Source organism: Antechinus flavipes, chromosome 1 (assembly GCF_016432865.1).
Source record: "Antechinus flavipes isolate AdamAnt ecotype Samford, QLD, Australia chromosome 1, AdamAnt_v2, whole genome shotgun sequence".
NCBI lineage: Eukaryota > Metazoa > Chordata > Mammalia > Dasyuromorphia > Dasyuridae > Antechinus > Antechinus flavipes.
The window spans coordinates 42,444,264-42,516,352 of record NC_067398.1 but is presented as its reverse complement, the minus strand read 5'-3'; the positions used below and the strand labels follow the sequence as shown (position 1 = coordinate 42,516,352).

Here is a 72,089-nt window from a genome sequence, read left to right as displayed (position 1 = left end):
CATGTGAGCCCAGCCAGGCTAAGTCACACAGCAACTAAGTGGAAGAGCTGGGGTTGAAATGGTCCCCCTGGTGCCAGCCATGGCTTTGCTAGTCTGATTGGTTTAAATATTCCTAACTGCTCCTCCTCTCCCTTTGCTGCTCTGAGGTTTCTCTATCACCCTCTCAGCTAGTGATGTGATATCCCTTCCCTACCCCTAGTTCTGTTCCTTGCTTCTCATTTTGATAGGGAGGGAGAGAAAGATAGAGGAATGGGGAGAGAGGTAGGTGTGTGTGTGTGTGTGTGTGTGTGTGTGTGTGAGAGAGAGAGAGAGAGAGAGAGAGAGAGAGATGATAAGTAAACAGCAATTTTAGAAAGGGAAGGGGGATGAGGAAGAGAGACAGGACAACCATTTGGACCTTGAGAAGAAAACATATAACTAGGTATTTTCCAGGGATAAGACAAATGTTTAGGGGTCATGTGGCAGGAGGATGCTCTTTAGTTTTCTTTTTTAATTTTAAAATTAAAATTTTAAAGTTTAAAAGTTTTATTAATTTTTTAAACTTAGTTTTAATCAAGTAAGATGTATCTTTTCAACATCATCCCCCTCAAATCCCTTGCCCATAACTGAGAGTTTTATATGCATGCATTATATACATGTATAATCATTAAAAACAAATTTTTACATTAACCATGGCCAAAAATAATTTGTTTCATTCTACATTGAGTTCTTTAGGAAGTAAATGGCATATTTCTTCTGGTTGGTCATTATGATAGACTAGAACAATAGTTTTCTATCACATTTGTATTCCATAACTTATTCTTCCCTTCTCCAATTAATGGGTCTTCCCATAGATTCCCATTTTTTGCTACCTCAAAAAGAATCAAATATTTTGTTTTATAGCTTTAGAATTTGTTTGGCTTAGGAATCACTTCCCTCGTAATCTTTGAATCTCATCCTCTTTCTCCCTTTTCCTCCCAATTCCTTATTGAATAGAAATTTATCTCTGTACCCAGCTGTATATGTATATTCTTCTTTTGGACTTGTTCATATGTGAGTAAGGTTCCATGGTCAGCTTTCTCCTACTCCTTGACTTGTACATCCTTGTCTTCCCCTCTCTGCATTCTGATAATAATAAAAACAAAACAGAACCAACTCTTGGGCCTTCTTCAATTGGCTTTCCCCTATGAATTCTGATGCTGATAGGCTTCAGAGAGCATGTGTATTGACTTCCAATATTTTAATATAAGCAGTCTATCTTATTTTAGTTCTTTATTATTGTACTTTGAAGTTTCTCTTTTTATGTTTTTCCTAACTCCTATGCTTAAACTTCAGAGTTCTTCACTGCTCTAGTCTTTTCATCAGGAATACTTGTTAGCCTTTTATTTCATTAAAAATCCATCTTCCCCCCACCTCCCTAACCCTGTAGTAATATACTCAGCTTTGTTGAGTTTTTCTGGGTTGGAAGTCTATTTCCTCTGGATGTAGTATTTCATCTTCTCTTCTCTTTTTTAGTTGTAGCTGCTAAGTCATGTTTGATCCTGACTGTGGCTCCTTAGTACTTGAATTCTTTTTTTTTTTTTTTCTTGGCTATTTGCAATATTTTTTCTTTGAATTGGAAGTTGGGTAGTTTTCATTTTCATATTTCTTTCATAAAATGACCAGTAGATTATTCCCCCCTCCCCATTTTGCCTTCTTATTCAGAAAGATGTAGACAGTTTTCTTTTTAAAATTTCTTAAAATACGATATCTAGACTTGTTTTTTTCATTCATAGTATTCAGATACTTCAATGAGAGTTAAACTTTTTCTCTTCAATCTCTCAACCTTCCAAGTCATTTATTTTTGCTATGTGATACATTTTCTTCTTTTCCCCCAGCCTTTTGACTTTGTTTTAATATTTTTTGTTGTCCTCTGGAATCATTGGTTTTTATTTCATCCATTCTAATTTTCAGGGAATTTGTTATTTGAGCAAGGGTTTATATGTTTTTGGTCAAGCTGTTAATTCCATTACCAATTATTTCTTCCATAGTACTCATTTCTTTTCCATTATTTTCCCTCAAGAGCTTTCACTCTATTTAAAAAAATTTGAAACTTAAAAAAATTCTTGCTTCATCTCTTCTAGGAGTTGTAGTTGAGTTTGTTCCCAAACTATGTTTTCCTCTGAGATAATGCTTATAAATATTTTGAAATTATTCTCTTCTCTATTTATGTCTTGAGCATTCCTGACACAATAGCTCATAATGATGGGGTTCTTTTTTTATCTGCCCAATCTTTCAGCCTACTTCCTGCCTCTCTTGATGAGGGCAAAGTATGATTGCTTCCCATTACCCCCAGGACTCTCCAAGTTTCTGACTTGGATTTGGATCTGTGCAGAAGTAGACTGGTGATAGACTCTATCCCTATAAGCTGGCTGGAAAGCTTTGTTGTTCAGATAGAAAAGTTGTAGGCTTCCCTTTGGTTTGGGATTACTGTCTTGATTTTTCTTCTGTAGGATGGGCTAGATGCTAACCACGAGATCCTTCTTGGGATCTGGGCCACATCACTGCTGCGGTATGGTTCTTTGTCTTTTTCTCTTCAATCTCTCAACCTTCTTGAATTCCCCTATCAGGATTCATTCTGGTATATTTTTTAGATTTGTTTGGGGGAATCTGTGCAGGGAAGCTCACTAAACTCCTTTCTTCCATTCTATCATCATGGATGCGCTTTCATTTCTGCTGGTTCCCCATGGTCCTCATATTGACCCTTTACTCCTTGATGGAGTAACTGATCCAGAGGACAAAACATCCTCTTTGCCCTCCTTTGAAACCTGAAGACCATCTATACCAATTGCTACAGCTAAAGGGTTCATTGTTAACAGCTAAGCTGTCAATTGCATTTTCTTTAAACATCTTAAATTCATACATTGTTTTGGCATATCCAGTCACTTGTCAACAAGTACTACTCCCATACTACCTAATTCTGTTAATTTTAATGTTATTGTCACATTGTATTCTCTTGGTTCTGCTTTCTTCCTTCTGTATCACTTCATGGAAGTCTATGTTCCTCTGGGTTCTTCATATTCCTCATTCATTTTGATGCAGCATACCCTATTACATTCAGAGACCAAAATTTAGTCATTGCATGGTCACTGGACATATACTCTGTTCTCAGATTTTTGTTATTCTAAATAGGGCTGATATCAATATTTTGGCCCATATGAGACATTTCTGTCATTAACCTCCTTGAGATATAAGCCCTGAAGCGGAATGGCTTTGTGAAAAGATATGAAGTTTAATCACAAGAAAATAGAATTAGAGCTAAAAAATAACCTTATATCCCATCTAGTACATGAGAAGATTGGGTTCCAGAGAGGAAAAAATTATTTGTTTTAGGTCACATGATAGTAAATATAGTTGAGATCTGAACCATAGTCCTTGGATAATTCTAAATTGTTTTATAGAATGATTGAATCGATTTGTAGTTCCATTAAAAGTATATTAGTGCGGAGTGGGGGGGGGGGGGTGGCTAGGTAGGGCAGTGGATAGAACACTAGCCCTGAGGCCAGGAGGACCTGAGTTCAAATGTGACTCAGACACTTAACACTTCCTAGCTGTGTGACTCTGGGCAAATCACTTAACCCCAATTGCCTCAGCAACAAAACAAAACAAAACAAAACAAAAAGTATATTATTGTGTTTGGAACGTCCTCATTGGATGTTCTTCCAACAAGAACAATTTCTCTCTCTCTCTCTCTCTGTCTCTGTCTCTCTCTCTCTTTCTCGCCATATTTTCCAGTTGTTAATAATTTGCATATCCTTCTCTGAAAACTTTCCAGAACCTTTTAAAAATTGGATGATGGTTTTAATAAATTTGTGTCACTTCCCTATAGATTTGAGATGTTATACTTTTATCAAATGTTTGTTATGAGCATCAAAATACTCCATCAAAGTTACTATCAAATTAAATTTGATATTAATACTTTTCTCCAATTCATTTAAATTCTTCTTCTAGCTCTTGAAGGTGCCTTCAAGGATTGCTGTGCATCTTATAGACCCCATACCACCACTAAGGCTGAGAACTTGTGTGAATATATATGTATGTGTATATGTGTGGATGTATATGGATGTGTGTGTGTGTGTAGATGTATACATATACATCTACACACACACACTTAATTTTTAAAGGTGAAATCATTTCATATTGCAGTGGAATTCCACTGGGTGGCACTGTTTGAAAAGAAATGAGATCGATTTTGGCCTTGCAAGTTTTTTAACAATCAAAATGATGCCAGCTTTTGAACCATTTAAAAACTATTGGGAAGACTAGTATTGCTGTCCATCTGGCTATGACTTGGCCCAGTTCTTTTGCACACCAATATGATAGTATACAACCAGATTTACAGATTGATTTATGTTTTTTGACAGTGATGCCAGGACACTATCCTAATGAAAGACTTTATTGACAAAGAATAAAAGCAACATGGTGCAATTGAAAGAAGAAAGGCAAAACCCTGGAAAACTGGGTCTGGGGCATTTAAGGAAGAGCCAATGGCCATCTGGTAGCTCCCTAGCTTTGTGACACACAAGCCAGGTGTGAAGCCCTCCTGTTCTGATGCTGTGGAAGGACTTCCCATGCTATCAAGACACTCTACATTCAGAGCTAGAGGAGCACGATTTCAGGCTTCCTGACCTAATTAAAACTGGGGATCATGAAGCTCCCACAAGGTTCTAACTCTGTGATCCTATAAACCCAACTAGACACAAATATTCTTGGCAGCTCTATTTATAATTGGAAAAAATTGGGAGAGGAGAAAGGGTGAGGAAATCGAAGCACAGAGGGGGTACGTGGGTTTCTTAGGGCACATAGCTAGTGAGTATCTGAGGCAGGAGCTGATTTCAGGACCTTCTGACTCTGAAAGCCAAAGCTCTGTCCACTAAACTATTTAGCTGCCCAGGCTGAACTTAGAAGCAGATCGCAGGACGTCTGACACTAGCTATATAACCTGGAAAAAGACACAACTTTTATAAGCCTCAAGCACCTCTCTAGAACTTCTCTAACAAGTCACAGACAGGCTATATTCTTCACTGAGGGAAGAGAATGCTTCAGACTGGTGGAAGTCATGGCTCAATGATCCTTGGGATAAACATAGAAAACTTTCTGGACTCAGTCAGAAAGATTCTTTCCTTGTTTGGAACTCCTCTAGCACTTACCAGTAGAGCCTTCAGGGGACATTTATTTCTTGCTTTGCATCGTGTATCTTATAATTTGATTTGATGAAAATATAACTTTAGGTGAAAAAACATTGCAGAGTACAGTTAATTCCCTAGCTACAATGTTATAAATGGAATCTGTGCTCCTGGCCAGCCACAATTCAGGTTATAAAACCATGAATTTGGCCTTTGCAGAGACCTGAAAGGCTACCAAAGGCCTCCCTCTACTGGGCTGAATGGGCCTGCTGGAATATTTGAACATATAGGATGCGTGGAGACCTAACATACTAAGTCACATGGGATTCTTGAAGGGAGCCAAGAGGAGTGAAGAATCAAAGAATATAGGGACATGATGGAAGAGGGTTAACTTCTGAAAATGTATTAGTTGTATGATTTTAGGCAAGTCATTGAGTCAGAGAATGCTGAGGTTTTTCTCTTTCCTCTTCTCTTCCTTCATCTCTAGATTAAGATTGAGCCAGTGATGATAACTCTTAAGTGAGTTTGGCTATTGTTTCTTTTAAGAAAATTCTACTGATATCTTTAATATTTATATTACTTAGCTAAGTGATGCAGTGACCAGAGTCATGAAGATGCTTCCTAAGTTCAAATTTCACCTCAGACACTTGCTGGCTGTATGAGCCTGGAAAAGTCTCAATTCTTTTTGCCTCAGCTCCTCATCTGTAAAATGATCTGTAAAAGGAAATGATAAAACCCTCTAGTATCCTTGCCAAAAGAACCCCAAACGGGGTCATGAAAAGTCAGTCATGACTAAAAACAACTGAACAACAACATATTTTCCATTGGATTCTTCCCTCAAACCCCTCTCAGAAAGCCAGCCTTTTTAATAAAGTATAGAAAAGAGAAGAAAGAAAACAAATTCCCTAAAACAAAAAGCATGATATATTATATATATGTATATGTAGCATTTTACCCCAATGGTCCACTTCCTATAGAAGAAGAAAATGAAATGTTTTTTCATGTGTGTTTCTTAAGTCCTAGCTTGCTTATTTTAATTTCATAACATTCAGTTCTGATTATTTTGGGGCATTGTTTCTTTAAAAAATCCATCACTACTGTTTATAGCTAGGGAAGGCATAATCCATTTTCTCAGAGGATCAGAGCCATGGAAAAACACTAAGCCCTACTAAAAAAGTATAGAAGAAAGAGAGTTAATGATTAGAATGGAGGCCCAGAGGTTCAGGGGTCAAATTCTACTGACTTTCCTTTTTCAAAAGACTGCAGTAGTAGAGAAAACCAATGGGATAGTGATTTTGAACTTATAGAAGTTGGGTTAAAAGTTTTAAAAAGTTTCAGATTTGATACTCCCCATCTTTCCCCATTCATGGCTGGTTGGTGCTCTGTGTTTCTGAAGCAGCAAGGTGGAAAGACGGCAGGAATATTCCTTTGCTGTGAATATAACTTCCATTGACTGAGAAGGGCAGGAGCCTTACCAGGCACTTCTCCCTGCCCCTGCTTTCCTCCTCTGTAAAAAGGAAGCAGCTACCTTTAAGGTCCCTTCCAGGTCTGTGACTCAGGATCCTGTGACTTCTTTTGTGTCATTCAGTAGCCAAGTGAAGAACAAAGGCTTAAAGTAGGTCCTAGGGGCTGACTGAAGGATGCTATATATAACTGGGACACTGATTTCAGTATGTACTCCTAAGTTTATATTCATAAGGTTGTAGATTTTGTGCTATAAGAAACCTTAGAGATGAATGCCTTCATTTTCCAGATGAGGAAACTCAGGTCCAGGAGTTTAAATGATTTGCCCAAAGATTGCTCGCTGAATAAGTAGCAAAGTTGAAATCAGAACTCAAATAGTTTGACTTTAAATACACCATTAGTTACTTCCAGAGAGTGGACTAAAGGAAGTGAGGTGGATTGCCAGTGTTATGTTTATTTAGGTTATTTCCTTACCCTTCCTGACAGCTGCATTTCATTCAATTTTTTCACATGATGATTCATTTGGGTTCTCACTGCTTACAAAGTGACTGATAACATAATAATAATTATTATAATCCTAACTAACATCTATCTAGAGCTTTAATGTAGACATGGAAAATTAAGGAAATGTCTTTTATTTGAAGGGAGAATTCAATTCCAGGCTGTAACACGCTAGCTGTGAAAACAAAGAACAAATCATTTGAATATTTCAGAGCCTGTTTCTTTACTCAATGGAGATAATAATACCTGCCATGTCTACATCACAGGCTTTAGTGAAATAATATATAGGGTACTTTGCAAATATTAAAGACCTGTACAAATGCTGGTTATGATTGTAAGAATTATTATTACTTTATCAGTCATTTTGTAAATACTCAATAAGTACTTGAATGAATCACTATAAGGATATGTGACTAAGTGAAAGGCAGCTTTCAAGATCAGAAGCAGAGTTTACAGAGCAAATTGGTGGGTAGAACATTAGAAAGGCTAGAAATCATGAAGAACCTTTACTAGGTGTGATTCTTTATGAGCCTATTTGGGTTTTCTTGGCAAAGATACTGGAGTGCTTTAGCATTTCCTTCTCCAGTTCATTTTACAGATGAAACTTAATCAAAAAGGGTTAAGTGACTTGCCCAGGGATACCTGGCTGATAAGTATCTAAGGCTAGATTTTGGATCAGGAAGACTTATCTTCCTGATTTCATGTCCAGCACTCTATCCATTGCACCACCTAGCTGGGATCATTCTTTGAGTAGTTCTTGATGTTTTGCTGTCTGGATATGCTCCTTGCAAAGGGCCTATGTTAGAGCTGTACCTCTTACATTCAAAGTCTACAGGAATGTGAGGTAGGAACTTGGAAGAAGATGAGGCAAAAATGTGAGGAAAGGAGCCTTTTGTAAGGTTAGAGCAAGTAGGAGACATCAAATAGTCCTCTTTGTATTCTACCATGAAGCTAAAGGAAGAATTTAGAATGTAATTAAGAGTAATTTGGAAAAGCTCAGACTAAATCTTCAAACAATAATTTAGAGATATATTTAGAGGCAGTTACCCACATTGCACTGACAAAAATTGGATACTTTGGCCTGAGGACAGTCAGGTCAAGTGACCAGCCAATGCCAGTCACAGAAAGGAGGCAGCAGAGAATAGTCATTATGAAGGAAGGAGAACAGCCATTTGTGACAAAGGAGGTTGGTCAAGGGGAAGGAGGTCAAGAGCTCTTCCAGGCAGTGGGGTAGCAATGGCTGACATCACTCTTGAGTAGGCAGGCTGGTTAACTGGAAGCAGTACTAGTCAGGCAGAGGGAGTTTGTAACTGGATGATTCTGGAAATGGGGGAGAAATAAGTGCAGAATAGAGAGATTACATTTGTAAAGCACTCAGCACAGAGTCTGGTCCCTAGCAGGTGCCCATGACAAGTGCTCATTCCCTTCCCCCTTTCTCCCTTTTGACATCATCGAGTCCAACACCTTCATTGGAGGAAACAGAGGTTAAATATCTTGTTCATAGTCTTAGAGATTTGAACCCAATTCACAGGATCCTTTTTGTTAGTTTTTGGCTGCGTCTAACTCTTCATGACCTGATTTGGGGGTAGAGTTAAGTGACTTGCCCAGAGTCACACAGCTAAGAAGTGTCTGAAGCCAGATTCAGACTCAGAAGATGAGTCTCCCCGACTCCAGGATCAGCACTCTGTGCACTGCGGTGAACCCTAGCTTACCTCTAGGATCATAGATCCAAAAGAACATCCTTAGAAGGGATATGAGAAGCAATCAAGTCCACTCTAGTCTAAGACCTCATGTGAGAAAATAGTGAGATGCAAGGGCGTTCTTGTGCTGATAGGGATCTCGGAGGCTAGTAGTCCACCGCTCTCCTGTTATAGATGAGAACGCGGGCACGTCTGGGGAAGTGACCTGTTCAGTGACAGAACGAGTGGTCTTCCAGGTGGGACTGCAACTCAGCTCTTTTGAATTGGGAATTGGGGCCTTTCCATTGCGCAGCACCACTTCTGGCGAAAGCGGGGATGTCTGAGTAGAACAAAAGGTTCTTCCAGATAGAACTGTTAACAGAAGTAAGGGGGGGCAGACTGGACTGTAACTAGTGTTCAGGCTTTTGCATAAGAACCCACTTTGGTGGGCAACAGCAGGTTATTCAGGAAGCAGGTGGTAACAGAATGGGGAGGCTGGAGACACGCAGAAAAGGAAAAAGGAAAGGCAAGGATTGGATAGTGGTGCCATAGTTACTGGCATTTCTGATTCCTAGGAGCTTTGCAAATGAGGAGCATAGATAAGCAGAAAAGAAGAACTCTCATTAATCCCCCAAAAGCCGTCAGGATGAAGAAAATATTGGGATTTCTGTAAAGGAGGAGAAATGTAACTTCTTAGCACAACTAAAGAGAAAATCCAGTCTTAAAATAGTCTGGAGGAGGAGGGTTTGATCTCTTGCCCAATTATGTAAACAATAGAGAATAGATGCTTTTAATTCAACTACATCATTCCTTTCTAAAAATGAATAAATCAAGAGAAATCCCAAACTGTGGGTTATAAAAGTCTTTCACTTTTCTTCATGGAAAAAACCCAGCAGAGATACAAAAAAATTTATTAGGAAAATAATTTTGTTCTTATGCTTTCTTCAAAACCAAGTTTTTCACAAAGCTGATCCTCTCCCTTCCTCCTCTCTCCTCTCTCCATTTATGTCTCTGCATCTCTGACTCTCTCATCTCTGTCTCTCTTTCAAGTTTATGTCACATTGCACGACAAAATTCAAGAACAGTGATTTTGGGCAAATCACAGTCTCTCTGGGCCTCAGTTTCCTCATCTGTAAAAAGAAGGTATTGGACTAGATATGAATGCTGAGGTCTTCCAGCTCTAGGTCCTATGATCTAAGAGCACAGGCTAACTTGGAAGTGCTCTTTATCCCTTCACATCCAAATGGGAGATTGAAAGGATTGATGTGTTTGAGGGCCAGACAAAAAGGTGTGTGTGTGTTTTCTCTGTTTTTGCCCTTATGTCAAGTTTAATGGTCAAGGGAAGAAACATTCTCACAAAGAAAATAGAGGACTATCAGATACCTCTCCAGAGATCCTGCTTGTGTCAAGTAGAAAAATGTTTCCAGCTGACTGTACATGGTTGCAGTTCTTGCCCTTCTGGCTCCAGAAATAGACTTGCCGGCCATGTCTTCTATATGACTTTCCATACCTTGCCATGGTGCCTTTGCATTGTATCCAATACTTGGGACACACTCCCTCCTCAGCTCAATTCTTTGACCTTCTCTTTCTCTATTTTATACAAATAGGCCTCTAGAGATATGAAATTTCCCCTTATTACCGCTTTGGCTGCATCCCATACATTTTGGTATGATGTCTCATTATTATCGTTTTCTTGGGTGAAGTTATTAATTATGTCTATGATTTGCTGTTTCACCCAATCATTCTTTAGTATGAGATTATTTAGTTTCCAATTATTTTTTGGTCTACTTCCCCCTGGTTTTTTGTTGAATGTAATTTTCATTGCATCGTGGTCTGAAAAGGATGCATTTACTATTTCTGCCTTACTGCATTTGAGTTTGAGGTTTTTATGTCCTAATATATGGTCAATTTTTGTATAGGTTCCATGAACTTCAGCTCAATTCTGAGAGGGGATTCTTAGTGCAGCCCAGGCTGTTACCTATGGGACCCAGGTAACCAAAAAGGCTGAGATCATTCGTGGAGTTTGGAGTTCTCTCTGGGAGGGGAGATATTATTACTTGTTTGACAATGTAGCTGGTTTGCATTATTTTCATTGCTTCAACATTTTTACCTCTACCAGATTTTTACTTTTCCAATGCACAACTTTGTCTAAATTTCTTAATATTGTGAATAACCGATTAGGAAGGCCTTAATTATCAAGGAATAGTCTACTCTGGATGGAATACATATCCATCTAGGTTCTTTGCTGCCTTGGGACAGCAAAGTTCAGGACAAGAATACACAGATTCTTTTCTCCTTACCACTACTTCTACCCTACCTCTTTGCCAACATAACTTAGTAGACTATCCTCTTCTGGCATTTGCACCTATATTATCTGGCTCAGATCTTTGTCACTGTCTTTCACTAATATAGCACAGAGAATGACTTGTCTAAGGTCACATAAGTAAGTGACAGAGGAATGATTTGAATCCAGGTCTTCCAACTCCAGAGCAAAAATGCTCAAAGGTACTTCCATATTCCTCTTACCCCCTTTCTTCCATTTCCATTTCATTTTCATGTTAACCAAACTAGAGGATTCTGATAACTTTGTTGGAAAAATGAAGTACACAAAGCAGTGGATGAGTGGATCTTTCTGAAACTCCTTGAGCACTGACTATTCCCATCTTTTATGATTGTTGCCAATTTGCTGAGTATGAGAGTTGTTTTTTTATTATTAGTATCAAAATTGAGTGTTTATTGACATCAACATTTATCTTTTAGGGAATGGCTTTTGGCCTTGCATATTAGTTAGTTGTCTACATATTTTGGATTATTACAGATATTTGATTTTTTTTCTGGAAAAAAGTTAATGATTTTCTTCATTTTAGTTGTGCTTATTTTTATGATGCAAAAGATCTTCATTTCATGTAGTCAAAATTATCTATTATATGTGAATACTTCTATCATTTGGTTAAAAATCTACTTAAGATACACAGAGTTATCTGACCCAGTTTTCTTCTAATATTTTTGGTATGATTTTTAATATTCAAGTCACATGTGAATTTTGGGATTATTACAATATATGGTACACAATACTGGTCTAAATCTAATTTTTGCCTAAATAGCTTTTTAGCTTTCCAGCAATTTTTGTTAAATGGGGAATTCTTTACCAGTTAATTTACATTATTGGCTTTGGTTGAGTTAAAGTATTTTTGATTTTTTTCCTTTATCACTTTTTTAATTTTTTTTAGGGCTACACTTAGCTCCACAATTGAAGAGTTATGGTTTTTTGTTTTTGTTTTTGTTTTTTTTTTTTGAAAAGAAGGAAAAGACTTCCTGCAGATGTTCTTTTTTTTTTTTTTTGCTTTTGTAATTCTTTTTGTCAAGAAGAATATCTTTTTCTTACTTTCCCTCTCTCTGTGTATCTATAGATAGATAGATATCTATATATAAATTTTTTATCTCCCCATTTTTCTAAAAGACAGCATTGTGGTGTAATGGAAAGACAATTAGACTTGGAGTTAAGAAAACCCAAGTTTTGTTTGAAACTGTGGAAAGAGCACTGGATTTGGAATCAGAAGAACTAGTTTTACCTGAATGATCATAGTCAAACCAAGACTCCGTTTCCTTATCTGTAAAATGAGTTTTGGATTACAAGACACTTGTCATCCCATTACTACTGCATAAAATTTGCTTTGTAAAACTTAAAAATACATAAATGCGAGTTATATGAAACTTTCCGATGTGATGTGAACCTTCTTGCTTCTATTCTACTCTGGCAACTTAATAATCATAGTATTAAATTGAAGATGGGAGATGAGAGTTGCTGGTGGGTCAATTTATCTAAATTCTACCTTTACTAGGCCCCGGTTCCTGTCCTACTTTGAAGTCCGCCCTTATTAAGAACAGAGAATCTTGGAGTTGGAAGGAGTCTTACAAATCACTTAGTTCAACCTCCAATCCTTGATGGCAGTTCCCTCTGCATCCCTGACAGGAATAGATCTTACCTCACCTTGAATACTTCTCAAAGTACCCAGTTTACAAAGAACTAACTGTTGGAAAGGTGTTTATGAGCTGAAATCTGACTCTTTCCCATGGCCTTATTTTTGTCCTCTGTTATTTGCTTAGTACCTAGTCTGTGCTTGACACATGCATTCTTAAACAAAGGTGGCTGAATTGAATTAAATATCTACTCTCTTATAATCATCCTTCAGATATCTGAAAGTATTTAGTCTTTTCTCTAGAATCTACTTCTAGAGAGCAGATCAGCTGTTTTCTAGCTGATGATTCCTAGCCCTTTCATCTTCTAATCACTCCCCTCTGGGACTCCAGATTGTCAATGTCCCATAATTGTTTTTACTTTACTTAATACTTAGTGACATATCATCTTCCATTATTACATTGGTTTCACCTCCTGGTGGAGGTTGGACACTATATGAGGGCAGAGACTATGATATTTCCAACAACTCTATGTTTACCACACTGTATGTGTTCAGTCACCACAGAATTGTGAGAGAGGAGATTGGCCTCATGGTAAAAGCTAGGGAAGACAGTGAATGGTCAGAGGGACCTGTAGTTTGTTGGGTGGATATCCTGTGGCAAATTTTAGATGAACATAGACCAAAATTCCACAAGATGGGCAGCCATAGAGGGAGCTCCTGAATCAATGTGATTTCAAATCTATTTAAGTATCACAAATGCTTGAAAAATATTAGTTGAATTTAATCTAATTGAATGTGCCATGACTCTTTTAAACCAATGGTATATAAAAAAAATCTCTATTATATTGTCTTGAAAGTATAATGTTTATTGGGAAGCCCAAACAGAAAGAATTAAGCTTACTATCATAAAAAATGGACCAAAATTTTAAACTAAGACATCAATAGAAAAACTAACCTCTTTAAATGCTCTGTGTGGTGGTTTTTGGCCCTGGTAAGAGACTTCTCCTTAATCCACCTCTATTCTTGTCTCCTTTCATAACATGAATATATCAAAAACTTATAAAAGATCTTCTAGCTTCCTCAAAGCAAGGAGGACAATGTGGAAAATAATCTCTCCTGCAAGTTCAAAGCATGGGAAGAGACCCATAAAATCATCCAATTAAAAGTATCGCCAGTGACCTACCAAAAATAACATATGTTGACTTTAGGAATAGAATTTTAAAAGCAGGTGATATTTAAATTCCTGCTGCAAGAATAGTCCAATATTTATCTTAACAATTAGGAAATAAAAAGACTCTCAAAATGAAATTCTAATCTTCCCATTTGAGAGTTGGAGGTGTCTAAATAGAGGTTACCTATTGTTCCTTTGTGGGAAAGAGAAAATATCTCTAGGATTACACATTTTAAATGAGTTGAATTTTTTCTTTCAGTAGGAACAATATCCTTCAGAAAAGCCATTGACTTTATATAATATTATTAATGTTTTATTAGGAAATTATAATTTTCCTTTAAATAGCTGATTTTTAAAGAGTTGAGTGCATTCTTAGGTATGATTTTTATGATGTCCTTAAGCCAAAATACTTTCCAAAATAGAAATCTCCATATTTAAAAATGAGTTAAAAAGAAAACTTGGTTCTTGTTTTTTTCAGAAAAAAATTATTTCATAAAGTAGGGTATATTGGTATTCAATAACTACACACATATATCTTATTCTAATTTTGTAAATGTACTATTTTTAATTGTAGGTATAATGAAACCATATTGTTAAATGAAACCCTTCGTTTTGTGACTATTTATGGAAAGCTTTGTCCTCAAAACAATAATAGCTTATGCTTAATTTTCTTAAAGTCACATTAGTAGTATAGTTATCTTTGGAACTAAATGGATTAGCACCACCTCAATGACTGAGAATATGCTAAATTACTTCGCTCCCCTTTCCTCCAGCCCCCCTGCCATCCTAAAACAATTCTTTTGGGAAAAGAAAAACCGATTTGCAAAAATGACATAGTAGATCAAACTAAAAATCTCAAAGCTTTGCTTCTAGCTGTCACAAAGAGCCATTTTGTGGGGAATCACTGTGGTAATAATAACTTGTGTTTATAAAGTATTTTATATTTGTTAAAGTAAATGGCTTACATATACTCTCTCTCTCTCTCTGTCTCTTGATCCTTACAAAAGCTCTGGGGAAAAGATAATGCAAATTCTAAGAGATCATAAGATTTAGAGCTTGACATGGGACTTTGACGCTTATCTAGCACAATCCTCTCCTTTTACATATGAAGAAACAGAACCAGAGATATTAGGGCCATACATGACATAAGTAATAATCAGCATCATTGGAACTCAAGGCTTCTGATTCTAAATCCATGGCTCTTCTGATTCCAAATTCACTTTATCATATTATTTTAATTAATCTCCATATTTTACAGATGAGAAAGCTGAGCCAAGATTGTAGTCATTAAGTGGCAGAGATGAATCTTGAACTAAAATCTTTTTGGTCCAAACCAGGGCTTGTTCACTTGATGTGACATTGACCTCAGAAGACTGAGAATATTGGGAGATGCTTTGGTTTGTGTTTCCAGATTGGAGAATGTCTGGGGTATTATTATCAGCTGACAAATAGTGCTTGTCAGTAGAACACTATAAAAGTGGTGCTTCAGAACATTTATGTGTTGTTTTCCTCCATAAGATTGCAAGCTCTTTGAGATTAGGTACTGTTCTTGTTTCTGCTTGTATTTGTATTCCCAGTACTTAGCACAGTGCCTGGCAAATAGTAGGCATTTCATAGATGTTTGCTGACTTGAACAAATCATTGGAGTAGGTCATTAGTGGAGGAAGAAACAAGTATTGATATACCTAATATGATATAAAATGTATAACATACAAATGTAAGATTCACAGAGTTCTTCCATGATCTAGAGTAATTATATAATCTTCCTCATTTCTGTTTTACTATTTAGTCACTTGGAATAGGAATTTGTGAAATGATATATCGGGGTTCTAAGGGTATTGAGTACCTTGAACTTTGAAGATGTTTATTATACTCCCAAATAGTTCAGTCGTACAATAGGGCTATATAAAGCAGGAAGATAAAGATCACAATTGTGAGGAATTAATATTTCTCTTTTGTATTTCGTAACTAATTAGTGGACCAGAACCATGTTTTTCTCTTTTTTCTACTTCTTCATCCAGAAATCAACTAGAGAGGGAAATCTCTGTTAAGAGATTTACCCAGACCCAAATCTAATCAGACAGTAAAAGAAATCCTAAGTTTGGACTAATGTTTATTTCTACTCATTGTATTTGTTCAGAAAGGTCTCAAAAAAACTTGAGTCTCTCTGTTGTTAAAAACAGGTGATTATGAAAATTGATGTTTTTTAAATTTAGATTTGGGTGATCAAGACCCACTCCTAACCGTGTTTACCCATCAGAGTTGATTGGCAACCCCACCCCATCCCCAGAATACCTACTCTTCAAAGGGTATATAAAAACTGATAGCCCATGGCCAATAAGACTGAGAGAGTCAGCCAAATGACTGTCCTTTTACTAAAAATATACTAGCCTTATTAATAAAATGATCAAATTACTCAGAAACTAGTTTTTTAATCTTCACACAATTCAATGGGCATCATATTATATTATTTGTGTTACATGCTCATTTTCATTTTATGATTTGGAAATGCTATCCCATTCTCAATCATGAAATATGATTGAAATGAATATATCATCAACTCTATTTGTGGTATATGCTTCTTTAAATTTATATGTTTATTTTACATCTTTTGGTTTTAACAGTTGAAGCAATTTTTTTGACTATTTATGTTAATTACTAATATAAAGTAGCCTCATGCCATATTTTTAAAAATTGCTCTTTTAATTTTTGGTTTGTTTTTCTAAGGGTGAATACAGTGAACTGTCATAAGGCAAGAAAGCAGCACATGATTTGGTAGCACAATAACAAGGTTTCCCCATTTTGTCTTTATCTGGAATTTCTTGGTTTCTATCATTCTTTGTGAAATTACGAAATCTTCCTGAATAGTCATAAGAAAGTTCTTCTTTTGGCAAAATGTCTTTGGCTGCAAAAAGTGCCAATCTAGGCACCATTGAGTCAACACGAACGGGGATCATCAATAAGTTTGGCTCACAAGAATGGTTTAGGAATCTGCCAATGTTGCCTATGTTGGTAGGATCCACGAAGGTTTCTATTATTTGGCCATCACATATATGTTCTCTGATAGCTATAATGTAATTTGAATCGTGCTTTGTTTGTTGTTGTATTCTTCTGCGTGCCTCTGAAGATCCTAAAATTTCACCAGCATATTCACAAACAAACCTTCCTTTGGGTATAAATTCCAAGGTGCGAAGCCCCCAGCCTTTCTTGTCAGTTTTGAACACCTGGAGATTGAATTGCAGACCCCTTTGAACTACTCTGTTCTTACATTGTTCACTGCACTGGCACATGACATTGCATTCAAACACTGGCTTGGCAAATTCCATTTTACCTTCTATGTCTCTGAGGCATAAATTATCATAATTCTCCCCATGAAGGAGACATGAACAAATGGTAGGAAGGCAAGAAGTTGTGAGACAAGTGCATCCAGGAAAGGTTATTTGAGTTGGATCAACTTCTGCTCCAGGTCCAATCACGTGCTCAGGTGTATACTACAAAGATAATAAGATTAAGTCAGTGAGGGATATTATAATAAAAGTTTGTAGTTGAGACAAGTCCTTATGCAAATAGATTTTTTAATATTGTTATAAAAAGTACCTCCCAATTAAAAAAAGTTTTCTAGTTATTTTTAAAGGTTTGGGTAAATTTCTATGAAAGACTTATACAAAGAGATGAACTAGAATTGGACACCTTTAGAAGGTACAGGGATTGAAATGTATAGTGGTGGTATGAGTGTCCATGATGATGACACCATAGGGCCATCTAAATATTTAATATTCCTAAATATGCTATTTTTTCTATCAGAATATGTAAGCTCCTTGAGTCCATGGAGTATCTTGTATTTTATATTTATTGCCTTAACACTTAGCACAATGCCTGGAACATTGTAAGTACTTAATAAATGCTTTTTCATTGGTTCAAGTATTAATACTAATGAAAATTTCCTTCTGTGGGGGGACATTTTCCCAAACTTCATGTTGAATTTTAAATTTAAAAAACCCTAGGGTATTTAAATTCTTAACTACTCAAGATTTATGATATTTCATATAGGATATGGTTATTTTACAAATTAATTTGTTCAGTTGTTAAAACTAAAAGGTTGTTTGCCATTATGATTTTTCTCTACTAACCATTCATTTTCTCTATTAGCCAACTATTAATTGTTATTTAAGCACATTATAGTTTTTTGAAATGAGTTATCTCTAAAAAAAAAAAGGCACAATGGTGAAATTGGGGGACGCAACTCGGTATCCCCATTTTTGAGGGTGGATTTCATCCCTGTGGTTTCATCACTGTAGGAAACCAATTCTATAGAAGCTCTTTTCATGATCAGTAAAATGACAGCTCATTTGTAACTTCAATTCTAAAGAGTTGTAGGACAATGAGACTTTGAGTAACTTATCAATGATCACACATATTATGTTATTGTGGCCAGAAAGCCCAAAGGTCTTCCTCTCCCAGACTGATTCCTATCTACTTATTTATATATGACTAGGTTAAAAAAAAAAGAACATTCTTTGCTTCATATTTTTTTCTTAACTAGCCTTAATCACCAAATGGGCAGTGCTTCAACCTATTAAAGACCTCAGTTTAAAAAGGCCAATGGAGACCTTGGTCTCCACTCCATCCAGGGCCATTTCCAGTCATCCAGAAAGCTTCAGAAGAGAAAGTGAGGCAGGTGACCTTGCCTAGCCCTCCCTCCCTCAAATCCAATTCACTTGCATGTCATGGTATCACCTCTCTGATATCATGGTCACTTAGGGGGAACAAAGGACAAATAAAAATCTCTGCATGTCATGAGTAGAACCTGAACTTCTTTCTAAGTACAAAATAATACAAGGCCATGTCAAAATAATTTCTGTTGTTTCTGCCTTTTCCTATTTTTGGTTTTCATCTAGATAGACGTCCTAGAAGGATGAAGGCTCGTTACAGGCCTTGTCAATCAAATTCCTCTACCCCATCATCTTATGCTGAGTCTATTTTAAAGCTTTTGAATATCAAAAGTAATGTAGGCCTGTGACTAGTGAGGCGTTTTAAGAAGTAATGAGAAATTAAACTTTATCATTTTTAGTGAAAGTTTTGTATGAAGAATTCTTTTAAATCTACTTGTTCTTTCTAGCTCTCTCTTTCCTAAATACTATATAATTCACTGAGCCAAAAAATGATTTTATGACACAATCATCTCCTTTTAAAATCATGCCTGACTTCCTACAATTTTGTAACTTACAGAAAAGCGTATCAGTCCTTGGTGAATAGATTTGCATTTCATTGCACAGAGATGAAAAAGGGAGAACTTACTTTCATCTCCTAACTTTATTTTTACCAAGATTTTTTTCTTCTTCTTCTTCTTCTTCTTCTTCTTCAGATTTTTGTGAATGAGGATATATTTTATAGGGTTGCAATTTTAGATGAAGTCCTCAGGGATTCTGATTACATCTGGTAAACAAAATAAAGCAAGAGTCCCAGACCTCACTTTATAAAGGAGACATTTTATATTTTTGAGATGTTTCATGTTCAAAGACAATTCTTTTTCTTTGCTACATCTAACCCTAAGTATTCTCAAAGTAAAATTAATTGTTTAGAAATATAGCAATTAGTTAGGATTTTAGTAGACTTAAAAATATTAAATTATCTTTTCAATTTTCAAAATCAGAATGTTAGAGCTTTGATAGAGGAACTAATCTTAATAGTGCATTGGCACTATAAAATGCATTGGCAAGATATAAGAATTGTTGTACTGAAAAAATTTTTGTTTAATAGAATCATTTATAATAGAAAAAAAGCACAAATGGTGTAATTGTGCCTGATTATAAAATCAGTTGTGTATTTTTAAATCCCAGAATCTCAAAATAGTAAAGAACTTGAAGTGTTTTGTTTTATTGGTTAGAAATGAATTAATCCAAGCATTGTCTTAATCAACCCAAAATACATTTACCAAGGGGTAGCTATGTGATGTAATGAATAGAACTCTAGCTCTGAAGTCAGGAGGACCTGAATTCAAATTTGACCTTAGACATTTAACATTTACCAGCTGATTAACTCTGGGCAAATCATTTAACCCCAATTGCCCTGGGGTTAAAGAAGAAGCCTTTAACAAGCACCTCCTAAATTCTGGGGATACAAATAAGGTGAAAAGAAGCTCAGTCTGATGAAGGAGGAAACAATAGAACTACTATGTGAAATTACACACACACACACACACACACACACACACACACACACACACGGTAAATTGGACATCATCTACAGAAGGAAGGCACCAGGCGTCTTGCAGAAAGTGGTATTTTAGAAAGGACTTAAGGAAACCAGTAATACCAGGGAGCAGAGATAAGGATGTAGTAATGCGGGATGTGGGGAAAACTACCATGAAAGCATGTAGCATTTAGACTCTCCCTTAGTAATTTCCTAGCTTTGTGGTCTCAGACAAATCATTTAGTCTCTCTCTCTGTCACATTACTCATCTTTACAATTAAAATATTAGAGCTGATGGTCTCTAAAGTTCCTCCCAACCCTACCTCTGTGGCCAAGGAACACCTCAATTAACTAGTGTGGTTGGGAAATGAGGCTAACATTTTTATTAGTGAAACTTAATGGAACAAAGAAATATTGGACGGAATGTACAGACTTTATTTTCAGATATGGATAACCATACTGTATGGTCTTTTTATTATGCATTGTTTGGAAATTCACTACTTTGTCAATACAGATCTTTGTTTTATTGAGCAGCTATAATGCCAACACACTTTGAAAAAGTTAAAGTTGTTCATAAAGTTGAATAAAACTAAAAAGAAAAGTAAATTCTTTTTATAAAATTTTAAACGAAAAAAATTTCTGATCAGAAATTTAGGAGTAAAGGCAGTTCTGGAAAATAAGAAGTACTTGTTAAACTACATAAAATTATAAACAGAGATTAAGTGATTTGCCCAGGGTCACACAGATCTGAAGTGAGATTTAAATATTAGATCTTCCGGATTCCAGGTCCAGTATTCTAACCACTGTATACTTAGCAGCATCAAGACAAATGTTAGAGAACACTCTGCCTAAGCAGAATTATAAGACAGAATATAAGACAGAGCTAGAAATATATCTTGAGTGGATGTTGATTCATTACTTTGGCTCCTGCTTTCTCTCTCTCTCTCTCTCTCTCTCTCTCTCTCTCTCTCTCTCTCTCTCTCTCTCTCTCTCTCAATTAAAGCTTTTTATTTACAAAACATATGCATGGGTAATTTTTCCAACATTGACTCTTGCATAACCTTTTGTTCCAAATGTTTCCCCTCCCCCAGCTGGCAGGTGAGTCCAATGACATGTTAAATATGTTAAAATACATGTTAAATCAATATATGTCATTATTGTTTCCTGTCATTTTAGCCAACCTGACAGGTATGTAGTGGTATCTCAGAGTAGTCTTAATTTGCATTTCTTTGATCAATAGTGATTTGGAACACTCATATGAGTGGAAAGTTTCAATTTCATCATCTGAAAATTGTCTGTTCATATCCTTTGACCATTTATCAATTGGAGAATGGCTTGAATAATTATAAATTTGAGCCAATTCTCTATATTCAATAAACATTTAAGTGTTTACTGTGTGACAGGAATTGTGCTGAGCTGTACAGTAAAAAAATAAAAATATGGGCCTTTCTCTCAAACTCATTCAAATGGGGGGAGCAATATTCAAATAATGGTAGACCTACACACACACACACACACACACACACACACACACACACACAAACATAGAGCAAGAAAAGTAATTTTGAAGAGTAGGAGCTGAGTGGTAATGGAGGGAATGCAAAAAGTCAACGAAACCAGGAGTTGGATATGAGAGCAAAGCCTTCCATCTGTGAGTAACAGCCAGTAGAAAGGGATAGGATTAGGAGATGGCATGTTGTGGGCAAAGAACAGCAAGTAGGCTGCTTTAGCTGGGTTATGGTGCAAATGGAAGGAGCAGAATGGAAAAAGAGTGTCAAAGTAGAACAGAATCAGGGTGGGAACGTAATGAAATGTCAAATAGAGAATCTTAAATTGGATCCTGGAGGTACAGGGAGCCAGGGGACACTGGCTTTTACTGAGTAAGGAAAACATGGTCAGATTAAATGGCCTTTGTCAGCTGAGTGAAAAATAGATTATAGAAAAAAAAAAACAGAGAGAGACAGATAGACAGACAGAGAGACAGACAGAGAGAGAGAGAGAAGAGAGAGAAGAGAGAGAAGAGAGAAGGGGAGAAGGAGAGGGGGAGAGAGAGAGAGAGAGAGAGAGAGAAGAGAGAGAGAGAGAGAGAGAGAGAGAGAGAGAGAGAGAGAGAGAGAGAGAGAGAGAGAGAAAGAGAAGAGAAGAGAAAGAAGAGAAGAGAAGAGAAGAGAAGAGAAGAGAAGAGAAGAGAAGGAGAGAGAGGGGGGGGGGGGGGGGAGGGGAGAGAGAAAGAGAGAGAGAAAGAGAAAGAGACAAAGAGACAGAGAGAGAGAGAGACAGAGACACAGATAGACAGACAGACAGACATAGAGGGGGGAGGATGAGGGAGATGAAAAGGGAGAAAGGGAGAGAGAGAAAGGAAGGGGAGGGGAGAGAGACAAGAGAAACACAGAAAGAGATAGAGAGAGACAGAGAGAAGAGAGAAGGGGAGAAGGAGAGGGGGAGAGAGAAAGAGAGAGACAAAGAGACAGAGACAGAAGAGAGACAGAGAGAGAAAGAAAAAGAGAGAAAGAATTTTTGATAGCTAAAAAAAAAAATTGGGAAGGAGGATTTAGGTTAAATATAATGAAATCTGGTTTGGACATGCTGAGTTTGAAGGTGCAAATGGTACACTGTATTTAAGATGTTGAAAAAGGCAACAGTAGCAGAACCAGGAATACATTGTACACAATAACAACAAGAGTGTGCAATAATCAGCTATGAAAAAGACCTAGTTCTTCTCAGTGGTTTAGTGATCCAAAGTAATCCCAATAGACTTTGGACAGAAAATGCCATCTGCAACCAGAAAAAAAATTAAGGAGACTGAATGTAAATCAACACGTTTATGATTCATAAAGCAATGTGTGTTAAAAATTAAAAAAGAAAGGAAAAAAGCAATGGTAATGCAACACTGGAGCCAAAGAGATTAAGGTTGGATATAAAGGCCTGGGAATCATGTGCATATAAACTAATGTTACTAGTAAATGTGTACCAAATTATGGTGCTTTAAAAAAGTCACTTAATATTTATCAAGCACCTATAACATGTAAAACACCATTATACTCTGTTTTAAAATACCATAAATAAAATTAAAAAATAAATTTTTATTGATACTTTTTGTTTCTACAATAGCTAAATGTCTCCTCTTCCCTATCCTGGAGGGCCATTCCACAAAACAAATGTAAAATTCCCCCCAAAGTTTGAAAGCTGAGGTTATGAATTTGGATTTTTAGCTGCATGCTTTCCCAATAGTATTTAGTAAGTTATTTTTTTTTCTATTTTGATGAAAAGCCAAAAACTTTTATAATTGAGTATTTGAAGGATCTATTATTTCACTGATGTGTATGTATATTTATTGCTATTTCAATTTACATTATTAAAGCCATTGTTTCTTGACTCTCTTCACTTCCCTTTGCAATAGTTTATGAACATTTTCCTATGCTTTCTCTATATTCTTCATTTCTTACTACCCAATAATATTTTTGTACTACAATTTCTTTAGTCAACTTTGTTTCTAGTTATTTACTACTGCAAAAATGCTGCTGTATATTTTGGTATACATGGAGTCTTTCTTTTTATTAATGATTTTTGGTGTATGTATCTCATAGTGAAATTGTGGATAAAAAAGGAAGGATGTTTTAGCTTCTTTGTTTGTAGGAGTCTAAATGCATTAGTGTGACTGACTTTGCACAATCCCTCAAGCCCCATCTTTTGTCATCATCAATCTGGGGTAAAACCTCAGCATTTTGATGTGCATCTCTCTTATTATTAGTGGTCTGGAGCATTTTTTCATATGTTTATTAATAGTTTGCAATTTTTCTTTTGAAAATTGTTCAGATTCTTTGATTACTTGTCTACTAGAGAAAGCTTTTAGTCTTATGTATGTCCTTAGTTTGTCTTTCAGACACCAAACTGTTTATCAGAAAAATATGGTACAAATATTTTCCCCATTTGACTGCTTCCCTCCTCATCCTAGATAAAATTCATTTTGTTTCTCCAGAGACTTTTCAATTTTATATAATCAAAATGATGTATTTTGTTTTTTGTAATTGTCTCTATTTTTTGTTTGTTAAGAATACATCCTCTATCCATAGCTGTGAAAGGTATATCTACTTCTCTCATTTTTTATGGAACCTTTACTCTCCAGATATATCCACTTTGAATTTACAGTCAATAAGATGGACAACTATGAGGAATTCATAAGAAATTGGTCTAAAGAAATCCATTTCATTTTTAAGGAGTTCTAACTCAACAGGCTCAGTAATAGAGAGCTGGGCCTGAAGTCAAGAAGACTCATCTTCATGAATTCAAATCCAGCTTCAGGAATTTACTAACTGTGTGATTGTCACTTAACTCTGTTTGCTTCAGTTTCTGAATCTGTAAAAAATTTGAGAGGGAAATAGCTAACCACTTATAGTATCTTTGTCCCCCCCTCCCAAAATACAACCCAAAGGGAGTCATGAAAAGTTGAACATAACTCAAAATGACTAAATAACATGGAATAAGATGCTGTTTTGAGCCTAATTTCTTCTATGCTTTTTTCCCCAGTTTTCTCAGCTCTTTTTTTCAAATAAGAAATTTTATCTTAAGTAATTTTTGTTTTTAGGTTGACTACAAACTAGGTTACTGAGTTTCATTATTTCTGATTCTTCCTTCTCTACTTCATAATATACTTCTCTATTTTTTATTTAATACCATGATTTTAATGATTCTGCTTTATTATATAGTTTGAGGTCTACAAGTACTAGTACTTCTAAATTCTTTCCTTTCCCCATTATTTCTTTCGATATTCTAAATCTTTTGTTTTTCCAAATAAATTTTATTTCATTAATTTTGTTAAAGTTTCCCCATGACACAGAAATAAATTAACTACATTTATTTTGTTAGACCACTTAGTAAATATGTAGTCTAATTGAATTGTTAACTTTAACATAAACCACTTTTATATTTAAAAATCAATGGAAAAAACAAGAAAAGTGGGTATTAGATTTTTCTGAAAGATTAAATTTAATCTCTGTCCCTGATGGCAATTCACCATGCAAATAATTGTGCATCTTTACTTTGTTTCTTCTTCACAGGATGTTGATAAAATACTATAAACAATTTGGAGAAATGACAAGAGTTATTAAAAGGATGCTTTTTACAAACACAGCAGTTTGAGAATCTCCCTTTCTAGTTTCCACACAGACTATGGATGATCTCTGCAATCTAGCCAAACTGACCTATTAATTGTCCCTCCAAAATATTCTGCTTTCCCCATTTCCATGCCTTTGATTATATTTTCCTTCTATAAAAGGAAATTACATACTTTTTTATTTCTACTCAAATTATCTATTTTCTTTAAGGCTCAACTCCAAATCCCTTCCCCCTTTTCTTGATGCCTCCCTTGAATTGTTGGCCTCCTAGTTCTTGAGCTTACTGGCTGAACTTCTCATTCAGAAATTAATTGTACACTTCTCTTTAGCTCCTATCATATTGTTCATAAATTTTAAATATCTATTTTGTGCTTGGTGACATAAAAAGTTTATAAAATATGTGGTCATTAATCTCACATAGGGAATAGAACACAGACACAGAGACATTCACACGTGACAACAATACAAAATAAACATCAGGCATATGTGACACTTGGCACTATGTGGGATCTGTGCAGGTGGTGATAGTGGTGAAGTTCTTGGGAGAACAGTGTTGAGTTTACAAAGAAGACTGTGCCAAAGGCAATTTGATCTACTTGGCTTTGGAACTCTTGCCTGGATCCTGTTTGATGAAGATGTCAGTTGAAATGCATATGTTCCACTATCTATACTTGGCCCCAGTCACCTCCTTCTATTTGTTCGGTAGCCTTATGTACTTAACCTTCTCCTCTCCAAATAATAGTACCTAGTGAAAAAGAAATGTCATTTGACTTCCTGATCTACCATCCCTGTGATTCTTACATCAAAATACTTGTCCCTGACTACTGCTCCCCTACATGAGTTGTCTCTCCTTATTAGAATGGGAGTTCTCTGAGGACAGGTAGATATGATTATTGTATTTGTAATCCTGGGACCTAGAACAGTGTCTGGAAAATAGAAAATACTTATTAAAAGCTTTTTAATTCATGTGAACCAAAACTATTTCAAATCATGTGATATGATTATAAAATGTCTATTTTTGGATTAATATTCATTATAGGTTTTATGATTATGTTTATCTTAGAAATTTAAAACACTACTTTTCTCTCACCAAAGACCAATTCTGATGCCTTAATCTTGTGTGAAAGTGATCCTTGGATTAACAAAGACTATAGAAATGGAATACAAACTCTGGAAGGTTCTATCAAGCTTGCAAAGCTCACAGTATATCTTTAGTTATGGAATGTAAGTCTGCTGTCAAAGAGCAGCCTATGAAATTTAGAGTGTCTGATCATTAGTTTAACATCTCAGTTGACATATGGAGCCCATGCAACTCTGGAAGATCCATCATTTATCAAGTTGTTAAAGGCTCATGATCCATGTCAATGAAGGATGTATGCACACCAAATGAAACCACAGATCATTCAAATACTAAATTAGAAATGTTATAATCTTTTCATCAAAGCAGGATTAAAAAAAAAAAAAAAACAACCTTATTCACGAAGTACTACTGGAAAGGCATGCAACTAAAAGTCCAAATTCATATGCTTAACTTTCAAACTTTTTTGGGGGGACTCTATTTTGTTGATTTTTTTGTTGTTGTTGTTGTTAACAATCATAGATCAGCACAACTTTCCCATAACACTATTAAAGGTAAAATTTTAATTTTTTAAATGTTCCCTAATAATGAACTATAACAGCATAGATACTTGAAATACTGAAATTTAAATTATATAAATATGTTACAAGTAATGTGCTAGATTTCTTTGCCATCCCAAAAGACTGTTATTGCACAGCCAAAAGCACAGGCAAGATACTTAAAATAGAGCTTTGATTTTCAATGGCATACATACATACTTGTTTGTTTTCCTAAGTAATAAGCCTCAGAGAATCATTTGGCTTAAAATCAATTGACTTAAAATCAGTTTCAATCAAAAGTACTTGTGTAAGTAATCATAATTTTTTTTTTTTATTTCTTGAAATTACTAAACACTTTAAAACTTATTGGATCTATTTCCCCAGTGATATAGACATTTTCATCTCTACCAGAATGTTTCCCCATTTATATCTTTTAATCTTTTGTAATTCTGGATTCTCTTCTTCATAAGCCTTCTACATAAATCTCTCTCTTCCACCTAATATTTCTTGCTCTCATAACATGACTAGCCCATTTCCTTTTCCAATCATGCTTTCTGAACATTTTAAAATATTTATATCATGAAAAATAAAAATTGAGGGATTGTCCTTAATATAAGAGTTTTGAAGGAAAATTTACAACATAATAGAGATATATCTTAGGTCTTCCTCTATTAGAATTTAGGTTCATTTTGAGTAGGAGTTTTTTCATTCTTTCTATCATAGTGAGGGTCTAATATAGTCTAACATTACTTCTTTTCTTATTTTAGATACAAAATTTGGTTATAAATTTAGTTATGTTATTTTCATGTTATTTCTTTTTTTGTAATTGGACCCCCACTACCTAGAACAGTGACTGGCAAATGAGTAGGTACTTGTTGATTGATACTAGATGGTATTATATACCTGCATTATACACATAAATCACTGAGATATTTGATTAAAACTAAGTGTTATTTTAATTAAAATTGGAGGAATGACAACCGTTGACCCAAGTGACTAGATATGAAAATTTAGAAACAAATAACCAGAAAAAAATATTTAAATTGGGTGAAGAAATAAGTTCATTATTTTTCAGATTTCCAAAATATGTTTTATTCAGGTAAACTTAATAAATTATGTTGATGACTTCTAGGTTAAAAAGTGAGACAAAAATGTAAATATAAAATCTATTGATTAGAATGAAAATTCTGAAATTTCAGAATTGACAATTCATGCTTCTTCAGAGCAAATTAACTAAAAAAAAATTGTTGTGTCATTTCACTAGAAGCCTAAACTAAAATAGGGGATGAACTACACTAAGGATGGGAATGTCCTGTTCTCACTGTATAAGGTCTTTGAAATTATTTGCTAAGGCAATCACAGGTAATGATGAGCTGAAAGCTAACATAAAATAATCTCCCACAGATTGAGTTTTATTAGTTGATAATTTTGTATGAATTGTGAATGATGTTATAAATATCAAATGGCCTTTGGCAGGAAAAAAAGTTCCCCACTCCTGATCTAGACCTACCAAATGTGTTCATTCCCTGGTCTGGTAGGCCCACACTGCTTAGACGCTTGCACTTTTATAGTCAGGGCACTTAATTAGATACTGGTTTCTATTGTTCTCCAATGGTTTCTTGACAGCTGTTGTTTGTTCTTAGTTCTCTAAGAGGCCCATGACATCAGGGAGGTGACACCATGACATGCAAGTGAATTGGATTCAAGTGAGGGAGGGCTGTGCAAGATCACCTGCCTCACTCTATCCTCTGGAGTCATCTGGATCCAGTGGCAAGATTCCAGGAAGATGGGAGATGGCCCTGGGAGTCATGGTCTAAGTCAATCAGGGCCCAAAAAATGACCAACTGGGACATAGCCTAAAATTTATTGTTGACCAATCAATGAGAAATAGAGTGATTTGGATTTGAGATATGGTCCTTAAAGAAATCCAGCTGGTAAACTCCAAGATATGTAGAGAAGTTTCAGCATTCAAAAAAAAATTATCTTCCTTTGGGCAGAGCACCCCACAGGTAATATGACAACTTATGTGGACAGAAGGGAGGGAAAGATTATGATTGTTAAGATATCCAATAAAGATGAAAGTTCCTAAGGGCAAAGAAGTCTTTAAGTCTTTTATTCTTTATCCGTTATAATAATGAGCACAATCTTGAGTGCACAACATTGGAGAGCTCTGCAAATACTTGTTCAACTGAGAGAGGGCTGCTCTCATTGTTCCACAAAAGCGTCAATAAGTCATATTTTGCATTCTCTGGGTTAAAGCTTTTGGCTGCTCTAGGGTTTCGAGGCATGGCTGTGAAAAAACCTTCCTTCCTTTTTTGGTCCTGAAACACCAACTACAAAAAGCGTTGTACTTGGCCTTTAGCCCCATGAAGTTGTTTTTGTTAAAGGCAGCTATGAGAGGGGCCTGTGGCCAGATGAATCCTGTTATGACATCTTTGAAATCACGGTTGGAGTTGGTTTCAGAGAACAGAATAACAATGATTTAAGTTCTGGCTAACCAAAATTAATGAGTTTGTTTTTGTTTGGTTTTTAATCATTGATTGCCTTTGGTATTAGATTTCTTGATTCCAACTTAAGCATTTCAAAGTTTTATTTTAATTTTGTCACACAATAATTAAAAGCAAACTAGTACAAAGTTATTTTTTGCCTAGGAGTTATGTTCCTGGGGGCACAATTAACTAATCTGTTTTGGAGAAAACATTTCAAAGTTCAGAACTGTTTAAACTATTACATAGCAGTGATTATAATCTGTCACTCTCCATTGACTGATATTTACTAAGAAAAACAGAATAGGTAGTCAATTCCCTTATATATGTAAGTGAGACTGAATATCATCACTGATTTTTAATAAGTTTAGATAGAACAGAATCTGTTTAGGCCTTTTATCATCCTATTCAATATTGCTAAAAATATCTTGTAGTATTATAATAAATACTACAAATAAAATATAATAAATAAATAAAATAAATGTTTTAACCTTTCTTACCTAAGAAAGCTTCATGTTATTGTGTAAAAAACAGTGGATATGTACTCAAAACATCCAGAACCCTTTCCTGAGTCTCCAACTTCACCATAAGCAACTCTAGGTAAGTAGAGTTTTCCTTTCCACATTTTGAGGGTTAGGGATATAGTGTCCCCCTGATGTGGAAAAGTCACTTAAAATATTTTCATCCTTCTTTTGTACCAGAGAAGAAGATTGATTGTTTCCTTTTTTTTTTTTTTTTTTTAATAGGGTGTTTACATACCGTATTGTTAAATAAATCTGGGTTGATCTACAATAAAATCCATTTACTTTATGCCATAGTTTCTAAAGCTTTTTGTATCATCTGCTGACCTTCGAGTTTCCTCTTGGCTTCCACAATTCTCTCTCCCCCAATTCCCATTTAATTTCTTATACTGACCTGAGATATATTGAGACTGATGGGAAAAGTTTTAACTGTAATTTAACCTCCGAGACTAGTTTGTCACCAGTAAAAAGGGGACAAAATATGTAAATGAATCAATAAGCATTTATTAAGTGCTTACCGAGGTCAGACACTGTGCTAAGTGTTGGGGACACAAAGGAAAAAGCAAAAACAGTACCTGCCCTCAAGGAGCTTATCTTCTATTAGAGGTGACAATGAACACAAGAGATAAATACAGAGAAGAGGAAAAGTAACTTTTGTGGAGATAATACTAGAAGCTGAGAGGGGCCAGGTAAGGCCTCTGAGTGTAGATAATGCTTATGCATGAATCAAAGCTTCTAAGAGTTGGGAAGGTGGACACCATCCCAGCCACTAGGAACAATGTAAAGGCACAGAAATGGCAAATGGCATGTTCCATGTGATGACTAGAAGGGAGGCCAAGATGGATGGATCCTGGCCTAGATGGGAGGAAAGACAATATTAAGAAGCCAGTGGAAAGTCAGTAGAGGCCATGCTGAGAAGAGTTTTAAATGCCAAAGGAATTTTATTTCCTGGTGGTAATAGGGAGCCACTACAATTTATTGAGTAAGGGAGTGACATTGTTTTATCTAAGCTCAAGGAAAATTCCTTTGTCAGTTGAGCAGAAGATGGATTAGATTGGGGTGAGACTTAGACCAAGAGGTTGATTAAAAGGCTCTTGCAACAGCAGAGGAAGCAGTGGTGATTATTCATGTGAGGGGCGAGAATGTATATGAGAGATAACAAAGGTGGAATCCATGTGGGGGAAGGGAATGAAGGGAAGAAAAAGAAATAGAAAACGATTGGATATTTAATGGAGGAGAGAGAAAAATCAAGGATGTCATCGAGATTGCAAACCTAGGCGACTGGAATGACAGTGGTACCCTCAAAAGCAATAGGATACTTGGGAAAGAGTGAAGGTTTAGGCTAAAACCATGTGAGTTCTGCTTTGGACATACTAAATTTTAGATGCTGATAGCTACTTCAAACTGTTCCAACAGCTAGTTGGTGACATGGGGCTGGAGTTCGTGAGAGAGAGAAAGGCTACATAAATAGATCTGGAAATAGATAAATCTGTATAGTGATGGCAGATGAACCTTTGGGAAGCTATGAGATATACAGAAGTTATGGGATAGCCATAATAAGTTAGAATAACATGGAGAAAGATGCAATAGAAGAATGAAAGAATAGTCAGACAGATGGGCAAAGACCCAAGAAAACTCCCGGAGATAAAAGAGTTAACAGTATAAATTATTCCAGAAAGCTTAAGTCAAAGGAGGAGTATGATAATTTAATTTGGCAATTGACTGGTAACTTTAGAAACAACAGTTTCAGTTGAATGATGAGGTTAATAGTTGGGTCTCAAGAAAAAATGGGAGGCTTTCAGATAAAAGATGGGGAGAAAGCTCTTGGGCCTGGTAAGGTCTCATGAAGGTTTTTCTAGGTATGGAGAAAACTTATATTGTGTTAGGAAGCAGCAGGAAAGACTAGGGATTAGAGAGAGAGAGTGAGGATGAAGCAGGGGGGTGATCTTTTCTATATAAATTTTGTTTCTCACTTCAGTACTTAAGAAATTAATAATTTTTATCAGTTTTGGCACTCTTACTGACACAGATCATAAATCCTTTCCAACTTGGGAAATGGTCTACAAAAGTTGCTGGGTCAAAAAATTCTTTACCCTGCAGTCAACCTTATGAAACTCCCCTCCAAACTTAGTTAGGACAGTCCTGGGTACCACACCCACTATTCTTTTCTGGAACTTGTTTCCAAAGGCTTTCCACCTTGACAGGACCTCCCAGTGTTTGTGCTGCCTGGGTAGGATCCTTCTATAGCTACCTCTATAGCATGATGAAGTCTCACACTACTTCAATGGAAGGAAAAAAAAAAAAAAAAAACCAAAACAAACCTAACCATTTTATTTACTTAAAATGATTCAAGCATATTCTGATTTTTCATGATTCACCTGAAGTTGCTCTCCCCAAAGTTACAACCAAATCTTGACCTCTCTATAACACTCAATTGTATTAATCACCCTCTCCTCCTGGGTATGCTCTCATTTCTGGATTTTTGTGCGGGGCTTTCTCCTGGTTCTCTCCCCACCTGTCTGGCCTCCTTTGCTGACTCTCCATTAATATTATAGCACCTGCCCTTCTTGACCACTCCTATACCCACATGGGTGTATCCCAAGGCTCTTCCTGGGCCTTATTCTCTCCCCTATACTTTCTCACTTTGTGACCTCATCAGTTCCCCCAGATTCCCCTGGAGATAATGATAACCTTTGTCAAGTGACTCCCATATATTCAGCTCAAGACCTAGAATTTAACTGAAAATATCCATCACATGTCCTAGAGACATCTTAAACTCAATATGTCCAGAACATGGCCTTTTTTTCCCTAGTCCATTCCTCTGCTGACCTTCCCAATTTCTGTAGCCTTCACTACCATTATTCCATTCTCCTAGCTTCATAACCTCAGTGCTACCTTCAACTCCTTATTCTCCCTCACATGGCACATTCAATCAGTAGCTAAGTCTTGTTTTTATTCTCACATCTTTTGCAAATATCTCCTCTCTACATAGCCAACACATTATTTCACCTTGAATAGACTACTGCAATAGCCTCCTAATTAGTTGATTGCCTCATCTTTCTCCTAGTCTACTCCCATTTTCCACTTTTTAAAGTGAAGTTCAAACATGTCATCCCTTATTACATGAGCTCCAATGGCTCTCTTTTGACTCAAGAATTTTTAAAAAATTGGTTTTTAAGACCCTTTATCATTTGATCCCAATCTCTTTCCAACCTCATTATACATTATTCCCTTTCTGCACTCAATAGTCCAACCCAACTGGACTTCTCTATGTTCCTTACAAATAAAACTCTTCTGGTGGGCATCAAATTTGTTTCCAATTTTTTGCTATCCCCAAAAGGATTGTTATAAATATTTTGTGGTATGAAGATCCTCTTGGGGCACACAATAGCATGGAGATATATGGGCTAAATACAGCATGGATTTTCCGCCCCCAAGTTAAAAACAACAAACAAATGATATTCTTCTGGTGGGCATCTAATTTGTTTCCAATTCTCTGCTATCCCCAAAAGGGTTGTTATAAATACTTTATAGTATAAAGATCCTCTTGGGGCACATCAATAACATGGAAATATATGGGCTAAATACAGCATGGATTTTTTTTTCTCGTTAAAAATTACAAATGACACTCTTCTAATGGGAATCTAATTTGTTTCCAATTTTTTGCTATCCCAAAAAAGGTTGTTTAAATATTTTGTGGTATAAAATCCTTTCTTGACTTCCATGGATCTCCTTGGGACACATCAACAGCATGAGAATATATGGGCTAAATACAGCGTGTATTTCCCCCCTCCCCCAAGTTAAAAACAATAACAAACAAATGACGCTTTCCCCCAGTTTCTTTGCCTTTTCGCCGCTGTTTCCCCAGGTCTGGAATCCATTCTCTTCCCCGCTGCCTTGGGGAATATCTAACTTCACACAAAAAGCCAGAAATGTCATTAATTGACTCTAAAGCTTCTCCCAGCTGACGCATTCTTTTGAAACATTAAAATCTTACTCCTTTCACCATTCCTACCGCTCCCCTTAATTATCTGCTATTGATCAGCAATTGTCACTCGTGTCTGGTTCTTTGTGATCCTATTCGGAGTTTTCCTGGCAGAGAGGCTGGAGCGCATTGCCATTTCCTTCTCCTCTTAGGTTTAAAGATGAGGAACTGCGGCAACCAGCCCCGGGTCTCCCGGCTAGGGCGAGATCCCTTACAACTCCAGTACCAAGGAGGGCAGAGGTCGGTTTCGAAGGCGGGCTGCACGTGTCTGCCGACCTTTAAAAGGTGGGGGGAAAAGAAGGCGCAGGCGCTAGGAGAGAGTGGGGTGGAGGGGGGGCCGCCCCGCGCCGCGCACTCCCCCTTAGGCGGCGCTCGAGGGCAGCCAGGGGGCGGAGCTATGCGCGCGCAGCTCCCACCCAGTTCAGTACCTGAAACGCTGGCTCTTCCCCTTCTGGCCAGGAACTGATGGGCAGGTTCTCGAGGCCGCGTCCTATATCCCGCTGCCCTCCCAAAGAGGCCCCCGGCTGTTCCTTTGACATGACTGGGAGGTCCGGGAGGGTGGGGAGGAGGAGCCAAATAGCTTCTCCTTTCGCGGTTTCTTCCTCAGCTCCCGGTTCTTGTTTCTTAGAGGCAGGGAAGCGTTCTCACGCCCTCATCTCTACCCTCTATTTACCCACACCCATCTTTACCCCTGAGAAGCACCAATTAATGGGTTAATCCATGAGGACGCTGGGAGTAATTGACTTCCCTGTCCCGTGGCCTCATGGGAGTTGTAGTCCCCGAACTCCGCGTGCTGCAGAAGGAGACGGAGACTTCCTTGATCGTGACGTATTTAAGATTCTGCTTTGGTCCGAATGACCCACTGGTGCGAATCGAAAGACACCAGCGATCAGATTTGATCAAATCAAAAAAGGTTTATGGATATCATTTGTCTTCCAGAATGAGTTTTTCCTACCAAGAATAATCGATCAAAATCATTTGATACAGTGACGTCATCTGACATTCCCTCGGTGCACAACCCAACTCCCCCCGGCTTCGCGCGTAGTAGGCGCTTTAGAAATATTGACTGACTAACCTAGCCCGGACTTAAAACCCCCTACTTACCACTGACTTCCGGAGTTGTCAGTGCTCTGGCATTTGCGTTGGTTTTTTACGTTCAACTTCTTTTAGTATGTGTGCTGCCAACTTCCTTCTTGTTGATCTCATTTTCATTGTTATTATGCATGTTATTCTCTAGGTTCTGTTCCTTTTGTTTCACCCTGTATCAATTCTTTCATATTTTTTCTTCCCCTTTTAAAGAAATGCTCTAGATTTGCAGATTTCAAGCTCTGTATGACCTCAGAGACCACGGACTCCTCCTCCTTTCTCTTCCCTTCTAAATTTATTACAGTTCAATCCATGTAATGTTTATTAAACTCTTAGTATGGCCTTCTATTGTGCTGAGTGCTGGGGATACAATTAATAAATTAATAAAGCCCTCAAGGAGCTTACAATCTGATGATTCATTCAATTGAACCAGGGTTAATTAAGCCTTTACTATGTGTGCATGTGGGGTTACAAAATAAGGGAAAAAATACCAGATTTTATTAAGTTATTACGTGCCACTAAGACCTCTGGTTAGAAAGAAATTTTTAAAAAAAAGATTAAAGATTAAAGCAAATTTGTATATGAATGAAATGGATGTGCTTATTTATTTTTACATAAAGAATTAAATCTAGGAGGACTAAAAGGTATCAAATCTTTTGCTACTGTTGCCAAATTTTTCACGATCCCCACATTCAGTTACATGGTCCCATTTGGGGTTGAGACTCTGAGTTTAAGATTTTTTTCTAGTGGGAGTAAGATGCTGGTGGTAGAGAATTCAGTGAAAAAGTCGAGTAAATAAATATGAAGATTTAGGATCTACATATCTGTAACAGGCATTGTAGGAGTGATCTTGAGAACTGGCCTTGAAGGTGCCTCAGGTAACTAGGAAAGGCTAGGGGTCTGGATTTTGAAGCTGACACTTAACTAGAAGTGTGGCAAAAGTCAAGTCATTTAAAAAACTGTTTGCCTCATTTTCCTCATCTATAAAATGGAAATAACAATGGCTGCTATATCCCAGGGTTGTTGAGAGGATCAAATGGGATTATATTTGTAAAGTATTTGGTACATGGTAAGTGAGCCTTTATAAATGTTAACTTTAACAACAATAACAATAGTAATAATAATAATAATAATACTCAAGCCCAACAAAATATGTGCTTCTGACTTGGATTCCTATTGTAATTTTAGGTAACTATTTTTTTTAAATAACTTTTTATTGATAGAACGCATGCCAGGGTAATTTTTTTACAGCATTATCCCTTGCATTCACTTCTGTTCCGATTTTTCCCCTCCCTCCCTCCACCCCTTCCCCCAGATGGCAAGCAGTTAGGTAACTATTTATAAGTATACGTTGTAAAGAAAGTGGGGCACAGATTGAGGAAGTTACTCACCTAGTGTTTGTTTCTATCACTAATGAAATCACAGGTCCAATCCCCATCCCTAGCAGGTCCATGGTTTTACCTAGATCTCTTAGGAGGCAAAGAGAGGCTAAGTGACTTGCCTATAGTAAATTACCATTAAATATCAGAGGTAGAATTGGAATCTAGTTTTTCTAGACTCCGGATCTGCAGTTGATTAATTAGACAAGGTTGTCTCCAGTATTTACAGAAGGATTTTAGGAAGTACAAACAGTGATAGTTGGAGGCTTAGAAAAGGACTGATGTAGGACGTAGTCTTTGGATTGATCTCTTAATGGAACCTGTTTTTTCCAAGAGATAGAAGTGATGAGGAAATGCCTTTCAGTCACTTGCAACAGGTGCAGGTGCAAATTTGGAGGCAAGAGATGGACTGTTAGTGAGGAATAATAAATAGGCCAATTTTGCTTCAATATCCTCTGAGAGGAGAAGTGATATGATACAGCTTTTATTCTATAGGGAGACTGAAGATTGAGATGCCCAAACTGAAGTCTAGAGATAGTAAGCATTTTGCCCAAGATAAATAAACAGCAGAGTTGTGCTTTAGCCTCAGTATCCAAATTCAGATTTCACCTTGGAGGATTTCCAAATAGCATCTGTCTGGGGTTCAGTTTGGAGTATAACACCAACAAACAGTTATTCTTCCTGCCCTTTGCTGCTGGATCTTTGTAGGTCTGGCTTTGACTTGTAGGTGAAATTGGCAGGGTGAGATTCTAAGGGACCAGAAATAACTGTGACTAAGACATTCCTTCATATATATATATATATTTTTTTTTTTTCAAACACTTTTTATCCTACAATTAAGAGATGAGGTTTAGGATGCAAATTTAGCCAAAAATCCTTAGTGGACGAGCACAGATAGGACTCAAGTGTTCAGATGCCCATCCCAATGCTCTTCCCATGTCCTTTCTGTCACATATCTGGTGAAGAGCTGACCTGTATAGACTTTACATATATATGTGTTTGTAGATATATGTGTGTATATATTATATATACATATATAATATATACACACATATATAGTAAAATTACTGGCATTAAATTCTTACCTGAGAATTTATGCCTAAAGTTGGGGGAGATAGTGGACAGAAGGAAAAGATAGTATATTCAAAATCCTCCTACTTAGTGAGCACTCATGTGCAAAGCTATTGGGATTCAAAGAAAAAAATGCTGAATTTTTACCTTCAAGGAACTTATATTCTTCCAGGGAGATTGTAGCATATAAATTACCTGACAGGTTTGATTGGGGCACAGGAGAGGTCTAGACAAAATAGACCAGGACTATATGAAAGCTTCTTTTCATCTGCGTGAGATACCAAATAAAGCTTCACAGAGGACTAGGTGCCTATTAGGATTTCAGAGGAGTCTGAAAAGCATAGATGAGGAGAGAATTTATTCCAAGCATGGCACTCTCTTTCCTTGATTTCCTGGAGCTAAGAAACCTTTGGCTGGCCAAGCCCTCAGCAGCTGTTTTAATCTTCTACCTCTATTCCACTCTGCTTCTGTTTCCCTGACCAACTCTACTGACCAAGAGGCCCTTCTTAGGATAACTCAATACCATGCTGCTAACACATCTCCATTGATACCATCTCCTGGAGCATTTTCCCTACTCCACTGATTGGAGGGCTGAAGACTAGAGTACCAAACTCCTCCCCAAACTTGCCTTTTTAGAGAGCATAAATTGGATTTTCAACTCACTCCACTCTTCATTTGCTGCCCAGTCTTGTTTTAACTCCACTGAAGAAGATGGCTCCATACCAGGTGCCCCCTACCATCCCTCACCCTTGCCTGCCTTCTTTTGTGAGTTGGCTCTTCCCATTAGAATGTAAGGTTCTTGTACCAGGGGCAGTTTTTCTTTTTCCCATTTGTATCTCCAACACTTAGCTCAGTTTCTGGCATATAATAGGCGTTTGATAAACATTTATTGGGTTGGATTGTTAAGCACCTATTTCTTTTTTTCATTGGAATCATTCTGATTTGATATTAAGAGATTTGGAGTACCAATTCTCCTCCTGTTCACTGGCTATGCCATTTTTGGCAAAGCATTTACTTCTCTGGACATCAGTTTTCTCATCTATGAAAAGAGGGATTTGGCTGAATGATTTCTAGAGTGTCTTCCAAATTTGGCTTTCTGTGACTATCTGCCTTAGGTATCTTTCATCAGTTTGGTCAGTGGATAATAACCCTCTATAGGTCTATCACACCACTTACCTGAGTCATAGGATTGATGTGAAGAAAGCATATTTTTAAATCTTGAGGTTCCATATAGGTAAGATGTTACTGTTGCTGCTGATTTTCTGGCCCAGAGGAAAGCTTTTTACACAGAGGGCACTCAGCAAGTTGTGATTAATGATAGCAGGTTCCCTTTTTCTTCCTTTAGGGCAAGAACAGAAACCACCATTATCCAACCGTGAAAGGTACTCTTTAGGCATTTAACAAAATATTATGACACTGGCTGTTCAGCTTCCCCTTTGCTTTTTAATGTTGCACCCTCCTCAACATAGGTAAATGAATTAAGCATGTTTAGCTTGGAGAAGATGGGAAGAAGAGAGAGAAGAAGCAAGTCATTATGGACATCTTCAAGGATGTGAAAGATAGTCAAGAGAAGGATTGATTAAACATTCTGTGTGGCCTGGAGGATAGAACTGATAGCAATGGGTAGAAAAGGCAGAGCAGGGCAGCTAGGTGGACACCAGGGATAGAGCACTGACTCCAGAATTAGGAGGACCTGAATTCAAGTCCAGTCTTAGACATATGTAAATAACTATCAGAGCAAGGCTCTTAACCCCCACTACTACATTGTCCAAAAAAATGATAGGAAGATTTAGGCTTGATACAAAGAAAAACTTCTTAAGAATTTGGGAGCTGTCCCCAAATAGAATGGGCTTCTTAGTTAAGTAATGGGGTCACCCTCCTTGGAAGCATAGAAGTGTAGGTTGGATGACCATTTGATTGATTATGCTAAATGAGTGAGGTCCATTTTCCATTTCTCCAATTCTTTGATTCACCTTGAATTATCTTAGGAGAAACTAACCAGAAGATAGGGTTTTAAACAGTGCCCTCAGAAATCTTTTTGTGGTTGCTATTTCAGCATAGACTGATTCACCTGTTTCTCTTCCAATTTTACTCATCTGATTAAATAATTTCGCTGGAGGAAGAAACAAGGAAAGCTCCAATTGAGCTTTAAAATGAGGTGTTGGATTAGACAACCTCAAGTCTTTTCAGCTCTATGATCTTATATGTTTTTTTCATGTTTTTGTGATTAAAAATATTAAAAAATGTTATTCTATGTTATTGATTCAGTAATAGGAGATCCACCAGTTACCATCATGAGCTTTTAGGCCTGATCTCCCCATACTTACAGACTTTGAGAGACAAGGTTTTGGGGGAAATTGGAATAGGAGGGAGAATCAGGTCCTTGCCTTCTAGTCCTCTCTTTTCTTTCATTAATAGGACACATAGGAAAGAAAGAAAGAAACACTAAGTAAGCACCTACTATGTTGTGCTAAATGCTTTACAATTATCTCATTTAATTCAACAATTCTAGAAGGTAGATGCTATTTTACAATTGGAGAAACTGAGGCAGACAGGCTCAGTGACATGTAGGATCACACTTCTAGTAAATATGTAAGACTAGATGTGAACTTGTCATACTGATTCCAGGCTCAGTACCCCCTAGCTGCCTCATAGTTTATTCTCTCTACCCTATTTCACTCATGTATCACCCCTCAGTGTTGAGAATATACAGGGATGATATTTGAGAGGGTCACTGGGTGATAGTATGATATCTTACTATTTTGCTTGTTGAGTTTTTGGCATATGAGGTAGCTAGGGCTTTAAACCAAGTACAACCAGTTTATAACGAGTTTAAGGAGTCACTAGAGAGTTTTATGAAGTGAGTGATGGAACTGAAGTGAAGACATTTGCTTTTGACACTTTACTCATTATAAATGTTTTCTGAAACCAGAGAACACAGATTCCCCTTCGTTTATAGTTTCTGTGTCTGCCAAAGCTTATTAAAGCATTTTGGGCAGTAATAAAGCAACACTGCAGATAACTTGCTTGCTTAGAGAAAATGATTTGCTGAGGAATAGAAAAGAGTAAAAGAATAACTTTTCTTACCTGTCAGATCTTACTCCATAAATAGACTCTTTGCCTCTTTTGATGTATTTGCATAAAAGTAGTTCACTTTTTGCTCTTAAAAATAAAATTCTATTTTGGAACCTTTGATTTCTTCTTTCTATATCTATTTATGATTTCATTCTTATTGGTTTGAGTATTTTTTAAAGAGTAAAGTAGAAAATGAATTTGAACAGAACCTCAGAGTTTGAAGGAATTTCCTTTTTTTTTTTTAAATTAAAGCCTTAATTTCAAAATATATACATGGATAATTTTCAACATACATCATTAACAAAATCTTATGTTCCAAATTTTTTCCCTCTCTTCCCCCAACCCCCTCCCCTAAATGGCAAGTAATCAAATATATGTAAAACATATGTAATTCTTCTATAATATTTCCTACAAATATCAAGCTGTACATGAAAAATCAGATCAAAAAGGGGAAAAAATGAGAAAGAAAACAAAATGCAAGCAAACAACAACAAAAAGAGTGAAAATGCTGTGTTGTGGTCCACACTCATTTTCCACAGTCCTCTCTCTGGGTGCAGATAGATCTCTTTATTACAAGACCATTGGAATGGGCCGGATCACCTCACTGTTGAAGAGAGTCACATCCATCATAATTGATCATCATATAATCTTGCTGTTGTACAATGATCTTGTTCTGCTCACTTAACTTAGCATCAGTTCATGTCAGTCTCTCCAGGCCTCTCTGTCTTCTTCCTGCTGGTCATTTCTTACAGAACAATAATATCCCATAACATTCATATACCACAATTTATTCAGCCATTCTCCATTTGATGAGCAGCTACTCAGTTTCCAGTTTCTAGCTACTACCAAAAGAGCTGCCACAAACATTTTTGCACAGGTGGGTCCCTTTCCCTCCTTTAAGATCTTTTTGTGATGCAAGTCCAGTAGAAACATTGTTGGGTCAAAGGGTATGCACAGTTTGATAGCCCTTTGGGCATAGTTCCATATTGCTCTCCAGAATGGTTGGATCAGGTAACAACTTCACCAATGGTTTATTAGTGTCCAGTTTTCCCACATCCCTTTCAACATTTGTCATTATCTTTTCCTGTCATTTTAGCCAATCTGAGAGGTGTGTAGTGGTACCTCAGTTGTATTAATTTGCATTTCTGTAGGGGCAGCTAGGTGGCACAGTGGATAGAGAACTGGCCCTGAAGTCAGGAGGACCTGAGTTCAAATTCGGCCTCAGAAACAATACTTCCTAGCTGTGTGATCCTGGGCAAGTCACTTAATACCAATTGCCTCAGCAAAAAAAAAAAAAAAGAAAGAAAGAAAGAAAGAAATTTGCATTTCTCTGATCAATAGTGATTTAGAGCACCTTTTCATGTGGCTACAAATTGTTTCAATTTTTTTATCTGAAAATAGTTTGTTCTTATCCTTTGACCATTTATCAATTAGAAAATGGCTTGAATTCTTATAAATTTGAGTCAATTCTCTATTTTAGAAAAGAGGCCTTATCAGAACCCTTGAATGTAAATTTTTTTCTTAGTTTATTGCTTCCCTTCTAATCTTGTCTGCATTAGTTTTGTTTGTACAAAAACTTTTAACTTAATATAATCAAAATGATCTATTTTGTATTTAATAATGAGCTCCAGTTCTTCTTTGGCCACAAATTCCTTGCTTCTTCACAGATCTGAGAAATAAATTATCCTTTGTTCTTCTAATTTGCTTATATCACCATGTCTAAATCATAAAAAAGTAGAGGGGAGAGAGGGAGAAAAATTTGGGACACAAGGTCTTGCAAAGGTGAATTCTGAAAACTATCTTTTCACACATTTGAAAAAGTAAAATGCTATTTAAAAAATTAAATACTTTTTTTTAAAAAAGGAAATTTCTATTAATGAAAACTGCAAATGAAAATGGCCTAGCTATACCAGACTTAAAACTATATTATGAAGCAGTAATCATCAAAGCTATTTGGTACTAGCTAAGAAATAGAATAGTCGATCAGTGGAAAAAGTTAGAGTCACAGGACAAAATAGTCAATGACTCTAGTAATCTAGTATTTGACAAACCCAAAGACCTCAGCTTTTGGGATAAGAACTCACTATTTGACAAAAACTGCTAGAAAAATTGAAAATTATTATGGACAGAAACTAGGCATTGACCTACACCTAACACCCTGTACTAAGATAAGGTCAGAATGGGTCTAATTTTGTTGCTGCTTTGTGCAATGTTCTCTTGGTTCTACTCACTTCACTTGGCATCAATTAATGCAAGTCTTTCTAGGTTTTCTGAAATCAGCCTGCTCATTATTTCTTATGGAATAATAATATTCCTTTACATCCATATACCCTAATTTATTCAGCCTTTCAATTTCCAATTCCTTGATAATACAAAAAGGGCTGCTGCAAACATTTTTGCACATCCCTTTTTTATGATCTTTTTGGACACAGACCTAGTAGAAAACATTGCTGGATCAAAGGATTTGCACATTTTGACAGGCCTTTGGGCATAGTTCCAGATTGCTCTCCAGAATGGTTGAATCAATTCACAACTCTATCAACAATGCATTGATGTTCCAGTTTTCCCACATCCCCTCCAACATTTATCATCATCTTTTCGTGTCATCTAAGCCAATCTGAGAGGTATGAAATGGTACCTTGAGATGTCTGGATTTGCTTTTCTCTAATCAATAGCGATTAGGACATTTTTTCATTTGACTAGAAATGACTTTAATTTTTTTCATCTGAAAATTGTCTATTCATATTCTTTAACCATTTATCAAATGGGGAATGGCTTGTTTTCTTATAAATTTGAGTCAATTCTCTATATATTTTAGAAATGAGGTCTTTATCAGAAACACTGAATGTAAAGTTTCCCTCCCCCCCCAGGTTTCTGCTTTCTTTCTTCTTCTTTTTTTAAATAATAGCTTTTTGTTTTCAAAATATATGCAAAGATAGTTTTCAACATTCACCCTTGGAAAACCTTGTGTTCCAATTTTTTCTCCCTCCCTTCTCCCAATTCTCTCCTCTAGTGCAATATTCTTCTTTAAAATGTAATGTTCTCTGGGAGCACTTGGGGGGCGCTGGAGGCAGCCTTAGTTTCATTTCAGTGTTATCATCCCAAATGCAGCCTGGAGTTAAAGTCCAAATCCTTTATTGTCTCCTTCAAATTCTTGTCTCTTTCACTTGGGGCTTGACTAGTTTTTCTGGAGGCCTTTTATAGTCATTGACTATTTTGTCCTGTGAATCTAACTTTTTCCATAAGTGAGAGCTTATGTGATGACAGTGTATTTTAAAAAATCATCCGGAGTCAGGAATTCAGGTTAAGGGAAAATCCTCAATCTTTATTCTTTGTGGAGGTGAAGGGAGATGGCGATAGGAAGTGAGAAACAAATCCAACCAGCAGTCTCTCTGCCTCTCTTTCTTCACCCATCAAAATCATCTCTATGTCATTTCCTATACAACACATCAAAACTTGCACAGAAAGTGGGCGGGGCCATTCTTTCTTCAAGCATATATTAATACAGTATCATCTAATGGCTATTTAGCCTCACGTGCTTGGGACCTCAGTGTATCAACTCGAGCTTCAGCCCATTACAGCTTAAGTTTCCTTCTCTGGCTTATGAATATCCTAGACTGAATCCTGGCTGAAGCTCAAAGCTTCTAATGGGCTTGTGTGTCTGGCCCTGAGAGCTTCTTGCTTATATGCTGTACACTGAATACACACCAATCATTATATCACTAGGAAACCATTATTTGTTGTAGGATTAAATCAATGCTAAACTAGATTTAACCACTGTCTCCTCAATTCCACTTACTTAGCACCTTGTAAGAATCCTAACATTAAGAATAAGTAATTAATCTATTTTGAACATGGACAATTCTCTATACATATTTCCACAATTGTGTTGCATAAGAAAAATCAGATCAAAAAAAAATGAGAAAGAAAACAAAAGCAAAAAAACAATGAAAAGGGGAAAAATACTATGTTGTGATCCACATTCAGACCCCATAGTCCTCTTTCTAGATTCTGCTTTCCTTCTAATTTTGTCTGTATTGGTTTTGTTTATACCAAACCTTTTTAATTTGATGTAATCAAAATGATCCATTTTGTATTACATAATGTTCTTTAGTTCTTCTTTGGCCATAAATTCCTTTCTTCTCTATAGATTTGAGATATAAACTATCCCTTGTCTTGCTAATTTGCTTATACCATCACCCTTTATGTCTTGAACCCATTTTGACCATATTTTGGTATAGGATGTTAGATGTTGGTCAATGCCTAGTTTCTGCCATACTATTATAAGTTTCCCCAGCAATTTTTGTCAAATAGTGAGTTCTTATTCCAGAAGCTAAAGTCTCTGGGCTTATCGAACACTAGATTATTATTTTTTATTAGAGCTTTTTATTTACAAGATATATGTATGGGTAATTTTTCAACATTGACAATTGCAAAACCTTCTGTTCCAACTCTTCCCCTCCTTCCCCCAACCTCCTCCCCTAGATAGCAGGTTGACCAATACATGTTAAATATGTTAAAGTATATGTTAAATACAATATATGTATACATGGCCATACAGTTATTTTACTGCACAAGAAGAATCGGACTTTGAAATAAGGTAAAATTAACCTGAGGAGGAAATAAAAAATGCAACCATATAAAAACAGAGGGATTGGAAATGCTATGTAGTGGTTCACACTCATTTCCCAGAATTCTTTTGCTGAGTGTAACTGGTTCTATTCATTATTGAACAAATGGAACTGATTTGGTTTATCTCATTGTTGAAGAGAGCCATGTCCATCAGAATTAATCATCATATAGTATTCAAACACTAGATTATTATAGCCATTGACTATTGTCCCTTGTGAATTTAATCCATTCCATTGATCTACATTCTATTTCTTAGCTAATACCAAATAGTTTTGATGACTGCAACTTTATAATATAGTTTTAGGTCTGGTACAGCGAGAACAGTTAGTTGAAGGGTTTTTTGAGACTAGATGGAGCCAAATGATACCTGAACGAAAATTACACTCACAGTATCCTTGACAAGTGTGGAGTGGCAGGTGCTCTTAAATCTGACCCCCCCAGGATTGGACTTCTAAATCTGCTCTTTCATCTGCTGTACAACTGGAGGTAAGTTACTTTCTCTTGTTGAACCTCAGGATTTTCATTTATAAAATGAGGGAATTAGAGCAGATGATCTTTAAAGTCCTTTTCAAGACTAAATCCTACAAATTTTTGGAAGATTTTTACTAGCACCAGACAGCCCATTCTATATTTGAATAGTTCTAATTATGAATTTTTTTTCTCTTTTCTATTCAAAATCAGAAAGTTGTCTTTGTTTTCAGTTCTTTGCCACCACCATCTATATATCTCTCTCTGTCTCTGTCTCTCTGTTTCTCTCTCTCTCTCTCTCTCTCTCCTCTCTCTCTCTCTCTCTCTCTCTCTCTCTCTCTCTATATATATATATATATATATATATATATAGATCAATCCATCTTCCCCCTTTGTCACTGACTTCTTTGGGGTCAAACACTTTGTAATGGTATTTCTGGGCCAAAGAATATGTATAATATAGTATATCTTAGGGAATGGTTCCACATGGTTTTCTACATTGGCTAGACTAATTCACTTCTCCCATAGTATATAGTGTTCCTGTTACCTTCTTCTGTTAGTATCTCTGCCAACAAGATGGATATGAGATGGATGACCAGAATTTAATTTATATTTCTTTCATTCCTAATTACTTGAAGCATTTTCATATTGTTGTTAATTACCTTGCATTTTTTCTTTTGAGAAGTGCCTATTGATATCTTTTGATCACTTAAGGATTAGGAAAGACCTTTGTTCTTATATTTTCATGACTATCTTTACATATCTTGCATAGAAGATCTTTATCAGAGAAATAAGTTGCAAAGATTTTTTCCCAGATGACTGTTTCCTTTCTAACTACTGAATATTGCTTGTTCAATAGCTTTTAAATTTTATATAACAAAAAGTGTCTATTTTCTCTTTTATGATGATCTGCATCTCTTGTTTAACTAAGAATTCTCCCCATATCCATAGTTGTGAAAGGTGTTTCCTTGCCCTTTTTTAAACATGATACTACTATTGGGAGATTTTTGTGCTTATATTATAAGCTATTGGCCTAAACATAATTTCTGACAGGTAGCTTTCCAATTTTCCCATTAGATTTTGTTTAATGTCACAATCTATTTCAGTAGTTAGTGTGTTTGAATTTATCAGACACTATATTACTGTTTGCTTCAAGATCTCAGTGACTAAATCTGTTCCAATGGTCAGTTTTTCTGTTTGTTAACTGAAGCAAATACAGTTTGAAATCTAGAACTTGTAGGCCTCCTTTCTTTCCCAGTTTTTTTCATCATTTCTCTTGAAATTCTTGACTTTTTGTTTCTCCAAATTAATTTTATTATTTTTGTCCAGTTCTGTAAAGTAACTCTTTAATATTTTTGTTGGTATAATATTAAATTATAAATTATTTAAACAGTATATTTTAATGTCATTGTGACTCCATCATGAACAATTAATTTTCAACATCCACATTGAAACTCTTTCAACTACTTAACTTCCTACTGCCTTATTTTGTTCTTTTCCTATTGTCTTTCTCATTTCTTAGCTACTCACAGACGTGATAATTGTCTTTATCTTATTCACACGGGACATTTTTATGAATTTTGAAATTCCTTCATCTGATCTCTTATTCTTCTATCTTTCCTTCTGCATTATAGTCCTTAACCTTTGTTTTTCATCCCCCTCTCCCCCCTATGAATTTTTAGCCCTCCAACACTTGCTTCTTTCCCAGGTGATCCCAGGAAGGATCACTTCCTTATCTTTATTCAGTGATGAATTAGTAAAATTCTATACTATCTTATACACTTAAGTCCTATGTCCCTTTATCTTGTCATCAATAATGTTTTGCCAAATCCCTACCTTGAATTATTCCCCATCATCTGCTGCTTTTGCTCTTATTTCATGTGCTGCTGAATGAAATTGAAGGAAAACAAAACTAGGTCCATTACAAATTTGTTATGTAATCTTAATGGGCTCTTATTACAGCAAGACAATCCTTTTATACTTTATTAATTTTTTCACTATTTTCCTCACCCCAGAAACTATTCCAAACCCTTTTGTCCTTCTTCAAGCCTCCCATAGTTTCCTTTCACTTTCTCAGCTGAGGACTTTGGCTCACACTTCATTGAAAAAAATAATGGGATTCTAGTTGCTAAGACCTCCTTTTCTCTCCCTATTTTTACTGAGACATCTTCCTCCACTATCTCATTCATATAATGAGATGGTCTTTCTTATGAAGGTAAAGTTGAAACATCCACTCTGGATCCCATTTTATTATATCTTCTCCAGCTGATTGGCCTTTCTATCATCCTCAGCTATCCATTATACCACACTCTATAAGTGATTTTGTTTGTTTTTGCCTCAGTATCTGCTTCTTTGTTTCTCTCCTCCTAACACACATCAGAGGACTCTACCCCAAGGCTAAAACCCTAAGAATAATAATAACCTAATTAGTTAACCCTGAATGATTAGCCTATTATTTCTATTCCAACATATTTTCTTCAGCTTAATGATCTAGATTTCTTGTCCTTGTTCAAACTCGGTTCCCCATTCCCACTAGCTTCCTTATTCTAATCCTTCTCACCTATTCTCTCCCTTCCTTTGTATGTTCTATCCTAAGACTACACATCCCTTCCCCTGTGCTCTATGGAATGCATATTCCATAGGTTGCATGCTTCTGTTCCCTTTAAATCTTTTCCTTTCTCACTTTTTCCATTTTCTTCTGCTCAGTGCCCTTGATAGGTAAAAATCAACCCTGATTGGTGAATAATTAAGCAGGGAGTAGATATATTAATAAGGAGCTGGGCTAAAAGTCTTCAGCTTCTTCTTCAAAGAACATGATTTAATCATGACACTCAACTGCCTCCAGCAATCTGGAGAAAGGAATTTCTGATTCTACTATTCTGATTAGTTTTTTTCCTTTATGAACTGGGTTACTATAAACTCAAATAAAAGGTGGAGGGCTGGGCTGGTACAAGGGCATAAACTTAATGGTTCAGGGCTGGAATTCACCAGCCCTGGTGATTGGTTTCTGTTTACAATTTAAATTTGAAGGAGGATTTGGGGACTGATTCTGACTTGGTACTGACTGTCTGAGTTAGTAGGGTCTGCAGGGACTGGTCCCTGAATGGGATAATAAATGTCTTCCTAATTAATTACAGTTTATTAATATAATAGAAAATAAGAATTTTTCTCACTCTCTGATTTCTCTTTAGATTTCTTGATTATTTCTCAATTTGGGCACTCTTCTTTGATCTTTGTTGGAGTGATGGGGTGGGGGGAGATAGGATATATTGTTTCCTTCTACTCTGCTATATTTGCTGGTCCTCCCAAGGTTTCTCTAACGCTGTCTTATCACTGGTTAGCTAGATGTTGTTCTAATCTTTTTAGGACTTGATAGGGTCATTATGGTTGTAAGCCTAAAACATGATGGTAGAGTTCAGATTTGAAGGCTGCTGGTAGATAAGAGATGTGGAATTAAAGAGAAATACAGAAGTGAGACAGAACTAGAGACTTTGATCTTGATTGATAGTGCAGAATGGTAGAGGTTGGAGTATGAATAGTGTCTACTATTTGTGTCTCCTACCATTAGGTGTATTAATTCCCTTATGACATTTGCAGGTCCTGAAGAGCTGGGGACAGAATTACAGAAATAGCTAGTGACCATCTGAGATTCAAAAATGGGCCTTTGGGTGAGACTTTTCCTTTTGGTTTCCTAAGGGATTGAGATGAAGTCCTTTATTGCATGTTACTCCTTTGCTCTACCCATTTCTGAACTGAGAAGCCACTGATACAGCTCTACATTTTCCTACCTGAAGACTGTGATTGCTACTTTTAAAAAACTGCTTTTTTCTTACTTAGCAATTTCTCAAGTATTTCTGAGTATGTGAGATTGAAATTGGTACTCTGCTTTATTGTGTATTATTTGTTAATTGAGAATTGTACCTAATCACTGGAATCAGTACTTGTAGATTAGATTTAGATTTGCTTGTATAGACATTAGTAGTAGAGTCTGTAAGAGTTTAAACTTTCCTATTCCTCTGGGTTACAGATTGGACTCAAACTGTCTCACCTCAGAAGGTAAGAAGGGGCTAGGAAGAATGAGTCAGCTAGGTATAAAAATGTTTTCCTAGCATTCAACCAAGTAATTATCGATGTTCTTCAACTCGCTGTTTCCCCATTGCCATATATTCTAGAGATCTCCTCTTGTGAGTCAGGCCAAATGTAAGCCCAATGTTTCTTTAACTCTTCTGTAGACAAGTTACAATCTTAGTTTAGTTTACATCAAAGAACCATTTTGGGCACATCACATAGTCTGTCATCCTTTCAGTTGTCAAAAATAACCTTGCCTTCTGAGTTGTCTTGGGTCACTTTTTATTGGCAATTGTTCGCCTTGATAACAAATTAATTATGATTGGAATCTTGTCTCTCAGTTTCTCTTTCTTGCATACTTTTATTACAATGGTATGTGTTTGTGTTACTGTATTAAAACCTGCAAGGCCATTTTTGCTTACTTGAATGTTAGTGATGAGATTAGGAATGGAAGAGGGATACTTCAGAAATGAAAGGCTTAAAATATTAAAGTTGTATAAAAGCAATGGTTTTTTTTTTTAATTGTATGTTGGCTGGGAATTCAAGTTGAATATAATCAATCCTCACCTCTCATTCTGAGAAAATGGTGCAAAAGTATGAACACAAACATTGATATGTTAATCATATGGGAAATAGGGGATTTGTTTCCCCTGACCACCAAAAATTTTTATAGGAGTTTGCTGAAAATATACTTTTCTGCATTTAGTTCTTTATAACAAAACATTAATTCTAGTAATATACACTTTTCTTAATACAGTGACTATCAAATAACCCATAAAATGCAGAGGAAAAGAGAAACAATGTAGAATGAGACTGGAAGAGCCAAGGGCAGGTTGTCAGAAGAACCTTGAGATAAAAAGGGGCAACCTGCCTTTCAAAATTCCCTTATGAAAACCTGGAATTTCCAGATAGGTAGCCTAACAAAGTACAGTGGACTGCTGGCTCCTCCAAATACATGTTCAGGGATGCTTAGGAACCAGGGTATTGCAGTGGGGAGACAGGACACTTACTCTGCCACTTACATTGGCCAGAGAGTCTGGGTGACCACCATTTAATTTACCCACAAACTTAGCCACTTTTACAATTTTTTCAATTCTTTCATCAGCACATAAGCAAATTCATGAACTCTTTCATGAATTCTTTTCTCCTTTTTTTGTTGATATAAACATACAAATTGGTCTCTCATTTTTTCCTCACTACATATAGCCACGAATATGCACAATTGCCAATATGAAAGTGAAAATGAGATTACTAATAAAATCATTAGAATGCGCAAAGTCTTGAAAGTAAACTAGAGGATGTTGAGGATTGCCTATATTTAGCTATTTAGTGTTTTAGAGAGAGAGTGTAATAATTGGGGGCCAGATTCCTCCTGAGGTCTGAGCTAGTGAGCAAGAAGCTCTAGATTGCCAAAGGGTAGAGCATAAGCATGTCCTTCCCTGGAGTCAGCCATATTGATAAACTGGGTTTGAAAGGAAAATCACTGACATGAGTGAGGAAAGAGCTAAAAGAAAGCCATGATTATCAAGGAAGAACCTAAGGAAAAAAGGGAGAGAGGTTTTTAGGGTTTCACTCATTAGCTCTGCTGGCTCAATGGATGCTGACAGCTCAGTCTGTCTGACTGACTATAAGCTCCCCTAGTTACTTATAGAGGCAAGAAAAAAATCATGCTCTTAGCCAGATTACTGAATCTTTCCCATTCAGTCATACCTATGATCTTACCTGGCCATATCACCTAACCTCTCCCCTCACACTCCATTATCAATATCCAGCTTATATCTGCTTACTTTTAAAAAATGCCTTGGCTATCTGCAGCCTGCTCAAAAATGCTAATGCTACTGTTCCCACTTTTTCGGTTCCTCAAGGAAACTTCTCTCAAGTAATCCATATTGCATACTGCTTTTCTATCCCCATCTTTTTTCATTTACACAAATTCACAAGAAAATTAATCAGTTAGGTGGGACTGGGAGTAGAGGTAGGGAATAAAATAAGAGGTAATCTTTTTAGAACTCTATTCGGTATTCATTTTAAGGAGTACACTCCTATAGCATAGCAGGTAGAGTACTACTGGTTTTCAGATTGTAACTAAACCAGTTGCATATATTATTACGCAATTTTCACACCTGTAGGGCTTGTGAAATTGTGCCTGCGAAAAGCTCGCTTTCTTTCAGGTCCTTGTTAACTATTTTCTTTCTGCTACTTTCATTGCTGTACTTCCACTCTTTTGATCAGTCTAATTTTTAATCTTAGTTGGTGATTTGACCTTGATCAGTGAATGTTCCTGGCCATTGCTACTGTCAAGTGCTTCTTATTTGTTGATTAGGCTTTCCCCTTTGTTATTAAAATAAGGATTGATATAGAATAAAATACATTTTACAAAGTCATTATTTTGAAAAGCAACAATTAATGTTATAAGGCTGGTTAACCTTTTCACTGTTTGTAAATTTTGAATAAAAAAGTTTTGTAGTAATCTTTTCTGAGTTTCATGAAAATCAGATGGATAAAACTAAATCTGCACTTCCCTTGACTATAGTTAATGCCTTTTAAAATTATCTTGTAGTAATTTAAAAAATTCCCTATTTTTGTTGATGCCATTTAATTTTTATATCAAAATTACTTTCTAATATACCCCATCCCATAATTGAATATCACCTATGCTACATAGAAAAACAGTAAAGCAAAACTGACCAACAAAATAAAAATGATAGTGTATGTGATATTCTATACCCATTGTCCTCCACCTGTATAGCAAGAGAAAGGTTTTTTCTTAAAAGATTTTTTTTTCTGCCTCCTTGGGCTAAAAGGATAAAAGAACCAATTTTTCTCTCTCTGAAGTCTACTGGGAAGGTAAGTTAATTAACCAGAAATTCAGTTCATGTCTAGTTTTTCAGTTTCATTTGTTTTTATCCAACTGATAAAGACTGTAAAGACATTTTTTACAGAGTATGAGAATTAAATAGTGAGAGAATATATACAGGGTGATAGAATCAGTCTTCAGAGCTGCAAGCTCAAAGTCTTTCATTCATTCTCTTCATGCCAAAACCCCCCCTATCTCATTGTCTCAGTGATCCAGAAACAGTAGATAGTAGAATCTATTTCTTTAACTAGGGCAACTGTTGGATAGAAAAATTTATTACTGGACATTAATGTCCAGTGGTCACAATACATTATTTCTAAGTTATATCCTCTTAAAAGAATAAACTCTGTGGAAACTTAGAAACAATCTGATGTTACCTCAGGTTCACGTAGTTCCCTTATTGGATGCTTTAGGGAATTTGTTCTAGATGAAAAGATAGATCTACTTTGCTCCAACTGCTGGGGTTGGGAAAATTCCCATCATTTAGATAGGGGTTTGGCTCTGTGCCTTAATTTACATTTATAGCAATCTTTAATTAACCCCGGGCTTCTTGGTAGCAGAGATAAAAAAAATTCCTAGAAATGTTTAGGTACTGAAACATAAGATTACATCTGTTAATAGATTGGTGTAACACACTATTACAATGAACCCATTTCAAACTTAGGGCCGTGTAATGGCATTTCAAGTCCGAATAGTTCTTGTCTCAGGGGGTTTACTTTACAAAAAGTTATGTTTTCAGACACAATTGCTCTAAATCTCCACTTTGGAAAATTCTCAATACTTGGGCAGAGGACGAACTTTCTGCTTGATTTTTATCTATGTTGATCCCTACTTAACTCCAGCTTTTTTGTAGTTGAGGCAAAGCCAATTTACTGAAAATGTTTGACTAATGAACATTATGTTTTAGTATTGGTGGGTAGATAGGTACCAACAAAGGAAGTTGGGGAAAGAGCAGACAATGGATTTTCTAGAGATTTTTTTAAACATTGGATCTTCTGCTCCAAGGTGTTTGTAGATCCAATTTTTTTTTCAATATTCCCTTTTTCTGCCCAGCTCAGTCCTTTACAGATACTATTCTGGCTTTCTTCTTTCAAAATGGCTACCCATAATTTTGAGATAGTTTCTTTATATAAATTACTTAAGGTTCTGATCCAGTCTTTCAAACAATTGTCTTGAAAGATTTGTGGAGATGAACTGGTTGTTTTCACACTTGATTTGGATTTTTGATTCTATAAAATGTGTTATTATTTAATACAGATAATTAATTTTAAATGAGTAGTGTAATGTGTGGTGTCCTATTCATACATTGAGGAAGTTGAGGAAACAAAGAAGACCTTTCCTTTGAACTTTCTGAATAAATTGGTACATTTGGTGGCTCCCAGATGAGGTTTTCTATATGAAAACTTTCTGAAAAAAAGTAGAGTGCTATTGTGCAAAGCTGGCCTAGGCAACTCATGTTTTAACCTTTTAAGATCTCAATGCTTATCAAGAATGGCGGTCTGGACTTAGATGTGGAGAAAAGCTAAGGTGATATAAAAAACCCCTCAATATCCTCATCATATGTGCATTTCCTTGATGTTATATGGAAATAATTTGCTCTTATCTATAAAAGCTATATGCAGTTTGAAATCATTGCCAGTTGAACTCCAGCTGTTTTCTGACTTGGTGTGCTAATAAAATGTTTTTGCTTTTTTCCCTGAGTTTGCCTCATTGATCACTGGGAGGTCCAAACCAAGATTTCCTTTTCAAATTTTGGTGACCACAACGAAGAGACCTTTTGCTCACGTGGCTGTGTCTGGTTAAGTCCATTGTTTCATTCCTTAGCTAGTACTTGGATCTCTGTCTGATTGCAGGCTGGAGTATTCCAGATGATCCTTCATCCAGAATTTGGAAAATTAAACTACCCAAACTTAAGAAGGATAAAGAGAAACCAGCTCCAAGTCTAAAATTTAATTCTCTCATTGTGCAAGAAGATATGGAAGGGAAAGTCAATGGTGAATAATTGGTCTTGACCTGACTTTAGGTTTCCAAGGGACAGAATAGTCTAAGTATGTGAGCATCATTTTGAGATTGGGACAGAGTAAGACTCCTACTGACTTCCCATTAGGTAAGTGAACTTAGGACAGACAAAAACTGTCAGTTCAACTGTGAATATCCCAAACTCAAATGGTAATGCTCAGCTTAAACTAGACTTGGTACTCAGATAATTATGGGAAACAAATTTGGCCAAATACATATGAGAGCTTTGATTATGGTCAACTATGCATGCTAAAAATCAGATTTGTAGGTCTAGAGCTAAGGCAAATGGAATATTGGTACAGTAGGACAATACTTTCAGACTGAACCTTCCCTTCATTACTATGTTCATTAGAGATTTTGGTCTGATCACCAGATCACCACTATACAATCTGGATTTCTTAGAATCAAAGACCATGGCACCCTTAAGAACTACTTCAGTAGGGAAGAGTCAGAGGAGCCTACATGGCCTCTTTCCACCAGGAGATAGTGCTCTCTGCCTTGCCACTATGAAGACCATTATAAGGATCTGTAATAGCACTTGGGAAGATATTGAGAAATTGTTAGATGCTTTTCTCATAAAGGATAGGAAGGCAAAGTGCCTGTGCTGTGATGTGAAATTCAAGGATGAACATAATAAGGCAACTTGGCCCAGAATGGTTCCTGATTGGAATTATAATAATGAAGGTGACTGGGATGCAAAAACGACCCTCATTGGTGCCCTAGGATAGGCAGCACAACAATCAACAAATTGGGAAAAATTCCATGCCATTATTCAAAATTTTGATGAGCATCCCAATGCTCAGTTGGAACCAGAAAATGAGCGTGATCTAAAAGCAATTGCTTCAGCTTATGTTAATCAATCAGCAACAGACATTTGTAATTACTTTCATAAATTGTGCCCTGGCTGGAGTGGGAAAACTATTAGTGAACTCTTGGGAATTGTATCATATGTGTTTGAAAAGTGGCAGGAGAAGGAACTTAAAGAAAAGACAAAGAAAGTCAAGGAAATGAAGATTTTGGGGGACATCATGAAAGGGATGATGCAGGAAGATAGAATGGGAGGGATTAAGGACCCACTAGAAAGGGTATTTAGAAAGCAAGAGCAAAGGAATAGTATGTTTTTACTGTAAAAAAGGGAGGAAAAAATAAGTATTGCAGAAAATGTGAGGGGAGGAGGTCTCTGATAGGAGGTAACATCCTCCATGCTATCTAAAGGGGGCCACCATAATAAATCAGTTGCCATGTTGAGCATCACCCCCACTGTTGCCTTGGTGTTTGCAACTGCCGTGGATGCCAAAGTGACTTACCCTTTTTTGGTTACTGGGGTTGATAATTTGCAATGATTAGAAGAGGGAGGATACCAGGTAACTCGCCAAAGAGCTAATAGCTTATATAGATAAACCCCTGAGCCCTTCATTTCCCCAGAAGCCTTGAAAGAAGTAATTAGGTGAGTGAAGCAGATGATGGCTTTTCCACCAATTCTAGTCCTGCTCAGTTATGACATGGTGTTTTTGTACAGGAACAGAGAAGAGTTGTATTGGGAATCCTTACCCAGAAGTTGGGGGTCTCACCATAGATCAAAATTTGGCTCGCCAAATACCATACTTCATTGCAGGAATAACCAGGCAGCTCTTTAAGTGGATTAGGACAACCTGAATCTGTATCTCTCTCTCACCCATTAACATCAGGGAGAGTAAAACAGCTGGATAGGGAAATTAAAACTCTTTTTTGGGAAAACTTTGTATTGTTCCAGTTTGGAAATCAGAGTATGCAGGATTATGGATTGTCACCTTTTGAAATTCTGTTTACCTAATACCATATAATTCTTCCTAATACTACTCTGAGATTGGCCCTTCAAAGCTTGGGCTTAGCTATAGGGATGAGAGCCTGTGAAGATATGTGATCTAGTTCTTTTTCACAGCTTTGAGACAAACTGCTTTTGGAAGGGTTAATGTGTCCATTTGAGCTAGGTGACGATATGTAGGTCTACAACTTCAAGAAGAAATCTAGTCTTCAGTCCTCATGGAATGGACCTGTCCAGATCCTGCTGACCAGTCTTATTATCATCAAGGTTGCCAAACAGATGACCTAGATATGTCACAAACATCATTCCCACATGAAGTCTGCAGACAGTGATTCTTTTTTTTTTCTTTATATCTTGTCCTACTTTTATTTATTTATTTATTTATTTTTTCATAATTATTACTTTTTATTGACAGAATCCATGTCTGGGTAATTTTTTTTACAACATTATCCTTGCACTCACTTCTGTTCCGACTTTTCCCCTCCCTCCCTCCACCCCCTCCCCCAGATGGCAAGCAGTCTTATACATGTTAAATATTGCAGACATTGATTTTCAATCTGACCAAGGAAGCAGATCTTAACAGGCCAGTGAATAAGTTAAGCTTCAAAGTGACCCCAACAGAAACCAGTGGTTCTTGGCTGGTTGTTTGTTTGTTTGTTTTTTTGACTCTGATAACTAGGATCTTATTCCTCACCTGTAATCTACCATGGATTTGTTTTCCATGCTTTCTGTTCTGTTTTGAATGCTTAAGGTTGGAGGAAAAGAAGAACCCAATATTTACATGAACTTGATCCAAAAATGTCAGTTACATTTTAAAATGGATTAATTGTTGTTTATGTACTCGTATTCCTTTAATCTTGGAGGAAAGGATATGCCTGATGGCCCAATATCCATGGGGCCCAATATCCATGACTAGTAAATCTTGACAACTAAACCAAAAAAAAAAAAGCACCTAATTGTACTGCCCTTGGCTGGAAAAATGAGATCTCCCAGTTTTTCATATATGATTGGAAGATCTCAACACTCACCCTCACTGTGATTGTTTTATGCTCTAAGACCATCTCTGCTGTGGGCAAAATGGGACAGGTAGCTATGTATGGAGTGGCAGACAGGATGTAACTGTACCATAGGGATATATAAATGTGAATAGTAGGGAGACAAGGGAACTTTAGATAATGTTTACCTCTCCAGGATTTGGTATTCACAGAACGACTTTTTTGGATAGCTCCCCAAGGGCTTTATTTTTTGTGTAGTATCAAGATATATTGTTTGTATCTCCCAACTGGGTAGGGATGCTGTGGGATGGGGTGAGTTCTTTTTTGGTCTGTAAGCCGTATCTCTCCTACTTTAAGCATAAGCACACACCAGACTTGTTTTTGGCTACTAATTCCACCTCTAATAGATGACACAGAGAGTATCTTTGCAACTATATTCTCTATGTACAAGACTGCTCTACTTTCCTAAACAGAACAGATAGGTTTTTTACAAGTCTTTGTCAGTGAAACCATAAATTCGGTGGAGGAGCCCAGTACCAAGGAGTATGCGCTCAGGGCTGTTGCCTTATAACGTAGACTAGCTCTAGACTTCATCCTGACAGGGAGAGGAGGGGCAGCACCTGAGTTCCTGATACTTTCTATAGCATTTATATCCACTTGAACGCAGTTTGGAAAGCTTGGGATGAGTTCCAGGCAGATAGGAAGGAGCCTTGTTCTCCTGGGAGAGGCTAAGCTCATGGCTACCCAGTTTTTCAGTATTTGTTTGTAGATTTTCTATTGGTCTTCCTTATAGGGATGATGTGTGTAGAGTTTTCCCTGGTATAATTACTCCCAAGGTCTAAGCACTCGGGATTAAGATGATGGAGTTAAGAATAGAGGAATGATATATTTCTGCACCATGAGTATAATTAGCACCAAAAGGGGAGCTTTATCAAAACTAGCCTAAATGGCTCATTTTTTAACCTTGCTGGACCTTGGGTACGTGCACAGCCAGTCTATAGAGAATGAGAATATGGCGATGTTGTTGGACCTATGTATTTAGATATGGGGAAAAGCTGAGATGGCATAAAGAAACTTGTCTCTCATCATCCATGTACCACTCAGCATTTCCTTCTCTTTACAAGGGAGTCATTTACTTTTCTATAAAAGTTGGGTATGGTTTAAAATTGGCACACACCACAGATGTTGAGTGTGAATAAAATCTTTTTGCCTATTTTCCTGAGTTTGCCTCATTTACCAGGGTGAGGTTTTAACCAAGATTTCCTTTTAAAACTATGCAAATGCTAGATGGCATTGTTCCATTTTCAAAATGCAGATCATTACATAGAAATTATATTATATATAGATTTTTGTTTTTGTTTGCAATGCTTTCCTTTCATTTAAAGCAATGTTGCAATTCATGTAGTATTTTGCATTTTTACTTTTCATGCACCAAGTGATTTAAAAAGTCAATAGAGTAGAAATGTATGTCAAAAACTAGTAAATCATACAGCAAATCAAACATACTTGAGTAAGAAAAATGTTCTTTTATTGCTGACATTTTATGTCAAAATGTGTGGCATTTGGATCATTTTGCAATAAGAAAAATGTCAATTGATTAAAGTTTTTAAGGCTGTAATTTACAAGTCTAAAGTGATGATTCTGTGCTATTTATACTTTCCAAAGGACTATATTTTTTATATTTTTGTGTTTAGACTGGCAGTAAATGTTTTCAGCAGAATAAAGAACTCTCTCATCTTGTCTTGCTCTTATATCATTGTATTGTGGTTTAATGAAATCCATAATTTTTCCTTGTTGATATGCCAACAAAAGACATAAAGATAAAATTACAATCAGAATATTGTTACTGTATATACTCTAGCTGTAAAGTAAATATCCAGAATTGATGATTACTGAATAATAATTCAGAATGGCATATAATCAAATGGGGGATTGTTTGATAACAGGAGAAGAGGTGAAACAGAGAATTATGTCCTTATTTAACATAAAATGTCTCCAGCAGGAAATTAATTTCTCTCATCAAAGAAATATGAACAAGTTTATTGCCAAATATATTCAGCTGGTAGCTAATAAGGTAGCCAGTCTAGGACTAGACACACTTTACTTATGACCTTGAAAGGCACAGCCTTTTATTTCCTTTACAAGCCTTTTAATTTTGAATTATGGAAGAAGCTTTTGATATCACCCAGGAGGAATATGACCTACAAGGTAGGACTTTGTAATCATTTTGTAAAAGGTACTAGGTTCTCTTCACTGGATGCTGAAGACACATTGGCAAGCCTTTTCTGCTTATGGGATCGGAAAGCAAAAAGATATATCTTTATTTATACATCTCTTGACATATTGCCCTAGGAAGATCTTGCAAAGGGAAATTTATACCAATACTACATGCTAAAATGGATGGATCATTATAATATTTTTACCTGATGTCTTCCTCATCAGCCACAGAAATTCTTCTCAGAGCCCATCTTATTTATAATCAGGCAAATCTGTGCTCCTCAAGACAAGGAGTAAAAGCAGTATGAGATACTAGTATAGATTGTGGGTGTGTGGGGAGAGGGGAAAATGGAGGAAAAGGCAGTGAGAGGCTGAAGAGTTAAAAGGTAATAGGAAAAGAATCTGTGGGCTGTGTCAAAACTTGCTTTGCCAAATATTCCCCATGTCTAGGGATAGTCCTTATGAATTGCTATCACACTAGAGGAAACAAGCATCTGTAAATAAGAAATGGAGTTTAAAAAGTCATTATTTCTCTGTCTTGGAAAAACTAGTTTGGAAATAGAAGACAAGCACTGCTGGGATTTTGTGACTGGATGGTTGAATGTATCAGGAGTGTGTTTCTCCCAGGGCGATGGCCTTAAGCACTGAAAGAATGAACATTTTATTAGTTTTCTTGAGAAGAAACATTGACTTCACCCTTATGTTTCCAAGACTTTGAACCTGATTACTTAAGAAGGGTCTGTTACCCTTCAGAGGGCTCTTCTATTCAGTAGTATTCAGTTGTTCTAAGCAGAACTTTGCTTAATTTTTAGTTGCCTTAGAGAGGAAATTAACTAAAAGGAGATCTATTGGTGATACGGTTCAATTAGCCAATTTTGTGTCAGCATCTGTGTCAAAATCCTCAGTGATCTGAAATTTTAGGGAAATGTTAGTTTTCTGAGAGTGATCCCTATCCCCTGCACTTTAATTTGGAGGTATGTTGCCATCTTTGAAATGATGAAGTTATTATTTGAAGAAATGAATTAAGGGTCTCAACTGGCCTTTCAGATTATTATTAACTATATATCTGTCTGCAAAATAGGAGTGCAGCACCATGGAAGGAAAGGGGGCTGACCTTAGAGTATAGAAGTTGTATCATGGCACCTGCTGAGTTCAAATGGTGTCCCTGCTCAAGCTAATAATATAGGTGATCTTGGAGACATCACTTCTAGCATTGGTTCACTTAGTAAAAGAAATTGAATTAAATGATCTCCAAGGTTCTTTTCTCTTAGCTTTATTGTCTTTAATCCTTCAGCATTTCCTAGTCTTCTCTTTTAGATATTCCTCAGGTCATAGTATTACAGATTTAGAACTGAGAAGGACTTCAGATGTCATCTAGCCTAATGTCCTCATTTTATAGAAGAGGAAACTAAAGCTCAATGAGTTGTAACTTAGGTTTAAGTTCATATAGGTACTACATGTTAGGATTTAAACTCAAATTGATTTTAAATTGAACAATTTTTTTCATTGATTTATGATTAGGCAATTCTTATTTTAACTGGAAATCAGATTCCATATGTGGCAGTAAGAAGGATTCATTTATTGCATCACAATCCTAATAACACCACTCCCATTTATTAATATGTTTGCTTTGATTTATCATGAAGGCTGATCAGAACATTTGATTCTGAATTCCCTTCTCTAGTCATCTTGACTCTTCCCAGAAACCTCTGCTATTATGGAGTTGAATCTTTCATTTAATTCTACTTTGGTTTGTAATTTTTCACCCAAATGTTTTTCAAACAGTTTTGATTTGGTGACATTCCAGCTCCAGAAGGTTAAATCCTAATCCCTAGAATACACCTGTAAGCTTAGCAGAGAATGATATTAAATTTAAATTGCATCATCAGTGCAGTGAGATTGCAATATTGATGACATAGAGGAAAAATTCTCAGGCAAAAAATAAGACCTATAAGCGTCTTATCTCTTGTGACCACTATTACTGGGCTTAGATGGAGTATTATATGTGTTAGACATTTAATAAAACACCAGTATATTTAAACCAGAAGTTTGGATTTATTATTTTCGAGACCCTGGTTTGTATATTTCTGTTGCTCAAGCTTCTGCTCTAATCAAGCCTGGCAGTCCATCTTTAGGGGAAGCTTCCAGGTTACCTTTGGTCTGGCAAAGAGTCTAGCCATCTGCTGTTGGTTTGGATTTCAAACACGGAGGGAGAGTACAAAGTCTAGCTAACCTGGAGGCAACAGCTGGTGGTGTCACTGGGAAAAAAAAATGATTGTGTTTGACATTGTCCTTTGGAAGCAGGCCGGGAGGTGAGCCAAATGCAATTTCTGTTTTATCTGGTGATTTCTACAGATGCCTGCGGGTAAGCTGAGCGTTTTAATTTCTGGTCTCACCCAAGAACTTTCAGCTTCATGAATGAAAAGCTTTCTTTTAATGGTTCTTATCAACCTAGTGCTCTTGGGGAAGGTCATTGGATAGATTAGCATCAATCAAAACTGATATTTCATAGAATGAAATGCCTTGTTGTTTAAGGATATATTGCAGGTATCCCATTAGTTGCAGCATATTCATCATTTAACCTGAAACTAATAAACTCAATGACAGTGTTTGTCCTGATGTTAATGGGCACCAGGGAACTAAGGAAGTAGATTTTATTTTGTTTCAGACCAATAAAGTTGTATTTGAGCATATGGAATTTTATTTTCATTCCAAACTACCTGCATTAAGTTATCCTCTACTCATACTTTTATAATTGATCATCAATTTGTTTTTTTTTTTTTTAAAGAATTTCACCTCCACCTTAAGTATAACGATTGACAGCCATATATCTATATCTATATTATTTCCTAACTGGATCTAACTGGAATGAAACCATTATGCTGGAGTAGAGAAAGAAAAATGTTGAAAATCCAAATGATCCAGATTAGAGCCACATAACTTGCTTTTTACATACTTTCAGCTCTTTATTATTCACGTTCATGGAGGTGGGAGAGCTGGGAATAATGGCATCCACAAATCCTAAGCAAAGAATCATCCTATAGGAGTGGTGGGGTGGGGAAGTTTAAAAATAAAAACCAGTATCATAGGAATCATAATCAGAAGCCCCTCATCTGAATATGATTCCATTCCAAACACTAATGGGTTTTTTGGAATATATATTTCTTTACTACTCCTCTAGAAAGTAGTATCACAGAACCAGTGATATTTGAATCCAAATTTGGCCTCGGATATTTACTAGCTCTGTGACCTTGGACAAGTCACTTAAGGAAATGACAAATTACTGTGATATCTTTGTCAAGAAAACCCTTTGAACAATAATAGTTTGCTGTGGTCCATAAAATTACAAAGAGTCAGAAGGGATTGAATCACAGTAACAGAAGAGACATGTTCCTAGCAAAAACATGTTAGCACTAAGATATATTTTATATGGAGGTGTTTTCTAGTCTGTATCCTCCCAACTTGTACAACACATAGTACCCTCAGACTAAGAAAAAAAAAAACCTGTGGCTAATGCTGCTTCTAAAAACAGAATAAATGAATAAAACAAAGAAAGGTAAAACAGTCCTTTCTAAGGGTAGAGACAAAGATTTCAGTCTTTGTTGAGAGAATCCAAAAGAAGGAAGTATATTACCAATTTTGAGTCTCATTCAGGGCTTTCAGGAACATAGGTTTCATCTCCAGGGATCCTGAAACTTTTAAAATAGGAGGCCAGTTCACTGTCCCTCAGACTGTTGGAGAGCTGGACTAGAGTAAAAACAAAACCTTTGTTTTGTGGGCCTTTAAATAAAGAAACTTCATAGCCCTGGGTGAGGGGGATAAACATCCTCAGCTGCTGCATCTGGCCCATGGCCGTAGTTTGACGACCCCTGAATTCTAGACTCTCCTCATGCCTGATTGGCTCAAGCAGAATTCCTTTCTGAGTTCTAGCCGGTTTCTTTGTGCCAATTGCTTCCCTCCCCCCCCCCCCCCAATTTTACCTGGCTTCTTCCTTCAGTTTCATGCTTCTTTTATAGTTGGGATTCTCTTTGAATTTGTCTCCTGAACTCAGTGAATTGTCTTTTAGAGGTCATCCTGATGCATATTCTTTTATTCCTCACTTTATTTCTGCTTCCTTTTAAAAAAATTATTAAAGTGACTAATTCCCACTTCAAATAAAGGGATCCCCTGGCATCCTCACTGTCAAACTCTTCTATCTTGACCTTTCAAAGAGCATTTCTTATGATTCCTCAGTCATGAATTTCAACTTTGGCATGCAAATAACTGTGTGTATATGTATGTGTGTAAGTGAGAGAGGTTTCATAGACCTAAACTAGCAAATTTATTTATCTTTTGTTTAGTTGACTTTGGTTATTTTTTTCTGAACACCAGAAAGCTGACCAGAAGCAGAATGGGAGGAGGAGAAACTAGGCCAGAATTTTAAATTCTTTGTGATTAAATCCATGTGAATGTAATTAAGAGAAAACAGCATTTGTCACTCTTAACAGAACCCACATTTCCTATCAAATGAACTGGAATCAAGACCTGTCTTTCCTGTTGTTACTGCAAGTGATGTTAGTCTGGGTGTTCATATTCACAAAGTTGGAATTTTGGAGCATTTATGTAAGTGCTAATGTTATCATATATGGTTTGAGGTCTTTTGCAAAAAGACATAAATTCAAGGTTTTGCTTACCTGGTTATTTGCAATGGATGCCATATGATGTGCAACCAGCTGGTACCATAGTGCACAGAGCAGTGGGTCTGGAGTCAGGAAGCCTCATTTTCCTGAATTCAAATCTGACCTCTTACAATTACTGGTTGTGTGACACTGGGTGAGTCATTAACCCCATTTGCCTCAGTTTTCTGATATGTAAAAAAATGAGGTTGAGAAGGAAATGGGGAATCACTCTGCTAGCTTAGCTGAGAAGACCCTATCCATATCGTAGGACCATATTGGTCCAACTGCATGTATGTAGCTTCTCTGCCTCTCTATTTACTAGAGTACTTTTGTTCAGAAACATGGCTACTGCCCAGGCGAGGGACTCCTGAATTTTTGGTGACTAGCTTCAAACCTAGGTTATTGGGAAGCTACATCAGTGGTTCAAGTCTTATTCCACTGGATCAAATAAATTGTAAGGATGGTTTCAACACTTTTAAGAGCAAAAATAGTTCAGTCAGGATATTGCTCCTTAACCTCTCTTGGTGGCCATGTCCTCTCGTAACTGAGACTGTGAAGATATAGAGGGTTGGTATATTGAGCACTAGAAATGAAAAAACAAACAAAAAAACAAAAACCCAAAAATTAAAACAGAAAAATAGTACATTCCCCTTCCATTCCTCCAGCCATAACAATGGATGAGATGACAGAATATGGAGAAAAATGCACACCAGATATTTTAGGTTTTACTTCTCTCCTTCAGAGGGATTGAGCCTTAGATCTTAAAAAGATCCAGTCCATATGGATGATGACAAATCTTTGTAATTTACAATTAATCTCCTGAGATACACACACACACACACACACATATGTGATGAGCAAGAAAAGTTAGGACTATAATTCAGATAATGATGCTTTGGGAACAGTCAACAATTCTCATAATAGTTCAAGGTCATCTGTACTAAGGTAGCTAAGTAATCAGTATGCTCTTGCATGAAGCCTGTCTTCGTGCCAGGGTCAATACTGAGAATTGCCATGTACAACAATCTACTTAGTGTTCCTCAATTCCCAGAACAGAACTTCTCCTTCATTAGGAGCCTCATGGAGGAGGATACCAAAATCTTTGCCCTCCTAGAGGCCTCTATTAAGGATCGACTCCCTTCTTCTCCCAACATTTTTCTGATCTACCAGTCTAGTGACCTTTAACAGAAAAGAATATTAATCTGTCTATTGTGACCTGTTTGTGATGAAGCTATCCTGGATCTCTGTGCTAGCTTTGTTTCTTAGATATTTACTACATTTCTTCTGTTAATATCAATTTTTTTTTGGTTTTAAAATCAGGCTCACTTGTCTACAGTTTTTGGTCTTTTATTTTCTTTTTTAAAAAAGAATATTTATATTGCTTCAGTCCATAGCACCTTTCCCATTCACCACAATCTTTCAAGTTTCAATGATGGTCACTCAGTAATCACACCTTCCAATCAGAATGTATGTACTTTGAGGACAAGGGGTGTTTCATTTTTGTGTTTGCCTCCCCCGCCAATATCTGGCATAATAAGTGCTAGTAAATGTTTGTTAATCAACGGATTGATTTTTCAGGATCCTAAAATGTCGTTGGTATGGGCTGAAAACTAGAATTCACCAAGGATGGAAGGCTAGGTGCTCACCATTTTTAATTCTGTCCTTTCCAGTGCAAAGGTTATTTTCCATAGCAAGGAAAACATAAACAAAATAAAGAATTGAGTAGTTTTGCCTTGTCAACATGATTTGTGATCATAATTCCATCTATTCTACAACTGTAGTATTCTTACCCCTTCTCTATCCTTCCTTTTTCTTATGATATAACTTCAAAACACATTATATTTATCCAGGCTAATCTTTGCTCCAAATTCCTGACCTTCATTTTCAGCTGTCTGTTCCATGACCACCTCAAACACAAGAAATCACCGATCTTCTCAAAACTTGTCCAGCCTATGGCTTCCTAATTTCTCTCTGTAGTGTTACTATTCTTCTCATCACCCAGACTTGAGATCCTGCAGTCATCTCTGACTCTTCTCTTTCTTTTATTTTCATACCCATCACTTGCCAGGTCTTGTTTGCTTCTTCATGATATCTCAGTCTCTGACTGAGATCTATCTCATCATTCTCACTGATCTATCTTAGACCCTCATCATCTTTAACCTGGACTATAATATCCTCTAGTCTCTCCTTTCTCCAAACAGCCAAGAAAATATTTCTCATGCATTTTACATTGCTTTCATTCTGTTTTCTTAATTCCAAATAGAAACTCTGACCTAACACTTGAGCCTTTCCCAAATCTAAACTTGACCTACATTTCTGGTTTATTTTACTCCATTACCTTTCATACCCTCCATGTTCTAGTCAAATTGTACTGTTTGCTGCCATCCGAACATATGCTATCATCCCCCACCTTAAGCATTCACATAGGGCATCCCCCATGGATATATATTCTCACTACACCTTTGCCTCCTGAAATCCTTTTCAAGACTTAACCAGATCTCACTTCCTCGAAAAAGCCTTTCTCTGATTCCCCTGAGCTAAAAAAATGACCTCTCCCTCCTCAAATTGTTTGGGCCCTTTGACCAACCTGCTACTTTGTCTTTTCAAATTCTACTTTGTGGTAGATTTTATTTTCCTTCTCTCAAACTACCACTATTGAATTGCAAGTTCCTTAAAGACAGGGATAGTTCCACCACCCCCACCACCCTGCCCCATTTTAGAGTGGTATTGAGTGTTCAGGAAAATCTGGATTCAAATCCTAACTTACTTAACTGTGCAGTCCTGGTTGTCACTTAAACTCTCCGAAACTTTGTTTCCTCAAAAGTGAGACGGGAATAATACCTATCTTTACTTCCCAGTGTTGTTGTGAGGATCAGATGAGATAATCTATGCAGAGCACTTTGCAAACTATAAAAAGCTACATAAATATGAATTTTATCATTATTATATCCATCATTTATTATAGTGCTTTGCACAAAGTACAATAATAAATAAATAATATAATAATAAATGATAAATAAATGTCATGAAGAGGAAAGAGTGGTAGACATCATAAGACTTAATGTGACTTGAGTTAATAGGACTTGAGTCCTATTTTTGTCACTTATTATTTGATTGACTTTGGGTAGGTCAACTATGTTTTTGGTAAGGTGAAAGGGTTGAATTAGATGACCTTTAAGTTCATTTCCAACTCTCAAGCTATGATCCTAGGATCTGATTTAAATTGGAAGATAACTATTCTTTTGTCATTTATTGAGGCAGATTTTCCTCATGCCTCAATTTCTTCATTAATTTTAGTTAGATCCTATTGGAAAGTGTGTTAGTGTTTTCTGAAGTCATTGCTTCAGGATATAGTCCTAAGTTGCACCCTAGTGGCAGTGGAAATATATGACTATATTGGCTGTTAGTGGTTCCGGAATAGGAAATTCTATTAAGCCAAATTACTTTAAGCATAAGGTGTTTTACTGCTAATAGTGATTTGCTTAAGCTTGTAGGATTAAGTACATAGAAATAACATCATAAATAGTGTCCTCATGGTGGAGAAAAATTGCCGTGGCCACCCAACCTACAGAAGAGGTATGGCAGCAGCTCTGAGAGGAGACGGCTCATTGAATCTCAACAATGTGTGGGTGCCCCTTCCTCCGCCCCCCAACAGAGTCTCAAACTCCTCTTTGCTTTAGAGGAAGCATGGTATACTTCATGGTATTATAAGTGAGGACCATAGTACTTTGTATGTCGCCCTATATCCCCAAGTATCAGCAAGGTATCTAGTCTTTTAATTAAGTTAGCTTAATTGCATTCTTTATTATAAGACTAGGTAAAGTAATATCTTGTATAATCAGCTCTCTCATCTAAAACAAAGTTCAGCTCAAATGCTATTTCCTACATGCCTTTCTTAATCATTCAGCTACTAGTGTTCCCCAGCCCCTTACCACAAACCAATGATTTTTTTTTTACATTTTGTATGTGTTTTGTGTGTGTGAAGGCATGGCACGGTAGCCCTCAGAGTCGGAGAGAACTGGCTTCCAACTCTGCCTCAAACATTGACCTTGACCATATTAGCTGTGGACCTTGAGTAAGTATAAGTGAGAGTAAGCCCCTCTTGGTACTCTAGGCAGTCTCTAACAGGATGTCAAGGACCTGGTTTTCCATCCTTCTTCAGATACTGGCTGTATGACCTTCAGCAAGTTCTTTAAATTTTCTGATCCTTGGTTTTCTCATTTATAAAATGATAAGTACCGGATGAACTCTCAGGTTCCTTCTCACCCTAACTTCTGATCCCAAGATAGAGAAAAGATGCTGATCTGTATTGTTGGAGGGACTTTCCTCACTGGGAATTTCCTAATTCCAATGAAATCACAGGATGAAATCTTATTTCCTAAATACTTACATGTACTCATGAGGCAGGGAATATTTCATCTTTATTTTTGTATCTCTGATGCTATAAACATATTTATAGATATCTATAGATAATCTATACATAGATTAATCTATGCTTATCAAGTGAACAATAACAAGGATGATCAAAAACACATAATAATCAAAATTTCTTTATAATATTATGTAGAACCATTATTTTTATTATTGTATTAATATTCATATTAATTTATTTTTAAAAATGGCTTTGTGTAGGTTTATTAATTAATAACGTTGTGTGACTTTAGGCTAGTAACATAATCTTTGGACCTCTAGGCTCTGAGAATATCAAGGCAAAAGGAAGCGATGTTTGCATTTTGAAACTTTGTATTTTTCTGCATTAAACATAGCCATACTCTTCCTATAATTTCCAGAAACCAGATGTTTCAATAGCTTCTGCTTCTGCCAGACCACACCAGAGCAGACGCTACATCTTGGGCAGGACATTATTAAGCTGTTGATACTTTAAGAAAAGGCACCAAGGTTGGTGAAGGGTCTTGGAATCACACCACTGAAGATCAGTTAAAAGAATTGGGGATACTTAGCCTAAAGGAGGAGATTTAGAAAGGACATTATAGTTACCTTCAAGTATTTGAAGGACTGTCCTATGGCAGAGGTATGGGACTTGATCTCCTACTCCCCAGAAGGCAGAGTGAAGAGGAGTGATTGGAACTTGCAAAGAAGGAGACAGATTTCAGCTTGATAGAAAAACATGTTTCATAATAGAGATGTACAAAAATTAAATAGACTTCTTCACGAGGTTGTAGGTTCCCCCTCCTTAATGGCCTTCAGGCAAAGACTGGATGAACACTTGTGAGAATTGTGAGCAAGCATTTTTGGTCAGGCTTAGTTGGAATAGATGGTCCCTGAAGTCCCTTTCAACTCCGAGATATTCTCCTAAGTAGTTTTATTTAATTTACAATACACAAAAACTTCAGGCTCTTTGGCAAGCAGGCTATAGAGACTGTGGGGTGCTCCTTTATAATAATAAAACTAACATTTATATAGCACTTACTTTTATATTAATATTTTGTTATACACTAACATTTATATAATATTGTTACACAACACACATATATATTATTGTGTACCAAGCACTTTTACAATTATTATCTCATTTGATTCACATAACAATCTTGGGAATTAGGTGCTATTATTTCCCCATTTTACAGATGAGGAAACTGAGACATACAGAAGTTAGATGATTGCCACAGTTACTAATTTTCTGAGGCACATTTGAATTTAGGATTTCCAATGCATTGCCAGTTGCCACCTGTAAAGGTAAATACTAGTAAATCTACCCTTTATAGAAAACCACTTATTTCACTTGTAAGACCAAACTTTGATGATTATATTCTTATGAATCAAGTATTAGTTGGGGGATTAGAATTGAGTACCTAATTATTGAAAATATTCTTGGAAAAATGTTTTTTAATAGGGTTTTATTTTCTTCAGTGCTAGCCTTAAAATTCTGAATATTGGCATTGATTCTCTGAAAGAGTTTTGGGATGAAGGTTATCCTATCCAATAGAAGAGAGAAGACTTTTAGTACTTTGAGAGGCTCCTCTCCTCAGCCATTTACCTAACAGTATAGCATTCTTTTTGCCTAAGAGTTTGAGATTCTTTTGGGGAAGCAGCATACAACAGAAAGCTCCAATTCATTTTGTGTCCTCCTCATGAGAGACTGAAGTGGTAAAACTTGCAATCAAAATTGAACTTGTCATCGGATTCATTTTCTTTTCAAAGTTAGGAAGTAGGACATGATTACACATCCTTGTCTTCATAAGATAAATTAAGAGTTCTGGCAGCCATTTCTAATAATAAAAGTGAGTTTTTAATTGAACAGGGTATCCAAGCCATTGAAACAATTATTGAACTCTTGTTTGGGAAATCTGCTTGGTGATGTTATAGCTCTGAAAATATTCACCTGAGAAGGAAATGCCTCAATAATATGAGAAAAATTCCCACATCTTTATTTTTAAGAGCTACTTCATGACCTTTATAGGATGATGGACAGTTTTCTTCTAAATAATAATCCAGGGACAAATTTGCCATTCATCACTCCTTCTCCAGTATTATTATTTTCACTCAAAATGTCATTTATTATGGAATGGTTAAGCTTGCAACAGTAGTGGTACATGTCATCTGCTTTGTCAGAAATGTCTATTTTTCCTATTTGTATATTACTCTGAAGGAGATACTGTGTTGTGGTGGACAGAGCTCTGAAGCCAGAGTCAGGGGATCTACCCTGCCATTTATATTTATGGAATTTTGAGCAAGTCAAGTCATCTTACTGGGTTTTATTTGCCTCATCAGTAAAATGAAGAAGTTAAGCTGGATTCCTTTTAATGCCCCTTTTATCTCTGTCTACAATCTTTTTTCTGGCTTTAAGAGATGTGATTTTTCTAAAAATTGTGGAAGGTTCGTGTGAACCAGATGATAATTTTGCTGGATAAATGAGTGAGTAAATGGGACTACAATAGCTGAACAGCACCTATAGTACCTATATTTATCCTGCTATCTTTTTTTGCTTTGAAAGACCAGGCTCTTTTGTTCCTATTAATCTATATTATTAGTACTTAATTTTGGTAAAAATGCGGCACAGCTAGTTTTCATTCACTTTAATATAATTTCTGTCTCTTGCTGGATAATTGTATTGATTTTATTTTAAGAAGGTTAGAAATTTTTCAAAATGATGATGAGAATTATAGATGGATTCTCATGCATTTTGATTATTTTGTCTATTACTGTCCTTAGCTGAATTTTATATCTAAATTACTGTCTTTTAAATGTGTTTTTTTCCCTTAGAAAAAGTGCTATTAAATAAAATGGGTAAATTTAGTGAAACCAGGCAGATAAGATAAAAATAAAATGGAATAAAATCTGGAATATTTATCAAAATGATAAAGCCAACTTCTCAATACCAATTGCAATGAATAATCAGGGAGAAAAATGTATCTCCTTAACCCCCTGTGATTTGGCATCTGTTACTGACTGTCATTTCACTAAGGTGTTCTCATAAAGGTTACTGATGACCTCTTCATTTTTAAATCTCCCTAGTTTTTTTCCCTCTCTACTAGACTCCTCTGCTGTATTTGATGCCATTGATCATCTCCTTGAAATGTCCCCCTCTTTTGGCTTTGATGACATGATGACATCTGGTTCTTTTCCATCTTTGACTTCTTCCTTTTTTCTTTTTTGCCTCTTCTCATTTCTTAATTATAGTGCTTTCCCAGGACTCAATTCTTGGCTCTCTCTTTTTAATGTGCATTTTCTCTTGGTGAACTCATTTGTAATTATAGTTTCAATTATTTCCTCTATGCTGATGACTTATAAAACTACATTTTTGCCCTTGTTCTCCCCCTTAAGATTTAGATCCAAATCTCCAATGACTTGTTGGATATTTCCACTTAGATGTCCAACTAAACATGTCCTAAAGCTAAATGGATGTCCCTCATCTTCAGAAAAGTGCTCCTTCCCTAGATTAGTTTTTCTGTCTGTAGAACCACCAGGATCTTATAACTGAAAAGTTGGAATGGTTCTCATTTAA

General features: G+C 36.4%; 1 protein-coding gene across 1 annotated transcript; it reads right to left on the bottom strand.

Annotated features, from left to right (window-relative positions):
• Nucleotides 1-16,563: 16,563 nt before the first annotated feature.
• Nucleotides 16,564-35,375, bottom strand: LOC127551433 (histone-lysine N-methyltransferase SETMAR). The gene is made up of 2 exons (XM_051981164.1): nucleotides 34,223-35,375; nucleotides 16,564-17,370 (listed from the first exon to the last, which is right to left on the bottom strand). The coding sequence occupies exons 1-2, from the start codon at nucleotides 34,331-34,333 to the stop codon at nucleotides 16,582-16,584; spliced, it is 900 nt and encodes a 299-aa protein (XP_051837124.1). The 5' UTR covers nucleotides 34,334-35,375; the 3' UTR covers nucleotides 16,564-16,581.
• Nucleotides 35,376-72,089: the final 36,714 nt, after the last annotated feature.

Coding starts and splice junctions, on each gene's coding strand:
- LOC127551433 (XM_051981164.1), bottom strand. CDS start 34,333: ATGTCAAAGGAACAGCCGGGGGCCTCTTTGGGAGGGCAGCGGGATATA. Junction 17,371..34,222: donor GGGAAGAGCCAGCGTTTCAG/GTACTGAACTGG, acceptor TTATCTTTGTAG/TATACACCTGAGCACGTGAT.